Source organism: Lepidochelys kempii, chromosome 17 (assembly GCF_965140285.1).
Source record: "Lepidochelys kempii isolate rLepKem1 chromosome 17, rLepKem1.hap1, whole genome shotgun sequence".
Taxonomy (NCBI): domain Eukaryota; kingdom Metazoa; phylum Chordata; order Testudines; family Cheloniidae; genus Lepidochelys; species Lepidochelys kempii.
The window spans coordinates 20,127,221-20,188,416 of NC_136396.1; the positions used below are offsets into that span (position 1 = coordinate 20,127,221).

A 61,196-nucleotide genomic window follows, 5' to 3' on the forward strand; every position below is an offset into this window, starting at 1 on the left:
TGAAACCAGCGAGAGTGGATTTCAGTGGGAGCAGTAGGCCAAGAATATCTGTCCATCCACTCATGCATACTCCCAGCTCTCTTTGCCCTTGCTGGGGTCTGTTCTACCCCCATAGCTCCCACTGAAGAACCTCTCCTGGATATAATCTCTAACCACACCCTATAGCAGCCTCCTCACCCCTCCTCTGAATCTGTGACCCCCCTTGTAATGTGACCACATCTTTCTTCGGGCTCCAGTCAGGGAAATGTGGTTCGTTTACGGGGAAAGGCCTCATCAGTATATCAGCATCTTCTCCTTGGCTCTTCTCTCTGAACGTTCACTGACCCACGAGCTCCACAGGAGGGTGGGGTAGCGCTGGCCCCACGTGTTTTGTTGCTGCCCAGCAGCCATCCGTGTAAACCTCCAGAGAGGTGCCCGGTTTCATCCAGGCGCTTAGGAGATCATGGGTGCAGGGACCAGGCTGGTGCAGCGAATGACTTGGGCTGCCACGTGTGGAGGCATTAGGTGTGGCAAGACGTGGTGACATGGCCACGCTGACAGCACGGCCTCACTCTGGGCCCAGAGATCGGTTTCTTCATCGGGAGATGCCCCATCAGCTCCGGATGCGCGGAGGCGACCCTGTGGGGCTGTGATGCAGGTGCTGTGCCCACATGGCGTGGCACCGTGGTGTGATTGTTCTGTCCTGGAAAACCGACACCAAAATGTGGTCGCTCTCCTGATCGCGCCCAAGCTCCAGTTGGCGTGTGATACCATCGACTGTTACACAGGCCGGATGAGCCCGGGCCCTGCAGTGCCTGGCTTCAAAAGGGCCAGATCCTCAGCTGGTGTGAATGGACACAGCTCTATTGACTCCAGTGCAGGTGTTTTGAGTTACACCCCAGCTGACGATCTGGCACTCTGGTTTTCAATTGAGGCAGAGGGCCAAATTTTAACCTCAGTTGTGGCTATCCGCTTTGACTAACTTCAGCAGGGCTCCGTGGGTGGAGTGGGATTTGGCCTGGTGTGTTTAGCATTTTGAGCAGGAGACTGGGACTCCTGGGGGGTCTGTCACTGACTCACTGTAGGACCTTGACCAAGCCGCTTCCCCGTCACAGTGCCTCAGTTTGCCAATCTGTAAAATGGGACAGACCTACAGTACTGCACAGAGAGGGCCGTGGGGGAGGAGGAACTGAGGATCAATTCATTAATGGTTGTAAAGTGTTTTGAGATCCTCGGAGGAAACATGCCGTAGAGTCATATGATATTTCTAAACAACCGCCCCCAAACCAATGCTCCAGACCCAAATGCTCCCAAACTTTGGGGGAGTTCAGAGTTGTTTTAAAATCTACTGGTTTGGGATGATTGTTGCTTTAAAAAAAAAAAAAAAAAAGGAGTGAGGCCCATTGGTTGGGAAAGCAGGAGCCTAAGGGGTTAACGGGGAGTGTTTGTAGCAAGCCTGTGTCACCAAGGAGAAGAGAACAGCACTTGGGTAAGGAAACAAAACACTGGGCTGTCCAGGAGGGGTGATTTCCCGTTTAAATCGACTCCAGCTCCAAGCAACTGCTCGGGGGAAGGAGACAGGCTTCTGAGATTCCCAAGGGGGTGAAGGGCAGGCAGCAGGAGCTCTGGGTGAAGGAGAAACGCCCCAGCTCCTTGTCGAAGAAAGAGGGAGAGCCTTCCTGGGGAAAGGTCAGTTCCCAGCCTAGGAAAGTGTGTCCCCTCGCAATGGGGCACGGCTGCAGGCAGGTTCCTCCAGGGGGATGGGGTAGCAAGGGCTCTGGGCCGTGGGCGCAGGAATGAGGCATGAGGACAGCGCCTTCCAGTGGAGGGCTCGGAGGAGCTGAGCAGCTGCGTGTGGGGTGGATGGAGGAACTTGCACTCCCTGCAGGAATGCAATTGTGGTGGCTAGGGGATCTTACCCACGACTAGGGGACCAAGTGAGCTGTGCCACCAGTGAACTTGCCGCTCCTCAGGAGGGGAGAAATTTTGCAACTTTTTCAGCCTAGATCTGCAGTTTGGCAAGTCATGGCGATGGGGGGGTCCAGGGACAGGCCCATGAGAACCCACTCTGGGGGCAGAGAGGTGGAAACTCACCATACCTGGGTAAGTCTGGAACCAAACCAAGGGGTTGATGGTTCAATGTCCCACATGGAAGTCTTTGACGTCCCTTCTCTGTCTCCCTTTAGCCCCGTGTCTCATGGCAAGATGGCTGGGATTCAGGGGGCCACGGTGCAGAGCATCCGGCCCTACAAGTCCAGTGAGCAGTATCTCTACGCCATGAAGGAGGACCTGGCCGAGTGGCTCAAGGAACTCTATGACTTGGACGTCAACGTTGGGTCCCTCCTGGAGGTGCTGGAGACGGGCTCCATGCTGTGCTTCCATGCCAACAACATCACCCATGTGGCCAGAGAGTTCTCCCGCGACTATCCGGGCCTGGCCCACAAGCTCCAGCTGCCCAGATACGGGGTGACCTGTAATGACTCTGCCCAGCCAGGGACCTTCCAGGCCAGGGATAACGTGTCTAACTTCATCCAGTGGTGCAGGAAGGAGATGGATATTAAAGGTAAAGGGGATTCTGATCTTTTCCTCCAGTTTCTTTCCATTATTTTCTTTTCTGTTTATTTCTAACACCTTTTTCTGCCCCCTCACCTCATGGCAATTCTTTTTCTTCTCATTATTTATTAGTCTTGCTTTGGTGCCTAGGACCACAGTCATGCACCAGGACCCCATTGTGCTGGGCGCTGTACATTATTTATTAGGTGTATTATGGTAGCCTGTAGGAGCAACAGTCATGGACCAGACCCTAGATGCTAGATGCTGTACAAACACAGAACAAAAAGATGGCCCCTGCCCCCCAAAAAGCTGACAAACTAATATACTTCGCTCTTTCTTAGCACCTTCTCTCTGAGGATCTCAAAGCACTTTGCAAACATTCAGTTAGCCCCGCCACCTCCATCTTTATCCTCCATTTATAGACAGGAGAAACTGGAGAGAAGCCGCTTGCTCAAGGTCACAAAGTGGCCCAGTTAGGGAGGCCCCAAGTGTCCTGATCCCATCCAGAGTCTTGATCACAAGTGCATTTTCCCTCCCTTCTCATTAAACTTAGCCCAAACTGAGATGCTGTCTGGGGATTGAGCGCCGAGATGAAGCATCTTAAGGAAGGGCATGACATCTAGTATCATGTCCTAAGGCACTGGCCTAGATTCTGTTCCTGACTCTGCCACTGAGTAGCCATGGGAGCTCGGGCCATTCAGTTCATCCCTTTGGGCTTCACTTCCCCATCTGCAAAGGGGGCCAATATCCTTTGTTTCTCCCACCTTCTTGTGTGTCTTGTGTATTTCGCTTGTCAGCTCCTTGGGGCAGGGCTAGTCTCTCACTGTGTGTACAAGCAGCACCCAGCGCAAAGGGGCCCCGCTCTCAGCTGGGGCCTCCAGGTGCTACCACAATACGAATAATGAATAACAATAAGAACAACGCATTGGGAGTCAGAACACTTTCCCCGCCCCCTAAAAAAAGGAATTGCAAATCTGATTTCAAGTTAGCACTGTCAACCCTACAATAACAACAAACTGCAGTAGGGACAGGAGTTGGCAAAGGGACATAAGAGCGCTATGTGTCGGAGGTAGCTAGTAGATTGGATTGATTTGCATTGCCCCTTGAATATCTTCTTTCCAAAAGACACCCGAATCTTTGGCAGCCTGTGCTAAAGCCCCGTGCAACAGCAGCTGCGAATGTCGTTAACGCAGCACTGCCTTAACGCATTTCCGTATTTCCCCTCCGATTGGGGTTCAGTGCCGCGCTGGCAGCTAGGGTCGGGGAGGGGGGTGTGCACTAACAGCGTGTCAATCTCTGCCTCGTTGACTGGCTGAGGTTGTGGCCACGTGGTTGTTTTAGTTCCTTGGTCAAAGCTGGCAGCTGGCCGCGGAAGGGCTAATCCAGGCCTTGGTTCTCTCACACAGAACCCAGCCTCTGCTCCTCAGCTCCTTGAACAGCTGGAGCCAGGGGGGAGCCCAGATTCTGTTTAACCCTTCCCCAGCCAAAGCAATGTCTGTGCTCACGGCCTCACTTTATCAAGACATTAGCATCCACTTCCAGAAAAGCGCTGGGCATGCTCGTGATTCATAGATCCAGAGAGTTTAAGACCAGTAGGGACCATTAGTTCACCTAGTCTGATCTCCTGTATAACCCAGGCCAGAGAGCTTCCCCCAGTTACTCCTGTGTTGAGCCCAGTGATTTGTGTTTGCCTCAAGCATCTCTTCCAGAAAGGCCTTATTTGCAGATGTCAAGAGATTGAGAATCCACCCCTTCCCTTGGGAGCTAGCTCCTACGGTTAATCACCCTCCCTATTAAAAATTGTGCTTTGTTTCTAACTTGAATTTGTCTGACTCTAACTACCAGCCATTGGCTTTTATTCTACTTTTCTCCCTTAGATGTAATTAAAGAGCCAGTATTGTCGCCCCACAAAGGTACCTATACACTGTGATCAAGTCACCTCTAGGTCTTCCTTTTGATACACTAAGCAGAATGAGCCCCTTCACTCTCCCCCTGTAAGGTGGGTCTGAATGCCCACTTGCCTGGCATCTCATGAGCAGGATACCCCATATTTATACCTAAGGAATCCCTGATGTATGTTCATACAAGGATACTGACACCTTGTATGTACCTACACATTTGCTTGGTATATCAAGGATTTTCCATGCAAGTACCCCTTTACTTGGCCTATCAGGGCAGGACATATCCAATATGTGTCCCACCACTTACTGTACCCCCTTAGGCCTGAAGAGGTTAAACACGGAGGGTACATCTTCACCCATGTCTTCACAGTTGGCTCCCTGCAGAATGGTAATAGGTCAGGCTGGCTCTCACTCATATTGTCTCACCACACAAGGCCTTGCTTAGCTCTTCCTACATCAGACAGTCTCTGTTGCAGAGATCTGTGGCCACGCGATTAAATGCCCATCATAGCGTACATGCTGCATCCGTGGGACAATTCACCACCCCAGACACATCAGCGCTGCTGCTCTCACTGGCTCTGCCCTTGTCTCTCATTCCTTCTTTCCATCCTTCCTCTCCTTCTTCCCACGTTTCGCTCATTTGCTGTGCCTCAGAGGTGCTGATGTTTGAGACGGAGGACCTGGTGCTGAGGAAGAATGAGAAAAACTTTGTGCTGTGCCTGCTGGAGGTGTCCCGCCGGGCCTCTCGCTTCGGGATGAGTGCTCCCACCCTGATCCAAATGGAGGAGGAGATTGAGGAGGAGATCCGAGAGGAGATGGACCTCCCCCCTGAGGATACCCCACTTCCCAAGCCCCAGAGGAAGCCTTGTGACTTCAAGAACCTGGACCAGATGGTAAAGGGGTGGGGAACTGTAAGCCACTGGCAGGCACTGGGGGTCTGAGTTCCCTGATACTCATTGTTCTGTCCAGGCGTGAACTTCAGGAGAACCTGACTGGGGGCCTGTCTCAATGTAGAGGGAGGTTCTCTGTTATATGCAATCTACTTTGGGACCTTTCAGGGAGGAAGGTGCTACCTGAATGTGAGAGATTCTTATTCTTGGCTCATGGGTATTTAAAACCCAGTAGAGTTAGCAGGAGTTCTGCGCTTCTGTTTCCAGCAGGCCAGACCCTCCAGTGGTTAGTGGCACTAACTGGGGTTAGAAGATAATAAGAGTCAAATTACTGAACGAAATAGTGCAAAGGGAACCGATTTCTTCAATTGTTAGCTGGCCCCAGTTAGAAATCCGAAGGTCCAAATTAGCGTGGCTTAAACTTCCTGGATCTTCACATCGAGCGCTACGTGATCCTGACCTGGATCTCGTTAGAGGTTCAAGAATGTTCAGCTAATTTCCTCCCCAACCCCTGTTGGGTATTTTTATTTTTGTGATGGCTTCTGTGCTCCCAGTTTCCAAATATAGCCCGAGCCAGAAGCCTGGTTTTCAGGGCCCAAGCACAAGAAGGCAGCCGCAGAAATCTTTTCGTGTGGGATTTCCAGTCTGTTTTTACAGGATCGAGTGGCTTTGATGAGATTTGGATAAGCCCTAGCACCCCGGTCTGTCTGGCAGAGAATGGGCCTAAGGAGCCTGGCACCCCCCTCCCCAAGCTATAATGTTATCCAGGGTGTTCAGGGAGCAGCACTTTCCTCCTATTGACCGTGAATGGACTCCACAGGTCCAACACCTGGTGAGCCGCTGCACGTGCCCAGTCCAGTTCTCCATGATCAAGGTGTCTGAAGGAAAATACCGCGTGGGCGATTCCAACACCCTTATTTTTGTCAGGGTAAGTCCAGGAGGGTGCGCTTTCCAGGTGCTGTTATGTTGGTCTGTGTGTTACCGGGACCGTCTCATCTAGGCTAGGGGTTGGAAGGGCACCTACACTGCTGCTCCCATCTGGGGCTGGGATGCTGTGTCCTGGGGGCGGGATTCACCAAACATGGGCTCTTCACCTCTCGTTGTGCCTGGTCCCACTCCAGAAGACGGCATGTGTCGATATGGCAAGCGAGGCGGCCAGAGTCAGAGTAACCGAGCATCGTGACCATTCGCAAGGCAGAGATTTTCATACTATGCTGCGTTAGCACAGAGCAAAATGCATTCAGGCTGAATGGCAGTGAGGATTAGTGATGGGATCTGCATGTCTTCACCTTAAGTAGGATGGGACAGCTCAGTGGGGACCCAACACAGAAGCCCTCTGATGTCACTTGGTGAAATGAGTCACTCCACTTCCTAGTGGGACAGGGGACCATGTCTCAAAACCCCTCCACCCCAGCCGGCCCATTGGTTGGACTGACTGGGCCATGGAGCGTGCGTTCCCCTTTCTCCCTAGAAGTGCTCTCTCTGGGTGAGAAATGAATGGGGCTGCAGGAGGGAAGCTCCCCTTGGTGCTGCCAGGGCCATACCAGCTGTCCAGTGGATGAGTACGGGGCTCCAGCCTCCAGAGCTGTCAGTCTGGTGCCTTTCACCAGCGGGGCATTCACTGTGGGGGGAAACATGGGTAGGGTCATCCCTCCCTCTCTCCATCCTCCTCTGTATTCTCTCCAGTTGGTTTCTTTCAGGTCTCTAGGCCCCTTCATTAACTTTCCTGGGTGATAGCCTTTTCAGTGATTGCAGTGAAAGCCATGTGCCCTGCAGGTTATGGTTGCCTGGAGAGGACCCTCAGATTTTCTTCTCTTTGTAGGGGTGGCCACCCAGATTAACCCTCAAACCCCTCTCCTGCCGTCAGAGATGCCATCATGGTCTGACCTGCATGTACATCTCTCAATTAACTGAATAATCACTAGGTCCCCGAGGCATCCTGCTGGAGTAAGACATGGTGGTAGCAAGCTCTGTATTGTGTTGTGTGTGAGAACCTGCATATTTTCCATGGCAGGAATCATAGGCAACTGCGCTCCTGGCTGCAGGTCCTCCACCCCTGCCGGTTCATCTGAGTGTATTCAAATTCTCTTTGGACTACATGGTTTTTTTACACATTGTCCACATGTACCTGGGTAAGAGCGGTTATTCATGTGTGCACACACCTATGTAACCATGTGCATGGCTAGGTATGCATGCATAGGCAGGCATGTAAACCAAATGCATGCATGTGTTTGCATGCGTGTATTGTAGTGTACAAGCTAAACGCCTGCTCCTGAGATGGGCTGAGCAATGAAGTCAGTGGAAGACTAGGATATTCTGCACCGATCAGGGTCAGTCCGTAGCGTTGGGATTTCCAGAAGGGCTCAGCACATTGAATACACACTGGCTGTGCTGTATTAACACGGCAGGTGCTGAGCTCTTTGGAAAATCTGGGGCGCCAAGCGTGGCAAAATCTGGCCCTGATCTCTTTGGAAAACCTGGCTGCACATCTGTTTGAGGATGTTATCTAGTAGCTGGCCCACAGAGAGTATGAGGTTCTCCTTTAATTCTAGGGGTAGAGGCTGTTTTGGAAGCCAAAGGTCCTGGGTTCTCTCCCCACGTATGGCCATGAAAACCACAATATGCTATGGCACCTGGAATTATTATTATGCGCATCACATATACGTGTGCATGTAACCCTGTGTGCATCCCCAGTCATGTGCCTGTGAAATACTGTATACACCTCCCTGGAAAAAAACGAACAGGATGGCGATATCCATCTGTTGAGCTTTCACTCATTTCTCAGCTCAGGACGCTGCAGGCCCAGGTGAGCCCCCGTTCATGGGTGCTCTGTTTGTTCCAGATCCTCCGGAATCATGTGATGGTGCGGGTTGGAGGTGGCTGGGACACACTGGAGCATTATCTGGATAAGCATGACCCCTGCCGGTGCACCTCGCTGTGTAAGTCTCCTTGTGCTGCTTCAGTTGGCAGATTCGATGCGTGCAGCCTTGGGGAGGTCTGCATGGGGGGGGTGACTCTTCTCCTTGGATGAGTTTAGAATCTGGTGGGTGTGTCCCCTTCGCTGTCATCAGGTCCTCAGTAGTAGAAGACTGTGTGGGTCACAGCGAAGAACAGCAAAGAAGCATAGACAGACTGGAGAAGCACATCCGATCTGAACAATTCCCTAGGCTCGCCCATGGCTACGGTGCTGGGTGGAAAGCAGCTCAGCCTTTATAAATCTCTGACAGGGTCACAGGAACTTTTTGGTAGGGGTCATTTCTTTCTGGGTTCTTGTAGCAAGAGGCAGGTGCCTCCTTACAGCATGGAGAAGGCTCCAGGGAAGCCGTTTGTCTCCCATAGTGCCACTAGAGGTCAGGTTAGCACTTCAGAAGGGAGAGAGACCTGCAACACCCCAGTCCTGCCTAGGAGTGTGTGTAGGAATTGCCCTTTGGGACTATTGTATTTAGGGTTTTGTTTTTGTTTTTTTTTTGTATATTTCACAAGGTTTAAAATGCCTCAGGGAGCCAATTACGGTGGCAGAATAATGTGAGATCTGCTCACTGCATTTCAGCATCTGGACAATAGAAATGTCGTAAGACAACGAGATCTTGCTTTATTCCAGCTGAGTAAATTATTCCTAGAAGTTAAAGACCCATGTGAAATTCCTAGGTGTGCCACAGGGCCAACTTTCCAATCCATCATGAGTATTCACAAGGGATTTTCACCATGAGGCTTGGAGTGGGCTGGCGTAAATTCTGGTCTACCCCAGGCTCCATGGCGAGTTAGAACGTGCACAGTTGAATTGGAAGTGGTTGGTACTATCCGGCACTGCTTAGGTCTGGCACACCAGTACAGCCACCCCACAAGGTTAATCCACCGGAGCGTGGTGACCAGAGATACTGAGTCTCTGAATCTCTTCACAGCTCACAAGCAGGCTGTCAAGCTGACAAGCCCTCAAAGGCTGCAGGCAATACAGGTGCAGCATGAGATCAAGGTCTGCCCGACACCCAGGACAGACAACCCAAAGAAGCCCCAGCCCACCCTAATCGTGAGCAGGTCCCAAAGCCCCCTGCCCCCAGTGGAGTGGAGGACCTACACCCCCCAGAGCCTCAGCACCAGCCGGAAGCTTCATTCATCTCCATCGCCAGATAGCACCAGTAAGAAGGATTCCAGGCTCAGGCCCCTGCGGGAGCAGTCAGAACCCAGGAGGGTCCCTTCGGCCAGGTAATGAAAAGAAGTTTGCGAAAGGCCTTGGGCTTGGTTTCCCGGATGATTCCCATGGATGCTGTGCTGAGCAGTCGGTATAGTCACTGACACTGAAGACAGGTTTCAGAGTAACAGCCGTGTTAGTCTGTATTCGCAAAAAGAAAAGGAGGACTTGTGGCACCTTAGAGACTAACCAATTTATTAGAGCATAAGCTTTCGTGAGCTACAGCTCACTTCATCAGATGCATATCGTGGAAACTGCAGCAGACTTTATATATACACAGAGAATATGAACCAATACCTCCTCCCACCCCACTGTCCTGCTGGTAATAGCTTATCTAAAGTGATCATCAGGTGGGCCATTTCCAGCACAAATCCAGGTTTTCTCACCCTCCACCCCCACACACAAATTCACTCTCCTGCTGGTGATAGCCCATCCAAAGTGACAACTCTTTACACAATGTGCATGACAATCAAGTTGGGCTATTTCCTGCACAAATGCAGGTTTTCTCACATCCCCCCACCCCCATACACACACAAACTCACTCTCCTGCTGGTAATAGCTCATCCAAACTGACCACTCTTCAAGTTTAAATCCAAGTTAAACCAGAACATCTGGGGGGGGGGGTAGGAAAAAACAAGAGGAAACAGGCTACCTTGCATAATGACTTAGCCACTCCAAGTCTCTATTTAAGCCTAAATTAATAGTATCCAATTTGCAAATGAATTCCAATTCAGCAGTTTCTCGCTGGAGTCTGGATTTGAAGTTTTTTTGTTTTAAGATAGCGACCTTCATGTCTGTGATTGCGTGACCAGAGAGATTGAAGTGTTCTCCGACTGGTTTATGAATGTTATAATTCTTGACATCTGATTTGTGTCCATTTATTCTTTTACGTAGAGACTGTCCAGTTTGACCAATGTACATGGCAGAGGGGCATTGCTGGCACATGATGGCATATATCACATTGGTGGATGTGCAGGTGAACGAGCCTCTGATAGTGTGGCTGATGTTATTAGGCCCTGTGATGGTGTCCCCTGAATAGATATGTGGGCACAATTGGCAACGGGCTTTGTTGCAAGGATAAGTTCCTGGGTTAGTGGTTCTGTTGTGTGGTATGTGGTTGTTGGTGAGTATTTGCTTCAGGTTGCGGGGCTGTCTGTAGGCAAGAACTGGCCTGTCTCCCAAGATTTGTGAGAGTGTTGGGTCATCCTTTAGGATAGGTTGTAGATCCTTAATAATGCGTTGGAGGGGTTTTAGTTGGGGGCTGAAGGTGACGGCTAGTGGCGTTCTGTTATTTTCTTTGTTAGGCCTGTCCTGTAGTAGGTAACTTCTGGGAACTCTTCTGGCTCTATCAATCTGTTTCTTTACTTCTGCAGGTGGGTATTGTAGTTGTAAGAAAGCTTGACAGAGATCTTGTAGGTGTTTGTCTCTGTCTGAGGGGTTGGAGCAAATGCGGTTGTATCGCAGAGCTTGGCTGTAGACGATGGATCGTGTGGTGTGGTCAGGGTGAAAGCTGGAGGCATGCAGGTAGGAATAGCGGTCAGTAGGTTTCCGGTATAGGGTGGTGTTTATGTGACCATTGTTTATTAGCACTGTAGTGTCCAGGAAGTGGATCTCTTGTGTGGACTGGACCAGGCTGAGGTTGGTGGTGGGATGGAAATTGTTGAAATCATGATGGAATTCCTAAAGGGCTTCTTTTCCATGGGTCCAGATGGGTCCTTGAGGAATTCCATCATGATTTCAACAATTTCCATCCCACCACCAACCTCAGCCTGGTCCAGTCCACACAAGAGATCCACTTCCTGGACACTACAGTGCTAATAAACAATGGTCACATAAACACCACCCTATACCGGAAACCTACTGACCGCTATTCCTACCTGCATGCCTCCAGCTTTCACCCTGACCACACCACACGATCCATCGTCTACAGCCAAGCTCTGCGATACAACCGCATTTGCTCCAACCCCTCAGACAGAGACAAACACCTACAAGATCTCTGTCAAGCTTTCTTACAACTACAATACCCACCTGCAGAAGTAAAGAAACAGATTGATAGAGCCAGAAGAGTTCCCAGAAGTTACCTACTACAGGACAGGCCTAACAAAGAAAATAACAGAACGCCACTAGCCGTCACCTTCAGCCCCCAACTAAAACCCCTCCAACGCATTATTAAGGATCTACAACCTATCCTAAAGGATGACCCAACACTCTCACAAATCTTGGGAGACAGGCCAGTTCTTGCCTACAGACAGCCCCGCAACCTGAAGCAAATACTCACCAACAACCACATACCACACAACAGAACCACTAACCCAGGAACTTATCCTTGCAACAAAGCCCGTTGCCAATTGTGCCCACATATCTATTCAGGGGACACCATCACAGGGCCTAATAACATCAGCCACACTATCAGAGGCTCGTTCACCTGCACATCCACCAATGTGATATATGCCATCATGTGCCAGCAATGCCCCTCTGCCATGTACATTGGTCAAACTGGACAGTCTCTACGTAAAAGAATAAATGGACACAAATCAGATGTCAAGAATTATAACATTCATAAACCAGTCGGAGAACACTTCAATCTCTCTGGTCACGCAATCACAGACATGAAGGTCGCTATCTTAAAACAAAAAAACTTCAAATCCAGACTCCAGCGAGAAACTGCTGAATTGGAATTCATTTGCAAATTGGATACTATTAATTTAGGCTTAAATAGAGACTTGGAGTGGCTAAGTCATTATGCAAGGTAGCCTGTTTCCTCTTGTTTTTTCCTACCCCCCCCCCCAGATGTTCTGGTTTAACTTGGATTTAAACTTGAAGAGTGGTCAGTTTGGATGAGCTATTACCAGCAGGAGAGTGAGTTTGTGTGTGTATGGGGGTGGGGGGATGTGAGAAAACCTGCATTTGTGCAGGAAATAGCCCAACTTGATTGTCATGCACATTGTGTAAAGAGTTGTCACTTTGGATGGGCTATCACCAGCAGGAGAGTGAATTTGTGTGTGGGGGTGGAGGGTGAGAAAACCTGGATTTGTGCTGGAAATGGCCCACCTGATGATCACTTTAGATAAGCTATTACCAGCAGGACAGTGGGGTGGGAGGAGGTATTGGTTCATATTCTCTGTGTATATATAAAGTCTGCTGCAGTTTCCACGATATGCATCTGATGAAGTGAGCTGTAGCTCACGAAAGCTTATGCTCTAATAAATTGGTTAGTCTCTAAGGTGCCACAAGTCCTCCTTTTCTTTTGACACTGAAGAGTTTCAGAGTAACATCCGATGAAGTGAGCTGTAGCTCACGAAAGCTTATGCTCAAATAAATTGGTTCGTCTCTAAGGTGCCACAAGTCCTCCTTTTCTTTTTGACACTGAAGAGCGGCTGGCATTGGACAAAGCTGGAGAATTACGCAGTGAACGGTACATTTTACTGCTAGCCAGGCTTCCTTTGTGGTGCCTTCCAGGACTCCCAGTGCCCCCGTTGTTCCTGTTTGGTTCCCACCTCAAAGGACCTGTTTCAAGCTTGAGCATAGTTGGCCATGGTCTTCTTCAGTGCCCATCAGGGTCATCTTGGGATCAGCTGGAGGGAGTCACTTAGCCGCTATAGAGTTTCTGCTCAAGTGAGGCCCCAGGACTGGACTGAGGGTCATTGGCAGTGCTTGTGTGTGTTAGGGTCCAGGACTGGAACAAGGGGGGGGGACTGTAGGTCAGGCTTGAGGGGCACTGGCAGAGCTGTAGGACAAGGCCTGGAACGAGAAGAGGTAGAGCTGTTTCCAGGTGCAGGTAGGTTATTGGCAATCTGTGTGATGTCCCTGCGTTGATTGGGTGGGTGGTATGTCAGGGTAGAGACACGCTGGCAGAGCTGTACTGGGGCGTCTGCCCGTGCTAACTCTGACTTCAGGCAGCGCGCTCAGCCCCTCGCTCTCAGCAGCGCCAAAATGTAACTATTGTAATGTATCACAAAACGTAACCCATGCCTGTGGTTTTTAGTGGAGTTGATGACACTATGGGGCCCTGTCTTGCTGAATTTGAGCTTGTCACCACCTCCCAGAGGTGGTGGCCTGCACTGGACTTTGTGCCAGCTTGTGAGTGCATCACAAGACCAATGATTACAGCCCCTAACGAGGGATGTATACCCCCTCCCACTGCTTGTCAGCACAGAACCAGCTTCATGCCCAGAGCAACGCAGGTACCCGCCTCCCTAGGGCTAGAGGCGACTGACACATCAATCTGATGCTTTGTCTCTGTTATAGGGCAACCGAGCGGTCTGCTACTCCTTCACGGAGGCAGCAGTTTGCTGAAGAAAGATCTGCGACCCAGCAGACCTCCTCCACCCAGAGCCGGAGGGATAAGCTGTGTGTTTCTACGTCCTCCCTGACCTCACAACTGACTGGAAGCGAGGAGGATGGTTCTGGTGCCTCGGAAGCTCTCCTAGAGCCCCAGAGAGGGCGTCAGACTAGTAGAATCCCTGGGAAGAATCAGAAGGACCCAGCTAGGCTTGTGCAAGCCAGGTGTACAGAGTCCAGGCCCCAGATGACAGTGCCAAAAGACAGAACAGCTCAGCCATCAAGGAGCACCCAGCATGGAGTCAAACCCTTTCCACAGGCTCACAAGCCTCAGGAATCAGGGGTCAAGAGCTTTCCTGGGATGGTCCGTTCCTGCAGCCCAATGAAACCTCTTCATCTCTCCTCACAACAGGATTCCAAGGGAGCTGCACAGAGCCTCAACGGTGCACACGGCTGGGGGGATGCTGGGGTTGTGTTGCCATCCTCCCCAGTTAAACACATGGGCCAGACTCCAAAACAGGAAAGTAGCACTAAGATCCCAGTCAAAGCCGGCCCCACATTCAGCAGGCCCCCAACCCCTGTTCAGAGCCACCAGGGGGAGCCCCGCCTCCGAAATGGGTGGAAAGCCCCTGCCAGTGAAATGGCAAAAGCCCCAGCTCTCTCAAAGATCAAAGTCATGTCCAGGACTGAGGAAGGCTCTCAGGGGCACAGACAATGCAGTGGGGCAGTCAAGCCAGAGACATTGTTGACCAACCTTCCCACTAGTCCAGAAGATAGACTCGGCCTGTCAGATCCAGCAGGGAAGGACAAGGATCCAAAGGCCAAACTGGGGCAGGAGGTAGAGCCAGGGAACACCAATAACAGCAGCAGCAGGAGTGGTGGGGATCCAATAGGCTGCTCAGAGGAGAGGGAACGTGTGTATACGCCTTTGCCCATCAACCTGGCCCAGGAGCAGGTGCTGTACAGGAGCCTAGAAGATGAGATCTTATCCAACATAAAGGTTCTAGAGGCTGATTCGGATGAAAGCCACCACCCTGAAGGGAACCAGCTGGGCGACTTCGCCCTGGACTGCAGCCCAGCGAGCGTCACCACAGCCAGTGATGTAAGTGGGCTCAGGTCCTCCACGCCCTCCCTGTCTTCCTTTACAAGCGCCAGGCAGACCTTGCCCTGTGGCAAGGGTGTGCCCCGGAGTGGTGTCTATGTGCCCAGCGGAGAGGCAAAATGGCACCCGGCTGGATTCCGCTATGGTGATGTGATTGACGAACTCTCCCAGTGGCACAAGCCACTCCACCCAGTGAATGTGGAGAACTGGATCGCCAAGATCCCACCCAAGGGGGCTGTGAGGGTTTCCTCTCAGCCAAGTTCGCCTCTGGTGAATGGAAACCAGGTGGAAAAGAAGCTTCTGGAGCCAGAAGGGGCTTTGTTCCAGGAGAACGTGTTCAATGAAACCAAAGGCAAGCGGTCAAGGAGGCAGCCGCCTCACACAAGCCATGCAGGGTCTGCTGCAGTCAGTAGAAATAGCAAAGCTCCTCAGGCAGCCTTTGATGGCCCCAAGGCATCTATCAATTGTCCAGCCTCTGTGGGCGGCCTTGAAAAGTCCAAACTGCCTCAAGGTAAGCCCAAAAGGTCCCTGAAGAAGCCCGAACGGGTGCCATCCATCTACAAGCTAAAGCTACGCCCCAAAATCCGCCCACGCAGGGACAACAGACCTGAGAAACGGCCATCCAAAATCCCCACTCCAGTGACCTACCGACAGGCACAGAAAGTGGCCAGTGCCAAAGCCCAAGAGAAGGCCCATAGCTTAAAGCATCAGATCCGGCCAACTCAGGACAGCCTGGATAGTACAAGGCAGAACAGCACAGGAAATGCTGGGTCCGAGGAAGAGGCTTGGCTTTCAGAACACAGTGGCTCCCCACAATCTGGGAAGAAGACAGTCCTAGCAGATACCAAAGTGTGGCTCACAGAAGAAGATGAGGAATCCTGGGTCTGATGTCTTGCCTGCTGGTGCCAGTTTTGCCTCCCAGTTGTCAGTGTTTATAGCTCTACAGTGAGCCACATTCTCCTCCAGCCGCATTGGAGAAACGGGGTTAGAGAGGAGACTCCGGCCCAACAGATGAGAAGCCAGTGAACTGATGATATTGGGGGTGAAGCTGAAGTTCTCCCAGGTTCTCAGCTGAGTGGCTCAAAAAAATAACCTGTTCATTTGGGCCAAAGAAATGCGACATTTGTTTTGAAGGAAGAGAATCTAAGAGGCAGGTTTTCAAAGAGGCCTCAACATGACCCTCAAAAACTGCAGGTACAATTTTGTGCTCTCTCCTGGTTTTTGGACATGCACTAACCCCTCAAAGTGGCAAACTGAGTCCGCAATTTGGGATGAGGCATCTTTGAAAACTCGGTCCCAAGTCTGGAACTAAGAACAGAATTTAGAACAAAGGGCGAAAACGGATAACTAACAGTGTGGTACAATGGCTGCCACATTTTTTCTTTTCCAGCAGATGGAAATGTAAATATTTTTAGTGCAAAAGTACTATCAGCAGGGGGAGATGCCAGTGATATGTCTGATCGTTTTCTCCTTGCCCCTGAGAGCCACGCCAAATCCATTGTAATATTTTTCTTTGACAGATGTACTTCTAAATTCCCCTCTCAATTAATCTGGTGGATTTCCAGGGATGGTGTACTTGTGGAATTGGGAGGAGAATTTGGCCCATAAATTGCAAATACAGAGGCCAGTTTAGCCCATGCAGAGAGAAGAAAGAGCATGGTCTTGTTTTTAAAGCAGGACAACTGGGTTCAAATAATTAAATCCTTCTGTGCCTCAGTTTCCCCATCTGTAAAATGGGGCTAATAATGCTTACCTCTTAAGGCACCGAGCTTAGTGAATATTTGTAAAGCACTTTGAGATCCTCAGGTGAAAGGCACAAGAGGAAGGCAAAGTATTATTATTATTGTCCTAGATCCATGGATGACTCTTGTATTGATCCCAGTGGGAATCCCAAGTGCACTTGTAAGGCAGTATTGAGCCCTGCTTTTGAAAAGGTTCCCCCAAGATTGCTCTGCCTTTTATATGAAATGGGCAACATGCCAGCCTCATTTTGTTCACAAAATTCTCGTTGCATTCAAAGGGAGTTTTCTAAAACACTGGAAGTGGAATAGCCCATGAATTGTGTCAAAGTCCCTAATCAGACCATTTCCCCCTTTTTCATGAAATTACCGGGGCCAAATACTCAGCTGATGTAAATTTGATTTACTTCAGCTCAGGGTCTGGGCCACAGTTGCCTGCACGTATTTTAAGCTTGTCATTATTATTGTTAAACCAGTAGCCATCCATGCATTTGAAATAGGAAGTTACTTGAAACGACAAGAGCTGAAAGAAATACAATCATAGATTCAGATGGTGGGTTTGTTTTTAACCAACATGCTAGCGCTAGAGATGCTTTGTGATATCAGGAAAGAGCCCTTTAGAGACCACCCACAGTGTCTTGATACCCACGAATGCTCTGTGTAATTTATGTGTGAATTGTCTTTACTGTTATAACTCTTGGAAATAGTATTTGAGGTGACTATTAATAATGCTGCTTGTTCCAGTTATATAGCGTATTCCTAAACCTTTGATCACTATACAATTCTCAGTGTTTGTGCAATAGAGACATTCCAAAAACTCGTCTGATTCAGTAACTCTTCTGTTTCAGTGGGGATATGCAAAGACTGATCCACTGATAGCAACGATGCCTGTAACCCAGGGATGAAATAGCTTACTAGATGAACCCTTTGTTGCACTTTACATGGGAGAAATTGTTTCCAAAACAACCTATTTTTCCTTTGGGTCATTAAAAATCCCTAACTTTGGACCTATGGCTAGGCTTTCCAAGAGAGGATTAAATAGGAAACGTGAGTTCATAAAGACAAGAATGCAAGAGTTTACACGGTCTTTGTTAATTAGAGCTGGTGGGAATTTTCGCATTTTTGGAATGCTGATTTACAAAAATGAGGAATTTTTTTGCAAAAAAATGTTCTGGATTTTTAAATTTCTGTTCATTAAAGGAGGCAGCAGGAAATAGGACAGTCAGGTCCAGGCAGTAGAACAAGTCAGGTCCAGATGTGGCCTGCTCCATATTTAAGATTGTGGACAGGAGGGTGGGGGGATCAGGAATGGCAAATGGGGTCAGGAATGTAAACTGGAGTAGTAGTAGTAGTAGGATGAAATTTAATAGTGAAAAGTCCAAGGTCATACATTTAGGGATTAATAACAAGAATTTTTGTTATAAACTGGGTACGCATCACTTGGAAGTAACAGAGGAGGAGAAGGACCTCGGAGTATTGGTTGATCACAGGATGACTATGAGCCGCCAATGTGATATGGCCGTGAAAAAAGCTAATGTGGTCTTGGGATGCATCAGGCGAGGTATTTCCAGTAGAGATAAGGAGGTGTTAGTACCATTATACAAGGCACCTGTGAGACCTCATCTGGAATATTGTGTGCAGGTCTGGTCTCCCATGTTTAAGAAGGATGAATTCAAACTGGAACAGGTACAGAGAAGGGCTACTAGGATGATCTGAGGAATGGAAAACCTGTCTTATGAAAGGAGACTCACTTTGTTTAGCCTAACCAAAAGATGGCCGAGGGGAGATATGATTGCTCTCTATAAATATATCAGAGGGATAAATACCATGGAGGGAGAAGAATTATTTAAGCTCAGTACCAATGTGGACGCAAGAACAAATGGTTATAAACCGGCCATCAGGAAGTTTAGACTTGAAATTAGATGAAGGTTTCTAACCATCAGACGAGTTAAGTTCTGGAACAGCCTTCCAAGGGAAGCAGTGGAGGCAAAAGACATATCTGTCTTCAAGACTAAGCTTGATAAGTTTATGGAAGGGATGATATGATGGGATAGCCTAATTATAGCAATTACTCGATCTTCAACTATTAGCGGTAGATATGCCCAATGGCCTGTGATGGGATGTTAGATGAGGTGGGATCTGAGTTACTAAAGAGAATTCTTTTCTGGGTGTCTGGCTGGTGAGTCTTGCTCACGTGCTCAGGGTTTAGCTGATCGCAATATTTGGGGTCAGGAAGGAATTTTCCTCCAGGGCAGATTGGCAGAGGCCCTGGGGGTTTTTCGTCTTCCTCTGCAGGTCACTTGCTGGAGGATTCTCTGCACCTCAGTCTTTAAACCACGATTTGAGGATTTCAATAGCTCAGACATAAGTTAGAGGTTTGTAACAGGAGTGGGTGGGTGAGATTCTGTGGCCTGCGTTGTGCAGGAGGTCAGACTAGATGATCATAATGGTCCCTTCTGACCTTAAAGTCTATAATTCTATGAATGCTGTTCAACCATGTGCTGAGTGATTTGATTGGACAGTTCACCCATGTTGTTTTTTCAGGTGGCTTCAGCAAGATCTAGATCTGAACTGTAATCAGTGAGGATGATAGGAATATTAATAACTCTAACTAATACTAGGTGGAGAAGTGCTTCCATCTCAATGGAACAGAGATTCAGTGAGAATTTCAATACACCCTCTACAAGAGTCTTAAAGCTACAGGGTTGAAACTGACTTGAGAGATGTGTAGGGGTCACCGTCTTCCACCCCAATTGCAATGGGTCAGTTTTGGGATATTTTACACTTTCCATTACCCACAAAGTTGCCACATGTTCCATTTTCATTATGTTCTCTTGCTGTCATTAGAAACACATTAACAACCCCATTGTGGGTATGAGACGTGGTTTGGAATCACTGATTCTGAGAATTACAGCCCTGGGTTTTGTTGCTTCAGCTGTTGTTGAGTGCTTGATTGCCCAACTCATTGTTTCCCTGCAAGATGGTCGGTCTAAGAACATGGATTAATTTATCCTTACAATACCCCAGTGAGCTATAGAAATATTATTACCCCCATTTTACCAGTGGGGAAACTGAGGTACAGGAAAATCAAGTGACTTATCTAAGATGACTCAGGGAGTCTATTGCATAGCTGGGAATTCAACTTTGAACCCCAGTACAGTACCATAACCACAAGACCCTCCTTCTTTTCTTGCTGTCTTTCCCTCTGGAGTATGAAAACGTTTAACAGCTTTGTCTTGTGCAGCAGCAAAGGTAATTGTAGTAAGGAAGATCCTTGTTGCTGAATTCCTTTAAAAACTGGGGATGGAAAAAGACACCAATTGAGCCGTTCTCTCAAAGCTCCCTTTAAAATATCTAACCAAAATACAGGGCATACCTTCTTGATGTCGGTGGAGGCAGCCAAAGAATGATACATTGCCCAGATGGAACAGAGGTACAGTATGATATAGACCATAGAAATTAGAAATTGAAAATAGCCATTAATCTTCCCTGCCCCACTAATGAGGGATACATTAATGAATCAAAACAATATGTACACAGAACGTGACTGCCGTGATGCTGCCCTTTGTGTGAGTGTCTTTATCACCCTGAAGCATTCCTAAGAAATGTCTACAATTTCCTACTTCTGACAGTGAGTCTTTATTGACGGCATGCTTTGAATTCTGTTTGCTTCCAATTTTGTCCCAGACTTAGCCATGAATTTTTCAGTGAAACTTACTAAGACAATCAGCACCCTGGAGAGACCTCAGAGCTTTAGCATATTCATGGAATATCCTCTTGGTATTGACACCTTCTCATCAATTATTGGGAGTGGACCACATCCACCCTGATCGAATTGGCCCTGTCGGCACTGGTTCTCCACTTGTAAGGTAACTCCCTTCTCTTCATGTGTCAGTATATTTATGTCTGCATCTGTAACTTTCACTCCATGCATCTGAAGAAGTGGGGGTTTTACCCACGAAAGCTTATGCCCAAATAAATCTGTTAGTCTTTAAGGTGCCACTGGGCTCCTCATTGTTTTCATGGCACAAGTCTATTTGGCAAGAAGGATCTTTTAAGAATGAAATGAAATTATTTAGCTAATCAGCTAAACATTCACTTGGAGTGGTTTCTGTTAGTTTATGATCAGCCTTACGAGATAGATCAATTGAATACCTTGACAAACATAACCATGTTGGATGAGTGTCGTAAATATACAGAACCAACAAAAATGGAGAAGAACCGTCACAGACTTGTGTTTAATTTAAATGCATTGGATACAGATTAATTTCCTTTGTTCAGAACTACAAGCTCCTTGATAACCAGTCTGAAAGTAGAGCTGGTTGGAAAAGTCAGGGTGTTTTTCACAGAAAATGTTGAGGTTTTGGTAAAATATTTCTGTTGAGACCCAAGACATTTTGATTGCGAAATGCATCTCCCATGACACACCACTGTCTCCCTTCTTGGAGAGGGTAGTTAGCACATCCTGGAAGTCACATGTTGGAGATGCATCATGGGAGATGAAGTCTGACTGGGGAGCCTGGCCTCTAGAGCAATGGTTCCCAAACTTGTTCCTCTGCTTGTGCAGGGAAAGCCCCTGCCGGGCGGGCCGGTTTGTTTACCGACCGCGTCCATAGGATTCGGCTGATCGCTGCTCCCAGTGGCCGCGGTTCGCTGCTCCAGGCCAATGGGAGCTGTTGGAAGTGGCGTGGGCCAAGGGACATACTGGCCGCCGCTTCCAGCGGCTCCCATTGGCCTGGCGCAGCAAACCGCGGCCACTGGGAGCCACGATCGGCTGAACCTGCGGACGCGGCAGGTAAACAAACCGGCCCGGCCCGGCAGGGGCTTTCCCTGCACAAGCGGTGGAACAAGTTTGGGAACCACTGCTCTAGAGACTAGGAGTCTGAGACACCTGAATTATATCTCCCACAAGGCACCATGGCATGACAGCATTTCACACTATTTCAGCTTTTAGTTTAAATATTCCAGTTTTGGGGCATTTGGGCAAATCCAAAAAAGCCAATACTCTTTGCAAACAATTTCATTTGGTTGAAAAGCCAATTTTCTGTTGAAAAAACAGTTTATGGAAATTTTTCACCCAGCCCTCGCTGAAAGGGTTTTTTCCAAGTGTTGCTGTAGCTTCTGTAATGTCTGTAGAAACATGGGTTTGAAACTTTTTACAGTAAATTTTCCTCCATGACTCATCACCAAGAACACCCCTCCTCCTCTTTCAGGAAGGGTAAAACAGCTCTCTCTGCAGGGTTCGTTATCAGGAGGCAATTTAGTGAGTGTTTCAAGTGGCATGAGAATTAGGCAGTCGGAGATTAGGAACGGAGTCGGAAACAGATGGCTGGAGAAAGGGTTGGAGATCTGTGTCTTATACCTGTTGGAAACTCATTTTTCTGGATTTAAAGCTTGAAGACAAACTGCCCATAATACAGGGGGGTCCCTCTTCAGGGCTCTGTGTCTGACAGGTTAGCTAGAGGGAGCATGGATCCGGGGAGGTGGGTTAATGTGGCAGTTATCAGGTAATACACAGCAACATTATCAGGTCCCACTTGTTCCCAGGGGAAGAGGGCTTTAAAGGAGGTCAGACCTCCTCTATGTTCATAAGTCTCCATGCATTCAGTGGTGTCTGTGTGCAGCTAAAGAGACCCATATGAACAGAGATAGCCCTCTGTAGAGCAGGAAGGCCAGCTGTGACTAGGGAGGGCAGGGTAAGTGCAAAACCTGAAAGGAGGAATAGACAAACAGGGGCTGACAATTCTTCGGCACGTTCTCTCATCTGCTCAGGTGCTGGATAATTGAGCATGGAGAGTCACTTGTAGAAAGAGATGGTGAGCTGCCTCCGGCAATGTTCTTGCCCTGATGGTGCCATGGCCGTTGAGGGGGAGGAAATTGAGCTATCAGGTGGAAATGATGGGGGGGGGTAGGGGGAAGGTAAGTTGCCAGGTGGAATGTGGGGGCCCTGAAGTTTCCGTGGCAGTTGGTGGTAGTGATGATGGGGGGGTAGGGGGAAGGTAAGTTGCCAGGTGGAACGTGGGGGCCCTGAAGTTTCTGTGACAGTTGGTGGTAGTGATGATGGGCGGGGGTAGGGGGGAAGTAAGTTGCCAGGTGGGATGTGGGGGCCCTGACGTTTCCATGGCAGTTGGTGGTAGTGATGATGGGGGGGTAGGGGGAAGGTAAGTTGCCAGGTGGAACGTGGGGACCCGGAAGTTTCCGTGGCAGTTGGTGGTAGTGATGATGGGGGGGGTTAGGGGGAAGGTAAGTTGCCAGGTGGAACGTGGGGACCCGGAAGTTTCCGTGGCAGTTGGTGGTAGAGATGATGGGGGGGTAGGGGGAAGGTAAGTTGCCAGGTGGAACGTGGGGACCCGGAAGTTTCCGTGGCAGTTGGTGGTAGTGATGATGGGGGGGTAGGGGGAAGGTAAGTTGCCAGGTGGAACGTGGGGACCCAGAAGTTTCCGTGGCAGTTGGTGGTAGTGATGATGGGGAGGGTAGGGGGAAGGTAAGTTGCCAGGTGGAATGTGGGGGCCCTGAAGTTTCCGTGACAGTTGGTGGTAGTGATGATGGGGGGGTAGGGGGAAGGTAAGTTGCCAGGTGGAACATGGGGACCCGGAAGTTTCCGTGGCAGTTGGTGGTAGTGATGATGGGGGGTGTAGGGGGAAGGTAAGTTGCCAGGTGGAACGTGGGGACCCGGAAGTTTCCGTGGCAGTTGGTGGTAGTGATGATGGGGGGTGTAGGGGGAAGGTAAGTTGCCAGGTGGAACGTGGGGACCCGGAAGTTTCTGAGGCAGTTGGTGGTAGTGATGATGGTGGGGGTGGGGGAAGGTAAGTTGCCAGGTGGAACATGGGGACCCGGAAGTTTCCGAGGCAGTTGGTGGTAGTGATGATGGTGGGGGTGGGGGAAGGTAAGTTGCCAGGTGGAACGTGGGGGCCCGGAAGTTTCCGTGGCAGTTGGTGGTAGTGATGATGGGGGGGGTAGGGGGAAGGTAAGTTGCCAGGTGGAACGTGGGGACCCGGAAGTTTCCGTGGCAGTTGGTGGTAGTGATGATGGTGGGGGTGGGGGAAGGTAAGTTGCCAGGTGGAACGTGGGGACCCGGAAGGTTCCGTGGCAGTTGGTGGTAGAGATGATGGGGGGGTAGGGGGAAGGTAAGTTGCCAGGTGGAACGTGGGGACCCGGAAGTTTCCGTGGCAGTTGGTGGTAGTGATGATGGGGGGGGGTAGGGGGAAGGTAAGTTGCCAGGTGGAACGTGGGGACCCGGAAGTTTCCGTGGCAGTTGGTGGTAGAGATGATGGGGGGGTAGGGGGAAGGTAAGTTGCCAGGTGGAACGTGGGGACCCGGAAGTTTCCGTGGCAGTTGGTGGTAGAGATGATGGGGGGGTAGGGGGAAGGTAAGTTGCCAGGTGGAACGTGGGGACCCGGAAGTTTCCGTGGCAGTTGGTGGTAGTGATGATGGTGGGGGTGGGGGAAGGTAAGTTGCCAGGTGGAACGTGGGGACCCGGAAGGTTCCGTGGCAGTTGGTGGTAGAGATGATGGGGAGGGTAGGGGGAAGGTAAGTTGCCAGGTGGAACGTGGGGACCCGGAAGTTTCCGTGGCAGTTGGTGGTAGTGATGATGGTGGGGGTGGGGGAAGGTAAGTTGCCAGGTGGAACGTGGGGACCCGGAAGTTTCCGTGGCAGTTGGTGGTAGAGATGATGGGGGGGTAGGGGGAAGGTAAGTTGCCAGGTGGAACGTGGGGACCCGGAAGTTTCCGTGGCAGTTGGTGGTAGTGATGATGGGGGGGGGTAGGGGGAAGGTAAGTTGCCAGGTGGAACGTGGGGACCCGGAAGTTTCCGTGGCAGTTGGTGGTAGTGATGATGGTGGGGGTGGGGGAAGGTAAGTTGCCAGGTGGAACGTGGGGACCCAGAAGTTTCCGTGGCAGTTGGTGGTAGTGATGATGGGGGGGTAGGGGGAAGGTAAGTTGCCAGGTGGAACGTGGGGACCCGGAAGTTTCCGTGGCAGTTGGTGGTAGTGATGATGGGGGGGGTAGGGGGAAGGTAAGTTGCCAGGTGGAACGTGGGGACCCGGAAGGTTCCGTGGCAGTTGGTGGTAGTGATGATGGGGGGGGTAGGGGGAAGGTAAGTTGCCAGGTGGAACGTGGGGACCCGGAAGGTTCCGTGGCAGTTGGTGGTAGTGATGATGGGGGGGTGGTGGTGGGGGGAATAGGGTTGCCAACTGTCTAATAGCTGAAAACCGTACACCCCTGCCCCGCCCCTTCTCCCAAGGCCCCGCCCCCTGCTCACTCCTCTTCCCCCTCCCTCCATTGCTCGCTCTCCATCCCCCCTCCTCCCCGTCGCTCACTCTCCGGTCTCCCGCGACTCACCTGCTGGAGCTGATGCGGAGCCTGCTGCCTGCCCAATCAGGGCACAGTGGGGGCCAGTCCCCTGAGCAAGGGGCCAGGGCAGGGAGGGATTGTCTCCATAGCGAGGAGCTAGGGCTGGGGTAATCGGGGTACGGTGGGGGTCGGTTTAAGGTTTCGTGGGACCCTGGGCCAGAGCAAGTTTGGGGCCTCCTCCCCACACCTTCCGCCTGCAGCCCTACCCAAGGCCCCGCACTGTTCTGCTCCTTGCCCCCGTGGCCCTGCCCCTGTTCCATTCTGCCCCCCCGCCCCCGCAGCCCAGGACCTCTGTCCCCCCACTCCTGCCAGGGCCCAGGGGATGCCGCAGGGGGTAGAGCTCCCCCAGCCCCAAGGCCATGGCAGGGCACCAGAGCTCCTTCAGTCCTAGGGCCGCAGTGGGGGTCCGGGCACTGTAGCTTCCTCTGCCTGCCCTGTGCTTCTGTGGGGGACCAGGCTCGGGGCGCTGGGGTTTCTCTTGCCCCGCCTGCCTGCCAGGTGCTGTTGCTGGGGAGCGGAGCATGGTCGGGGCGTGGAGGCTTCCCCTTCGCAAGCCGGGAAGGCACAGCTCTGCCCAGTGGAGCTAGGGAAGGTGCCGGCCCTTTTGTTTCCTGGGGACTGGGCGGGAGGGGATTGCCCTGGGTGCCACCGGGGCTCCAGTAGTGGGCACCTTCTGCCTAGGGGGACCCTGCCCTGCAAGGGGTGCTCTCCCCACTACTCATCGCCTGCAGCGCCGTGGGTGAAGACCCATTCTTTGGGGCTGTGTCCTGTGCTCCATGGCGGGCTCCTCTCTCCTCCCCCCACCCCAGGGGCAGCGCCGCCCAAGTTAGCTGGAGCAAGATGCTGGGTGCTTGGCATTGCTCCACGCTCCCCAGCCATCTGTGCATCTCCCACCCCAGGGGAGACACGATTGTTCCTCCTGCCCCCCACCAAGGAAGGGTACTCTGGCCCAGTGCACCCCCCAGCCAAAGGGCAGGCATTGCTGTCTGCTGTGGCCAAGTGGACTTTTCTGACTGGATGCTGCCAGGTTCCCTTTTTGACCAGATGTTCTGGTCGAAAACCAGACACCTGGCAATGGTAGTGGAGGATAAGTTGTCAGGTGGAATGTGGGGGCCCTGCAGGTTTCATGGCAGTTAGGAAAGACAGTTGGGCAGTTCAATTAAGTGAGGTGATTAGAGTGAGTAGGAAAGGGATTGGGCATCACTGTGTTCTGAGCTCCAGCACCTACAGCTTAAGCCAAAACCCAGTAAAGTGGATGGAAGTCTGTCCATTGACTTTGGATCAGAGCCATAGTGGCCTCTCCTAAATTGGCCAACTGGGGCTTACACCACCCAGCAAATTAAGAGGATCCTTCAGAAATTACTCTAAAAAAAATCTAAAATCAAATGACCTCCTTTTTTCCCGAACACTGGAGGATAGAATTCTCTATTAAATTCTATGGGACGGTTCATTAAAAACCTACAGAAAGGTGTCCATTCTCTTTTATATTCTAGAGGACTCGTCCCTAAGTAGCAACACAGGATTATAGAGACATCACTGATGTTCCGTCACCCTTCATCTAGTGTTCCAACCTTGTAAGGGCCTCACAATGGGGTCTTCAATACAACAGGGTCTTCAATCAGCTCAGGTGGTGAGGAAGCGTTTCATGTAGGTGAAGGGCTGTGCTGGCATGGCCCAGGGACCCTCTGCCTCAATTAGTGCCAGTTATACCCAACTTGTAATGCATCTAACAACTGCTACTATTAACCAGGCCATCGTTCACAGGCTCCAGGCCTAGCTATTGGGAGATCTCGCCTGGTTGGGTTAAGGAGATAGGTCCAGGCTGCAGTCTGGCTGGGGGAATTTTGTCCCCCTAGGTTTCCCTATCTTCATTTTAAAATTCTCTTCAGGGACCATCCTCCCTCAGGTTCTCCAGAGCGGAGCTGTGTGCTCACTATTCTGTGCATGTGATCATTGCCTCCAGGCTGGGGGTTGCTAGTGTTTTCAGCTAGTGTTTTCAAATTCTCACAAGGCTATGCTCTGTGGTATGGCGGGGCATCACAGGGCAAACGGCCCTTCACATCCAGCTGGAAATCAGGTCAAGACAAAAACCAGTGGGTCTGATTCCCCAAACCCCCATCTCATCCCATTTGCAGCTGTGCACAGTTGCTGTAAAACACCAGCAACAGCATCCCCTTATCCAGCTGCAAATGACCATCCAAGCTGGCTGTAGCAGTACAGAATCAGGCTCAGACAGTGCTTTTGCCTTTACACACAGTGTGTTTTTTGTGCTGCACGTCTAGTGGGCCAGCATGATCCTCACAGCCTATACTGCCTTCTTACTTGATTGTAGGTTTATGGCTTTTTGGGCAGCTCGTAAAAGTGTTCTTAAATCCCAATTATCATTCAAATTTTTCTGATTGAATTCTTCCTCCCAGCTGATCTGGCTCATAATTGTTTTCAGCTTTGTAAAACTGACCTTTTTGCGAGAGAGAGAGAGAGAAATAAATGTCAAGGTGTCAAGCCAGCTGTGCTTTACCAGGCAAAACACCACTATCCTTCCTCTTGGGTATGATTGAAACCAGACCGAAATAATTTCTGCTGAGTAAATAAGGTACAGTCTTCATTCAGTGTAAAACTATTCTTTTAGCTCAGTTCCTCCACCACACAGGGTATGTCTACACTGCAAGGGGAAAAAAACAAGCAAACCATTCTCAACTTGGGTTAGTTAGTTCAAGTTAAAATAGCAGTGATGATATGCTGTAAATTGCTATGCCTTTTAGTTTGATTTCAAGCCACTGCAGCTTCAATGTAACCAGCTAAAGGATCTGTGCTTTATTTTTAAATCTAACCTGGTGGATTCAACATTAGATTGATTACTGGTCAAAAGGAAAAAACCACCCATATAATTAATTTGACTTAGTCAGGAATTGCTGAGATTGAGGCGCTGGAATGAGATTATTTAAAAGAAAAACAAAGCTGTAGGAAGTTGCTGGGTTTTGGAAAGTTCATGAGAAGTTGATTGGATCTTTATAGGCGTATCAAACTAGCCAGAGTTAACATAATTAATGACACACAAAATGTGGGGAGGGATATTAAACCTCATGTATCAGAACTGAAGCCAACCTCATCTAGTAGAGACCAGGATCAGAGCTAATGGAAAGTGGGTGGAGGGGCAGATTATCCCCCATCTGCTACTGCGGGGCTTTTTGCATCTTCAGAAGCAACTGGTGCTGGCCACTGTCAGAGATAGGATATTAGACTAGCTGGAGTTCGGTTCTGATCCAGTCTGGCAATTCCTACATTTCTAGAAGCAGAGCTGCTCATGCTGGTCACTTGGTGATGGTGAGGAGTGTGGATATAAGAAAGCAATCAGACATCGCAGGAAAATGACAGAGACGTAGGTACAGAAGAAGGGGAAATGCACCCGATTTTAATCTGATTTCAGATAACGGGGTTGTAGTGTGTTACAGGCTTTACAGACACATTGGGAATCTCCAACAAGAAATAGTGGACAACCAAGTCCAAGAAACCCCCAAACTAAACAGATCAGATGAAGAACATCTGGGGCAGGGATGGGAGGGAATAGAGAGAGACTCCTAATCAGAGGCTTTCAAGTCACTGTCTGTATATTTCCTCCAATGTAGAAAAATGAATAACATGTACACAGTGCAGAGAGAAATGTGGCTCTCTTCTGAGCCCTCCCAGGGAAGACGCTCACCAGGAATATTTGGGAACAATTTTCCTGCCAAGGAAGCACAGTTGTGTGTGTAAAAATATATATGGGGAAATGTTCCTTCTTAGAACCTCGTTTAAAGAAAGAGAATGGTAACACTTTGTATTAAGGGTATTTTTAGAAATAGGTTAATGCATAAATAATTATGTGATTAGTTATTACAATATTTATTAAGAGCTTAGTTATAAATGCTATTGTGCTTGTCATCTTCTCCCTCCTGTTTTGTGGCTTCACAGCCCAATGCTGACACCAACCAATATTGCCTGGGGATCTGAGCATGGGCTTGGAAGCCTGGAATTCCTCAATTTAAATTCCAGGTCTGCCACTAGCTCTTTCTGTTGCTTTAGGCAAATCACTTGAGCTTGCTACCTTATTTCCCCACCTGTAAAATAACGACACCCCACCGCACTAGTGCGAGGATTCAGTGTTTGTAGCTGTAGTTCACTCTGAAGCTGAAAATTGCTATATAAATAAGTCGTCTTATTACTAATATAATTTTCTCTGAGTCACTGTAGAATATGATAATTACATTTATAACATTTTTCAAAATACTTAAACAGCGCTAGAAAACCTACAACTAAGTGTGTTAGAAACCGTTTGCAGTGTTGTTGGAGCTGTGTTGGTCCCAGGATATTAGAAAAACAAGGTGGGGGTGAGGTAATATCTTTTGTTAGACCAATTACTGTTATAAACTGCAGGGTACAGGGTTATAGTAATCTATGTATTGGCTTAATACGTGATATTTTTACATTATAGCACATTTATAAACGCTTTATTATTGGCATTTACAAATGAGTTTGCTTATTAAAACTGTTTAAGGGATAAATCTGGCTAGAGAACAAGAATATGGACATAACGTGTTAATACCAAAGAGATGACATTAGAACCCCCTGTAGCAAAGCATGTTATTACATTGTAGTACATGCAGTGTACAGGATGAATAACAAGCCACAGTTAATTCTAGAATTACAATTCCAGCACAAGGTTCTCCTGATGTCACAAACCATGACCAAGTCCTCCAAATGTCTCAGTAGAATCACAAGCCTAGAATTTACAACTGACCATTCATAGAATAATGTATTGATTGCTGGGAATATGTATGATCGCCCTTTACTGGCTGGACTCAGCTGTGTGTCATAGACCCTATATGGATACTAGATTTGCCTTTAGCTCAAGTGATAGAGGCCTGTGTTTTTGAAGCAGGAGGAAAGTTATTGTGAAGTTCCAAGTGGCTATGGTGTAAGTAGCTGGGTAGCCATCGATTTGTTTCAGTTCTCTCTCTAGCATTCCATTTTGCAAACCTAACTGTGCATGGCCCACAATTTCAGCACAGTGGACAATGACTTAGCGATGCTCTTCTCTTTAGTGGTGGTGGTAATTAGACCGCTAAATCACAGCCTCTCACATTGCAAAAGTGCTCTCAATATTGTTTGTATTCCAGCAAGTGACTTTGGTGATCATATAAACCCTGACAGCAAGATTCCAGGGATTTGGTCATAAAAATGAAACTTTAGTTAGAGTTTATTTTTTTTATAAATGTCTTAATAAAAAGTGTCACCAAGATAGTAATAGCATCACTGTGAAATGGGACCTACCAATGGGAAGGTATTGGGCTTTTTGTTTTATTATAGAGAAGGAAGGCTTCAACATTTTTTAACCTTAGAAGCAGCAGGTCTGGTTTTACTGGAGAACTTGTTGGTCTCAGGTATGGATTGGGAGCTTCCTCCTCCCTTAAACTTTAACCAAGAAATCTTTTCTCCCAAGTGTTTCTCATGTGGTTGAGCAAGTTAAAGAGGGGAAAAACAGGGCAGACAAGACCTGTATTTCTAAAGTATAAAACACAAGCAGAAAATAATTTTTTTTAAAAAAATGCAGACCTCTTTTATCAAGCATAAATTAGCCAAAAGAAAAAGGTGTGTGTGAAGGGAGGCACAAACCCAATTTCTCATTTCTTTGCAGATCTTTAAACTTGACTGCCTTGACATAATGTAATTCAAGAGTCTGCCGTTAGATGGCCCCAGGGTTTCTGACATGCATTATGTTTAGGGAAAGGATTGTCTAGGACAAAGTAATAGAAGAACCCAGAAAGTATAACAGTGTATAAAGTATTAGAGCATCTCCTTCTAGTAAAGCCTGAACACACAACTCTCCCTCTCAGGTTTCATTTGTTCTATTACAACAGCCCCTGGCTTTTTTTTTTTTTTTTTTTTTTTTGTGTGTGTGTGTGTGTGTGTGTGTGTGTGTGTGTGTGTGTGTGTGTGTGTGTGTGTGTGTGTGTGTGTGTGTGTGTGTGTGTGTATACACTAAGCTGCTTTCAGTGGGAAGGAATGAAGCTGAGATCCACTGCAGCTACTGATCAGCCCTTTTAAACAGTTTAAGGAGATAGCCTTGCCTATTAGGAAACTGTACATACTTGCATATAAACTGAGACGTTGACATCTGAAATATCAGTCAATCTTTGCAACGTAGCCTTAAGTCAGGGTGAATTTAGCAGGTCAATTATGATAAAACAACTGGAGAAAACAGGCGTTTCTAACTGAAGTTCATTGATCTCTCCCGCCATGACCATAAGATGTAGGTGCGTTTGGGTCAGATCAATTTATAAACGGTCAGTGCTGATACTTATTTATGCTTATGCCCCTTTACACAGAGGAGCATGAAAAGCATCGTGTTTATATTAGCTGTAGGATCTTTCTCAAACACTAGGTACATGGCTATACAGTATTTTTGTTATCCTTCAAGGAGGCCATTGTCTAGTTTTGTTTCATTGATGATAATTTTTAAATCTGTACAGAACTGACAGTGGTCAGCTCCAGCAAAAAGAGGTAGAACTCCAGTACCTGTCCAGCAAATCTGGTACAGTCAGATAGTTCCACTGTCCCTGCCAGACTCCTAACACTAGAATTTCAGGATCATTTTGCTTTAAACCTAGTGCCAAAATGCCAGCTGGGGGAAAAAAATCCATTTAAAAGGAAGAACAAAAATGATACAGCTAACTGCCAAACCTGGGTGTCTTGTCAGCAGAAGGGGGGGGGGGGGCTCTTCGTGCACACATGTGAGAATGAACACACCGACAAGCCCATCCAAGAAAGGCAAGCCTCAGACAGGTGCTCACGCTGTTGAGATATTTAAAAAAGGGTTTGGAGCTTGTAGAAACACAACACAGGAAGGAAACGGGGGAGGAACGGCCAGTTTTTGGGGTGGGGGAGTGATTTTTTTTTTTTTTTTGGAACCACCTGAAAATTCTGTCCCGAAATAAAAAAATAAAAAATTCCATTTCAGCCATGCCTCTTGCTATCAGGCTGCTCTGTCCCTGGAGGGAAGAAGCTCCAGATCCAATGGGCAAAACAAGGGAGGATTCAGCTTCCCTGATGCCATGTTACTCTCCTGGCACAAGGGCAAAGGACCTGTTGATTTAAGGCTGATTGGGTCTTTGTATCCCTGTTTGCAGTGAAGACATCTCTGGTTACCAAGGCAGCAGGGGATGCCACGCCATGCCTCGTGGTAGGCAGTTGGCATTACAGATGGCTACCCATACAAATCTGTCACTTGTCAAGACTAGGTCATCATCAGGTAATAACCAAGTGGCAGCTTGATAGCAGTCTTGCCTTGCTCTGGGATGGCAGGAGACTCACCCCCCCCAACTGCATGGTAACCAGTGATACTTCACCCATCCCTGCTCTCTCTAAGGTGCCCCTCTCCCTTCTTTGCTGGACACTGCATCATCCAGTCCATGATCCAGTGCAGAGGCGGGAGGAAAGGAAGGTGCCTAGAAGCCTTTTGCACTTTGGAGCAAGACCCTGCCTCCTTGAATCTACAGACCATGCCGTCTCTGCGCTGGGGACAGGCAGGGATGAAGGAGGCTCACTCCGAGGCTTCATCCAGGAGAGCTGGGCACCCTCCCTGACACTGCTTCCTTTGTCAAGAGAGTTGCTCGCGTCCTCCTGCGCCCACCCCTCGGCTTTACAAAAGGGTCTCTGGGGGCAGTTGTGGGAGCAGGGGGTGGAGAGCAGGGCCTCACATAATGGTGCATCGATTCCTGCGCAGTGCCCCCTGGAAGCGGATGGTGGTGTGGACGTGCTTGCAGCGGGCACAGCCCACACTCTTGAGCAGCTCGCTGAAGAGCAGTAGGATGTGCCAGTTGTACTTGGCAGAGCACTCGATGTAGCCGCACTTCCAGGTCTTCTTCACCAGGTTGGAGACGTTCCAGCGGGGAATCACCCGGCCCCTCTGCAGATCCCGCTTGTTGCCCACAATGATAATGGGGGTCTCTGTGGTGCCGATGACCCTGCAGGGAAGAAGGGCAGAGACAGAAACACGTCAGTTTCTTTCATTGGCATGAAGGCCACAGTCCCTTAACCTCCAACCCATTACCCCCTTCCAATTTCCTACGACAGCTCTTCTGCTTCCCACTAGCACAATATTTTATCTTCCTACTAACATTTCTGTCTCCTGGGGATCCCTCCCCATCCTCAGGCCCTGGCTGGGCCTGTCCTAGTGGCAGAGGATGGCAATCCAAAGCCTCCCTTGTGTAACGTGGGGGGCACAGACTGGCGGCTCCTGTTGGGCTGTCAGCAGGGAACCTTGTTCTGCATGGAGGGGTACGATTTGTCAAAGTCATGCAGCTGGATGCAAGTCAGACCTGCTGTAGCAAACTGCCCTTTCACTCACCTATCTTGTCACAGCAAGCACAGCTTACAAATACTGGTAAGAAACCCAACGCTGCTTTGCCAATGACTAGACTTGGCCCCACCGTGGCTCTTAATATCTCATGGGCAGCTTGCAGAGCTCCCTTCTGAGCTGTTTGTTGCCCTTTGCTTTTCTAGGATGCTTGAGTGAATTTAGTGCAGATGGAAGGTGCCTAATTCTAGCCTGCACCTGTTGGAAGATTTCAGTCCCTAGGACTATCAGCACTGAAGGGAACCAGGAGACTGCTGGAGAGTGTTGAGCTCAGCCAGGGAGCTCCAGCTTACCCTCCATCTTCCTCTCTGCCCCCAGTATATTCCCAGAGAGGATGCACAATGGAGAGGTGACTTTAGCTTTGTGAGTGGGGCCTTTCCCCAGCTCAGCTGGGCCCAGGCCAGGGGTAAGGCAAGCAGGCACTTACCTTGTTTCTAGGATCTGTTGGCGAATAGTTTTGATGTACTCAAAGCTGTCAAAGCAACAGATGTCATAGACTAGGATGTAGGCGTGGACACTCCGGAGCCCCCTGCAGCACGCATCCGCCCACTCCTGCAACAGGCACACAGGAATTGGTCAAAGCTCAGGCGCAGAAGGCCCCATTGGCACAGCCCTAGGGGTGTCTCTCCAGCTTTTCTGCCATCTCATAGGCAAGGGCACTACTGTGACCAGGCCAGGCCTTCTGCTACTGGGGTCTTTGCCCAGGCTTTGCTGGACTTGGGCACTGCTCCTAATGCCATATCCCACCTGCTTCTGCAAACATGGCTGGTGGCCCAAAACCCTAGCACCATTGTACTCTTCTATTTCGAGCATCCCTGGGACCTGCTGTACAAGTTAATGTGAGTCCAAATCTACAGTTACTGTTGCTTTGGGATGGGTGATATTACAGGCATAACGGGTTTTCCCAGCAGCAGCCTCACTGCACCCTGGTGGAATAAGCAGCAGATAATTATAGCAGGCACATGCTTTAGTGTTAATGCCCAGGCCTGGGACTCAAGGGATCTGGGATTTATTCCTGGTTCTGCTGCTGACTCACTGTGACAAGCGGGAGTCACCTAACTGCTCTGTGACTGTATTTCTCCTCCATCTGCCCCCTCAAGCTCATCTCATCCCAGTTCCTAACCTTCCCCAGCCCCCACCACCTCCTTCTTTAACCTCTCAGTCTTCTCTGGCTTGCTCCCTTACAAATAAAACATGCTCTAGTCTAGGGGTTCTCAAACTGGGGGTCGGGACCCCCTCAGGGGGTTGCAAGGTTATTACATGGGGGGTCGTGAGCTGTCAACCTCCACCCCAAACCCTGCTTTGCCTCCAGCATTTATAATAATGTTAAATATATTTAAAAGTATTTTTAATTTATAAGGGGGGGGTTCGCACTCAGAGGGTCTCTCTGTGAAAGGGGTCACCAGTAAAAAAAAGTCTGAGAGCCACTACTTTAGTCCAAACAGGAATTAATTCCGGGAGGTCCTATGGCCTGTTGTTCTACAGGTGGTCAGACTAAACGACATCAACACAACTCCTTTCACCAGCATCTCCAGCTACCTCACCCTGGGTAAGCCTCAGGATCAGGGACTATCGCAGGGTTAAGTCCTCTTTCACCTCTAGAGGATGGGTTCAAATCTGACTTAGGGGGAAGCGATCAAAGTTACTTATGTTCTTAGGCTGTTTGATGGGCTATATGATTTGCGATTGACGTTGGAGGGCAAGGGGAGAAGCCTAGTTCCTAAAAGTTTGTTCCCCTTTATATCCACGTTGGCAGGGCACTGTGGGGAAATCCTGCACGTGAAGGACCCCAGTCTCCAGGTCTGTTAATTAGGTACTTTCTAACAGCACTAAATTCACCTTGATTGCTAGATTCTTGATGGATCTGTCCATGGTACTGAATGAGCTTGTTTGCTAGATTTATAGTGCTTGCCGCTGCCTAATGAACTCACTGAACGTTTTTGTCAGTGAACATATTAAGCTTTCACCTCCTGGCAATCTAGACTATACACATTTTATTTGAACTAGAGTGAGATCAAATCCATTTCATTTCCTTTTCTGGTCTAGAGTGGCCATTCATCCACATCACAGAATGACTGGGCCAGGACAGCTCTTTGCCCAGGAAAGGCAAAGACTAGGATACTAGGTTTTGCTAACCAGAAGGCCTGAGGCATGTTGGCAGACCTGAGTGGCAGCCCAGAACTGGAATAGCTAGTGGTATTTCACATTAGCATAGAGAGTCATTGGCTGGGCTGAGCTGAGTTTGGGTAGGGTTGGGAGGTCAGGATGGAACAGCTGAAGGAGCTATAGATCGAGACTGGTGGAGCTTGTCATGGGGTGGTCCTAAGACTGGAGTATCAGGGCATGCCATAGATCAGCATTGGATGTATTGGCAGAGCTGGGGGTGGTCCAGGCTGATAATAGAAGGGGATACTGCAAGTTAGGATGGAGATGCCCTGGCACAACCCCCAGCCCACACAATGTCAGACCCTCATTCCATGGCTATGCGTTCCTCCCTGCATCGTCTCGGTCGGTAGGGAACCAGTTCAGTGTGGGTGAGACATGCTACATATACAGTTTAGGGTCATAAAAAGACATTTGTGGAACAGCTGGGGCTTTTCAGGAGCTTCCCCTACAGAACAGTTAGTGTTTTGTGCACGATGCATGGGTGAAAATATGCCCTGCTTTTAAATGCCACCATTCAGCGGCCGCTAACGCTGCATTTGTTCAAGAAAAAAAACAGAGAAATACTAATTACCAGTGCCCAGTCCAACCCCTTGTAAAGGTTGTATCAGGGCATCCAGAATGCTGTTGCCCTGTACACAAGCGCAGCTCAAAGGTGACGCTAGAAATACGAGTTGCTGTCAAAGGATCGGAGAGGAGCAAGTCCCAGGAAACAAACATAGGAGACATTCCATCTTTGCCTGCTGACACAAGAATCCAATCCACGGCAGAACCACAAAGCTGTACAGACCTGATTGCTTGCAGCCTGGGCTCCTCTTGTGAGCCATACAAACTGGCACCATTGGGCACCTCTCTCACTGCACAGGGATGCAATCCACAATTCCTAACAAAAGAGGAATCACCCATGTTTACATGGCAGCTGCTCTAATGGACTGAGGAAGCAGGAGGTGTCCCTGACTCTATGGAAATGGGTAGAGATTTAGGATTCCATACAATATGAACTATGTTTTGATAGATAGATTGGGACAGCACTCTATACAGGAGAAATTGCAAAATCTTGACTATAGAGTATAAAAATACAGTTAGAAGAAACTATAGTAATTCTTCCTGTAGTGAGACATTTTCATACAATGAATCATCCCCTTTCATGGTTATGATATTTGGGAATAAAGCAAAAGGAGCTAGGAATGGAGGAAATGGCAAAGGACACTCTTTTGGATCACCGCTTTGCAGACCACAAAGGTTTGAATGAATCACTGAAACTAGCGATGAAAGAAACCTATTTATTCATGGTGCCACCCCCACGGCCCTGGTCAGTGCATGAAAATGACAGGGTGACTCTTCAGTGATTGTTACCAAAGAGATAAAGACAATTATAGTGGCAGCTTCTTAGCTGTGGGTTAATATCTTTATGGAAGAGTTCCAGTACGTCTGGGAGATCAGTATATTACAGCTTATTACATTGAGGCTGGGATGCAATTTGCTTGAATGCCATCATTTGAGGCTTTTTCAGCATTGTCCATCACGATTTCACTAGGCTGTTATTATCTTATCTAGATTTCGCTTAAAGTCGCTTCGCCTAATGACACCTGCAGTTAAGTGGTGTAATGAAATTATTGGCAATACAAGAAAACAAACAAACCAAGGAGGGCTGATTAGTTCATTAATGATCAGTTGCTGTTTGCAGTAGCTTATTGATTAGGCACTTGGATTAAGGGCTGATTTCTAATAGATAAATGAGCAACGGTAAATTGTACAGCAAATACTACAGTGATGCAGAGAGAGAGAGGCGTTACAGTATAGGCTAGTGGTTGGAGCAGAGATTCTAGCAGGCCCTGAATTCTACCTTTACCAGTGGCAGTGCATCCTTGAGTGACTATTCGGGCAAGTCACAATGTGCCTCAGTTTCCCTGTCTATAAAATGCATTTGACAATATTTTGCTGCTTCAAAGAGGAGTTGTGAAGCTTTATTCATGAAGGTTGGAGGTGAAAGGCACCAGAGAATTATAAGAATTCCAAATAATCCTACGTCACTGGGGAGGAGGAAGATGCAGCAATGCTGATGGAAGGAAAGTGAACATGTTTGATTGCCTTACACCTGAGGCAAGTAGATATTGCTGGCAGGAAGGCTAAAAGCCCCAACCACCAGAGACAAAGAACTTGAGAAAACACGCAGGACACAGGAGCAGTTGGGCTGATGTGGATGATGCAAAGTTGATGCCGGTTTATAAAGGTTAAACTGGTTTCTCTGAGAGGGAGTCAAATGTATAAATGGTGTAACTTCACTCCTCTCAGTTGGGTCCTACTAAGGATAAACTTGAATCTTTGAGCTTGATTCTCCACTACCATAGAGTAAACATCTGAAGCATCTGATACTGGCCATTCTTGGAGATAGGACACTAGGGTGGATGGACTTGGACCTGAGCCAGTAGGACAATTTCTACGAATAACTCCACTGAAGACAATGGATTTACTCTGGCGTTAAGTGACAGGAGCACTAGGCTGTTACAAGTCTTGGTATCTTGACCGTTGAAAGGGTCCCTGTATCTGAAAGGGAGCTGAGTGAACTTGGAGCAAGGGTCTGTCAGTGCAGGTTCCAGGCTGGCCAGTTCTTCCTCCCCAAGACAATATTCCAGAATGTAGGTTCCCACCAATTGTCAGAGCATTAGCATCCAGATTGCACTTCCCCTTGTGATGCATGTGTGAAACTGAGCCTGGATGTCCCGGTGGATCAAGCTGCTTTCCAGTTGTTTTCCCTTGTGGAATGAGTGTGAGAAAGTTTGCTGTGAATTAGCTCCACGTTGCTCTTTCTGTTCGAAAGCTGTGCGACTGTCAGGACTGGCTGCCTGTCGGTCCCTTCACAAAACGCCTGTGAAAGAGAAGCATGCAGGCCCTCCCTTCCTTGCTACCCCCGAATGGAATGTCACCCATGGCTATAAAGCCTAGTGGATGGATGGACCATCCTCATTGGCTGCTGGGCATTCCAAAGGGGCGGGGATCAATCAACGAGCATTCCAAAGGGGTGGGGATCGATCGGCCAGAAGGCAGCACAAAGCTGCGTGCTCTCGGCTGCCAAATCCATGTTCCTCCAGCACAGAGAGAGAGACGTAAATTTCTCTCACAATAGTGCCTTGTTCATGCAACAATAAGGCTGTTCTGGCAGAAGCTGTTGCCATCCCCTGCCTGAGGCATTAATGGATAAGGGACCGTGCTTTCTGTCGGAGGATGTCCAGGGAGAGGTGCTTATCTCCTGCTATCTTGCTCCCCACGCAGCGTCAGCCCTGCTGAATTATGCATTGCCAGAAGCCCTATATTTTGTGTGATTATAAACACTGCATATTTACAGATTGCTGAGCATCGCTTTCCGCTTGGTGATGTAGCAGCCTTGGCCCTGGTGCTCCCGAGTTCTGCTTCAGAGATGCAAGTGAAGCTATTTAAAGCAACTAGGGCAGGGTGACAGGATCCATGCCTGGTGTACATGGGCTCGGAGCTAATTCTATTTGCAGTGCATGTGAGGTACTGTGTGTGGGGCCCATCTACCGTCCTCCTTTCTTGGGAATGAGCTTTGCCCCCTTTATGCCCCAAATGACTCCTGCCTGTGTCCCTCCTACAGCGGGGGTGACCCCCTCCTTCACCTGTATATGAAGCTCTGCGATGTCTAGCTAACCGCTAGCACAGACTGGGAAGCTAGGAGGTGAAGCTGAAGTGCAACGTTCCAAGCAAGGAGCCAGGAAGGCCACATAGGACCATAGGCAGGAAATAGGGGTTGCTGGTCTGACCAGCAGATAGGAGAGCATGACATGGGACTCATGGAAAAGCAGGCCCTTATGTGGCTTCTTATGATGCTGTTATCTAAGGGCACCTCTCTTAGAAAGGCCTGGCCTCCACATAAGGTTCAGATTCACTTGCCAATCCATTGGCATCACACTACACAAATAACCTTTTGCACTGGTGGCAACCACACAGGCCTTAGTGGCACGATGGGAATGTGGTGGTGGGTTGTGATATGAACAAGCAGACACCATGGGAGACAAAGAGTCTGCCTATCTGGGCTAGGAACCCCTTAAGGACAGCCTCTCTCATGGCCTCTCCAGGACTTGGTCCTTTCAGTCAACCCCAGAGGAATACAAGGCAGAGCCCCTTGCTCCACGTTTTGGCAATTCAGCTTCTGCCTTTGACCAGAGATGAGCCCAAGCCGTGAAGTTTGGCTCCAGGTCTAAACTATCCCACAGTTCCAGGAGGGCTGGATCAACTCATTTCAGAAGCACATTGCAGCGCTCCCACAGAATCAGAGCTCGTTGGGGCGATGGACGTGGCCTGCTGAAACGCATGTATTCTTTATCCCCAGAACCTATGCCAAGCTATTCATGCCCCTCAATCCTGCCCTGCAGGGACCCCACCTCACTTAGAAGGAAGGCAGAGGACTGAGACTACCAGGAAAGGTGCCAGTTCTGATGGATGCATCGGTTCCTCTGGAAGCGTTCTTACCCACATCATGTTCTACTGATAGTCCCCAAGCAATGACTTCTGGTCAGTACTGAACTGGATCAATAGGGTGATCTAGAAGGAAAAGCCTTTGTAACCCATGACCAATCTCCTGAGCCATCCATTCTCCCTTCAACAGCCAGGCCTCCTCTTTCCCATTCAGGTGATTCAGTCCTACCCCTCTCTACATTTATTCCTCCTTAGTGCAGCTAGGGTGAGCCAAGCCCCTGTGTGTCCCGCCTCCCTTCACTCCTTTGAGATCGCTCCAGGGACCATTCTTCCTTCCCTGGAAATCTCCATCTGTTTGCACCGTTCGCCCTCTGTGGTGCATGCCGAGACGTGGAGATAATTGAATACGTTAGACTTCGTCTGCCATGTCAATAAATTACCCTTTGCTTTTTCTCTCTGGCTCTCGCGCTGACCTTTTGTTCCCTTGTGCACAGTGTTTAATGCTTCTCCTCCTGCTTTCTTGTGCAGCCTCCCCTCCCGCTGCTCTGGGGGAATCCTTCCATTTTTATCCCTTTATTCTACTGACCTCCTGGCATCACAGCAATGCTCTCCCAGCTAAAGGGGGGAGGCTAGTTGCAGCACCCCCTGACCCCCACCCAGCTGAGGGGGGATGAATGCAACTCCCCCAGAACCCCTCAGCTGAACCCCATTTATATCTGTCTGGGTGCAGGGCACAGAGGGTTGATTTAGGGCTCAAAGGGGATTTAACTGGGGCACTGGCATTGTGCTTGGCCCTTGGCACACGCTTGAAGTTCAGCGTCTAAGGCCAGCAGGGACCACTGTAATCATCTACTCTGACCTCCAGTATAACACAGGCCAGAGAACTGCCTGGAATTAATTCCTGCTTGAACTAGAGCGCCTCTTTAAAACATCCACTCTTGATTTCTCCTCCAAGCTGCTCCAAGTTTTTCATCAAAACGCTTTTACAACCAAATTAGAGCAGTTTTCCATTTTGGTCAACGTTTTCCAGGTTTTTTTCCAACCCTCCCCCACACGCCCCAGAAACTAAAAACCAAACAAATTTTTGCTTAACATTTTTGTTTAACTCTACAAAATTGGGGGGCGTGGCCATTTGATCTTTGACCTTTCGCTGAGAACTGAGTTTGTTTTTTTTTAAAACCGAAACCAGCTTTTGAAAACCAAACCTGTTTTGTGGGAAATTTGGGGAGAAACAAAAAACAACACAACCAGTTTTTTCCTACCTGCCCCTTAAAAAATAACTGGCATTTTTTCAACCAGCTGTCTCACTCGCAGTGCGGTGACAGGCACCTTTTAGGACCGCTTCCCTCTTCTATCAGTTAGGCCAATGTTTCTCAACCCTTTTGGATACCGGGGACTGGCTTGCTAACTGTGCCAGGGAGATCTCAGGGCCTGGCATCGGCCCATGGCCCAATCACTGAGAAACACCGAGTTAGACCGCTCTACAATTTCTTCTCCCCCTGGTTAGGGGTAGGGCTGTTCATGGTCTGTTAGCTCCTTAAGCCTCATCTACACATACATTTATACCTTTTGAGATATGCTGATAGAGTCAAAGTGGTACAACTCCCTAGTGTGAGCATAATAACATCGGTATAATGGTGTTCATGCAGACACAGCTTATCCCCATGTAGGAAGGGGTATAAGCTATACTGGTATAAAGCAAGTTTATACCCGCATACCTGCCTCCGCTCTAGGGAGGGTACCAACATCACCACAGGCAGACATACCAGCCCAGATTTTTAAAGCTATTTAGGAGCTGCAGCGCTCAGCATTGCAACACCTAACTGATTTAGGAGCTTCAGTCTAATTTTCAAAAGGAATTAGGCACTTGGGTGGAAATGAGACAGGCTCCTGAATCAGTGAGGCATTGCACGAGTGAGCACAGCAACATCTAAATGCCTTTAAAAAGCTGGGCCACTGTCCACACTGAACTCAGAGGTGTGGCTGCAGCATGGGTAGACATACTTGAGTTAGCTCAAATAGCCATGGACTGTAAAAGCCCTCGCCGGGACCCTGGGTACTTCCTCAGGTGACTAGCCTGTGCTGAAGTCCATGCCATTGTGTCTTTCTGGTGCCCAAGCCGCCTAGACTAAAGCTAACTCAGCTACATCTGCATGACTTGGAATCACGCCCTGTGATTGCAATGTAGACATGATGTATACACCTCTGCTTGAAACAATTATTCTGGTCCAAAACGATCAGGCCTTGAGTTTGGAAATTGCTTTTGCTCTAATCGAGGTCATGTGCAGATATTATGGGGATGGGCTCTAGATAAATGCTTGCAATAAATAAAGAGCCAGCACTTCCCATCCTGGGACTAACTGGAGCTGGAGCCAATGGGAAATGAAGAAAAAGGTCACATGATGATTTTTCACAACTCAGAACAGATTCAGTTCAAGTTTGAGGAGGGAACTGTGTGGATTTTACCCAGGCTGTTTCTCCATGAAAAGTTACGATCTTGCATCTTAATAGCAGAGAGCCTCATGTGTAATCCTTAGGCATATGTGCCTTTCAACCTACCCCTCCATTAGATTCTGCACAGCATGGCCCACGGCACTCCAAAAGCAGCTCATCTGAAATTCAGCAGCCTTTAATTATCTCTATTTTGGTCCCATTTTGTGGCTTTCACAATCTGAATGAGATTCTGGTCACTCATACTGAGATGCTTCCCCCCCAGCCAGACATCTCCATCAACTCTGTGGTGTTACTCAAAAGTAAGTCAGGAACGGCTCCTCCTCCTACACAGGACCTTTGCTATCCACTTCCTTGGGCAAGTATCCCTCAAGATGGGATGCAGAGATAAAATTTCTAGACACCATAAATGGATGCTTCTTGGAGAAGTCTGTCCTGTAACCTAGAAGGAGTGAGGCAATTCTTGATTTAGTCCTAAGTGGAGCATAGGATCTGGCCCTAGAGGTGAATATCGCTGTACCGCTCGGTAATAGTGACCATAATGTAATTTAATTACAACATCCTTGTAGGGGGTGAAATGCCAAAAAACCCACCACAGTAGCATTTAACTTCAAGAAGGGGAACTACACTAAAATGAGGAAGCGAGTTCAACAGAAAACAACAAAGGAACAGTCATAAGGGTGAAATGCCTGCAAACTGCATGGGAACTATTTAAAAACACCATAATAGAGGCTCAAACTAAATGTATACCCCAAATAAAAAACAAGAAGAGGACAAAAAAATGCCACCATGGCTAAACAACAGACTAAGAGAGGTAGTTAAGGCAAAAAGGCATCCTTTAAAAACTGGAAGTCAAATGCTACTGAAGAAAATAGAAAGACACACAAACTCTGGCAGGTCAAAGTATGATAAGGGAGGCCAAGAAAGAATTTGAAGAGCAACTAGCTAAGATCACAAAAACTAACAGCAAAACTTTTTAAATACATCAGAAATAGGAAGCCTGCCAAACAGTCAGCAGGGCCACTGGATGATCGGGGTGTTAAAGGAGCACTCAAGAAAGACAAGGCCATTGTGGAGAGGCTAAATGAATTATTTGCATCGGTCTTCACTGCATAGGATGTGGGGGAGATCCTCAGATTTGTCACCTAAAAAGAATGGCTCAGGTGTGGGGAACTGTCTCACACTGAGGTGTCATTAGAGGAGGTTTTGAAACAAACTGATAAATTAAACAGTAATAAGTCACCAGGACCAGATGGGATTCGCCCAAGAGTTGTGAGGGAACTCAGAGATGAAATTGCATAACTGCTAACTGGTATGTAATCTATTGCATAAATCAGCCTTTGTACCAGATGACTGGAGGGTAGCTAATGTAATACGGACTTTTTTAAAAAGCTCCAGAAGCGATCCTGGCAATTAGAGGCCAGGAAACCTAACTTCAGTAGGACCAGGCAAATTGCTGGAAACAAGTCAGACATTAGTGGCGACTTTACATTCTGCATCTGCTGGGAGATCAATGAAATTGTACTGCACAGTTTCAGCAGGACACCCTGGTATGCTACGAATTCTATCGCTCCCTCAGACTGGCGGTGGGGATGCCATCCGTTACAGCCTTTGATTTCGCCAGCTGATGTTGGAGGGCAGAATATCCCACTTAGGATGAATTTTCAACAGAACTGCCTGTTTCTGTTACAGCAGCCAAACATCCCCAGAAGACGCCAGGTTTGTTTTACGTGAAGAGCGGCGAAAGAAACGCACCATACCTGGCAGATCAAATACATAACGACACATTGGGGAAGGTAGGAAGGGAAAGCAAGGGACTCAGGTCTAGATTCACACAGGGAGTTAGGTGCCCGGGAAAATCAAACCTACTTGTTCCGGAGCCAGACTTCAGAGATCCAAGTCTGGCCAAACGTCACGTTACTGGGCTGTTTTTATCCCACCCCAGGAGGGGTCTGAACTAGGGCAGGAGTTTCACTCTCCGAGGTCCCATGTCAGCAAAGCATTTCTGCTTGTGCTTAACTCCCATTTAAGTCAGTGGCTTCATGTACACTGAAGCTGGAGGTGGAATTTCCAGATCTAGTAGATGTAGACGACCTTTGATCGAGCTAGCACGCGAAAACCAACAGCACAGCCCCAGGGGTGGCAGGAGGAGCTAGCCATGTGAGTATGTACCTAGGTTCGTAGGCAGGATTGTACTGGCTCATGCTGCCATGGTTACACTGCTATTTTTAGCATGCTAGCTCAATCCAAGCCAGCGTGTGTTCCTCTGCCCATGATGGAAATTACACCTCCAAGCTACAGTGTAGACATATCCAGTGAGATTTAAGCAGGTGTCTAAAGGAAAGCACATGCTTTCGCTGAACAGGGATGGACCACTGAACGTAGGCCACAATTCCTACGGTCACTCAAATGCCTAGGCGGAGTTAAGAAGACACAATCCTTTAAATAATAATAAAATAAATAATAATAATAATAATACCACCTAGCTCTTGTGTAGATCTCAAAGTGCTTTACAAAAGGAGGTCAGGATCATTATCTCAATTTACAAAGGGGGAAACTGAGGCATAGAGGGGGAAGTGACTTGCCCAAGGTCACCCAGTAGGCCAGTGGCGAAACCAGGAATAGAAGCCAGGTCTCTTGAATGCCAGTCCAGTGCTCTATCTTCCTACTTTCTCTTCTGGAACTATGTACAGTACCCAAATTATCCAAAATGTTCTGGGGGCATCACAAAAATGTTCAGCTCTAAATGGGGGTTCAGGCCTGTGGGAGAGGGGCACATGCTCTGACAGGAGATGGTTTAGTTGGGGATCGGTCCTGCTTTGAGCAGGGGGTTGGACTAGATGACCTCCTGAGGTCCCTTCCAATCCTGATATTCTATGGGGCTCAGCCTGGAGCCGCAGGTGGGCAGGTTGGTTATTTGGGGTTTGGCTAATCCGGTCACCATGCATGTTCTGCATGTTTATAGGATTCCTAAAGTTCATTGCAATTCTCACGGAGACATAATCCCTCCAGCACTGAAAGGCGTCAGTTCCCGTGACACCGCCGACTGTGCCCTGTCGTATATTCTAACTATCATGAAAATTAGCCAAATTGCAATACATTAGCATTCTAAGTGGCGACACCTTCCTGGTTTACCGCCTTCCAGTCAAGGGTCTCAAAGCCATTCATGAAATGGGGGCACCAAGAGTTGAGAAGACTCACCGAGGAAATGATGCGATTCAGGGATTAGAACCCAGGTGTCCTGATTCCCACTCCTAGGCTCAGAACACTAGAACAAACCTTTCCCGAGCAGCCCCCTTCTTACACATTTGTTTACCAGGCAAATCTTGCCCCAGACACATAAGACACAACCTGATCCTATGAGGAAAACTACTGCAAAAAATATCTCTGGGCTGCATCTTTGCAGGGCTGTGGATTAGTGTCCTTAACAGACACCCTATGCCGAGTCAAAGGGCAGGAGACTCATGGCAGTGGGTCTCTTCTGTTGATGAGTCAGAGCACATGACCTCAGACTCAGAACCGACTCCCATTGTTACGAACAGGCCCATCTGCCTTTGGCTGGCGTTACCGGGTCAGCGCCTGGCACACGTACCTGCAGCGTGTTAACTGGGAAAGACGTGATGGGTGGGAAGTCCATGATCTGTAGGTCGTGCACGTGGCCGTTCATGACCACGGCCGGCAGGTAGACACGCCGTGTCTTGGTGGGCGCGCACGCCTCGCTGAACTCGTTGTAGAGGAACTGGCGGACGATGGCGCTCTTCCCGACCCCTTGAGCCCCAAGCACAGCGACCTTGAAAGTTGTCACCATGCCTCCCGGCCGTGGCCCCCCCACGCGACGTGGCGATCGGCTCCTTGGTGCAGCCCACTGCGTTTGCACTGCCAGGAAGGCCCCCGGGCTGCATATTCCAGCGGCTGCGGTTTCAGCCCCATTCAGGAAGCATTTCCTCCTCCGCCCAGCCTGTCACTGCAAGACCAAGAGCGACCCAGTCAAACAAGGCACCTCCAAGTATCCCAGGCAGCCTCACGCCAAACAAACAACACAGCCCTGCCTAGCTAGCTACGACTCTTATCTGGCCCCACCGTATCTGAGCACCTCATGGTCTTTTAATGTAGTCATCATCCCAGCCCAGCTGTTATGCCCATTTTACAGGTGGGGAACTGAGCCACAGAGAGACTCAATGACTTGTCCAGAACAGGGAATTGAACCCAGGTCACCCAAATGCAAGATGAGTGCTCCAACCACTGGATCATCCTTCCTCTTACCTCTGCCCCTTTCCTTCACCTGTGCTGACAAAGCCCTGGCTCTCTCCAACCTCCCCCCTCGCTACCACCTTGGTAGCAGATTCTTAACAGTCCCATTAGGGGATGTTTTAAATGACACCAGTTAGCACCAGTCCCCTAGGGATCACACTTCCATCACTCCCCTTGCCTACCTCTCCTTGCCCCGGTGCAGGGGACTACAGGGAGGGAGATTTAGGAGAGGGCTCCAGTCTTGGTGGGGCTGTGCCCCCAGGAGAGGACTTAGAGATGTTTCTGCAGCCCTAGTGGCTCAAAGGGAGCAGAATGAGCCAGAGAGTCTGGTAACCAGCTACACTGAAGGGAAATGAGGCAGGATATTAAGTCACAACCCCCCTTTTTTCAACAATTAAAAGGGGGGCAGTAATGACCAGTTAAAGCACCTTGCAACGCACCCAACTGGACAAACTCACTACATTCAGCATCATGGAAATGCAGCCACCTCTGGGGTGGAGGAAGCAGCCAGGCATGTAATGCATTGCACAACAGGCTCTGAGAATGGAACACTTTTGTCAAAGTGCAACAGTGCAACTCTTGTGCCAGGGTGCAACTCCTCAGCAGAGAGCTGACATGTAACAACCACCCTAGTACTGCACATAGAAGACACGCTGATTGTAACAGACCCAAACAATACGGGACTGATCCAGAGACCAGTATCCTAACTTCTCTCCCATACCAGATCACTCCGTAGATCCATGTAGCCTGCCATCCTGCCCCCTCCTCTGCTGGACCAGTCCAGAGGCCCATCTAATCCAGACTCTTGCCCCCCTGGTTCCCATATTGGAGGATATCATACGTCTACCCAGTCCAATATTCAGCTTCTGGCTGCAGACACATTATCCCAATAGGTCCTCCACTATTCCCATGGCCAATTGCGCAGTGCTACACGTGGTGGGGGCCCTGTTCCTTCCTGACCCCTGCAGGCAACCAGCTTCTGCCATGAAGCATGAGACTCAATTAGCCTTACTTCATAAAGGCAGCACTGGAAGGCATGGCCAGGGCGGGCAAGGCAGCGCTAAGCACACATGCCCTGACAGCGCCTTCCCAATGCTAAGGCCGACAGCACAGCTCCTGATAAAGGAAGGGAGGCAAATGACCCCCAAAAAACCCTTTGATTTTTCCACCCGAAGTGTAGTATTTTGCAGTTCTCTTTAGTGCAACCCCACCCAGGCTGGTGCCAGACACAAATTCGATAAGCATACTCCTAACTCCATTATCCACGTCATTAACAAAGATATTGAGTGATGCTAGATCCAAGACTGACCCCTGTGGGACTCCACTAGACAGTTTGACAGAGACCCATTGATGAGGACTCTTTGAGTGCAGTCTTTCAACCAGTCTTGCACCCACTTTAGTAAGTTCAGCTAGACCACATGGCCCTAGTTTGCTTACGAGAATATCGTGTCGGACTGCGTCAAAAGCCTGACTAAAATCGAAACGGACGAATCTACTGCTTACACCCACCTGCTAAGCCAGTAACCCTGTCCACGAAGTGAGAGATGGTCGCTGCCCCAAATAGCTTACAATCTAAACAGTCAAAATAAAGGAAAGAGAGAGGGGACATGATTAGCCCAATGCTACCCACCAGCAGAGCTAGGAATAGAACCCAGGTGTCCTGAGCCTCGAACCAATGTCCGAGTCATTGGATCAATTTCTTGCAAGTAAATTCAAGGCCTTCCTTCTAAACTGCGTAAGGGCACGTCCACACGAGGCTACTTATTACTCCGCAATATTAATCTGAATTAACTAATGGCATGAAGTTAAAGTAGACTAGTTAAACCACATTAAACCCCTGTTTGCATGCTCTTATTCAGAATTCAAGTGGCACAAATTCAGTTTAGCTTAATTTACATGAATTAAACTAAATGGGATTCAGGCCACTTGAATTCTGAATAAAAGTGGCCACACAGGGACTTACTGCAATTTTTAACTAATCCACTTTAAACATTCATTCTGATTCACTTTCCTGAGTGTTCCCATGTAGACAAATGCTGAACTTGGGCCCTGTTCTGGAGGCAAGCAGACCAAAATGGGGCAGCCCAAACGTGAAAGTGTTTGTTAGCTGCATATCCCAAGGGATTTGGCCCTGATGGAGAAACAGATACAAAGTGACCTGGTAGCAGCCCCCCCACCCCCGAGAATCAAGTGAAGGCCCAGAATGAAAGAATTTTAGAGCATTTTGACATTTCATCTGGAAATTTAGCAAGCTAAATAAAGGTGAAAAACACCTGACAACAACCCCAAAGGAAATTAAAAACAAAACACACAAAAAATTGGTTTGTGTCCCACAAAGTATTTTGTTCGACCTGAAATTATTTTTTTTGGTTTGTTTCAGCAAGAAAAAACAAAACAAAACAAAAACCACCAAAATTTTTTATTTTGGTTTGAACTGAAATGATTCTCTTTCCACTCCGATTTTCCAGTTTGGCACCCAAACCAAACAAAATCAGCTATTATCTCAGCTCCAGATGAGTGGCCAGCGTAAACTAGTACAGGCTGCTGGGCATGATGAAGAGGTGGGATTCACCAGCCACAGCTTAGGGCATTCCTAAACTGACCCCTCCCAGAGCTGGAAAATCCATCTCGAGTTCACCTCGAGTGGAACCGCGTTTTAGCTGGGGCCATCACTCTGCTGCGTGAACAGCTTAATGTTTAATTTCAGGGTTTGATCAGTTATGTGAGTCACGTGATGGAAGCTAGTTTCTGAGCAGGCAGATCTGCCGAGTACTAGAGACGTGGACACAAGCCGAGAGACGCACACTCGTGTCTGGAGACAAACGTGGATACGCTCTCAGGGACGCATACACGCTCTGCGACTCACGGAGCCGTGGCTACACATTCACAACCCAGAACATGGCACGTACAGACGTTCATCCACACACCACAGCCCAAACACACACATCAGCACTGCCCACAGACAAACGCACCTTGCCACGTTCACACAGACAGGCAACCAACAACGCACACACAGCCGGACAGATGCATATGGAGACATGTTCATATGGCCGCACGCTGACTGAAATCAGCGTGCGGCCGCACGCTGACTGGGATTGTTTAGCCTGCAGAAGAGAAGAATGAGGGGGGATTTGATAGCTGCTTTCAACTACCTGAGAGGTGGTTCCAGTGAGGATGGTTCTAGACTATTCTCAGTGGTAGCAGATGACAGAACGAGGAGTAATGGTCTCAAGTTGCAGTGGGGGAGGTTTAGATTGGATATTAGGAAAAACTTTTTCACTAAGAGGGTGGTGAAACACTGGAATGCGTTACCTAGGGAGGTGGTAGAATCTCCTTCCTTAGAGGTTTTTAAGGTCAGGCTTGACAAAGCCCTGGCTGGGATGATTTAACTGGGAATTGGTCCTGCTTCGAGCAGGGGGTTGGACTAGATGACCTTCAGGGGTCCCTTCCAACCCTGATATTCTATGATTCTATGAAATCCTGGCTGCTCTGAAGTCAATGATCAAACTTCCATTGACTTCTATGGGGCCACTGTCTGAAGAAGTCTGGTTGTATCCAAGGTTTTCCATCAGGCACGTGCAGCTAAGAAAGAAAAGGGGTTTCTTTATGTCCAGGAGAAGCAGAGGATTCAGAAAAGAAATAAACAGGGACCTCAGGGTGAGCTCAGTTCTGCTTGCTGGCCAGCCCTGACCCAGTCCCCATGACAGTGCAGTGTTGACCCGCTGTGGCTAACATTTAACTGTGTCATGAGTATAGGGTAAGGCTAGCAACCTTTATGTCTGCAGTAGCATAAAATCCCACCACTGACACTATGTCAGGGTTCCCCCCTGTGAACTGTGGGGTACAGATGTGGGAAACCACATGGGTCTACGACTTTGCTCTGATTGTGAGCTCCACTGTGAAAAATGGAGTAAAGTTGATCAAGTGCCACAATAGCCTACAACAATAGATGTTGATGGAAAAAAGTGCAAAAAGGAGACAGATTGAATTAGTCCAAACCCAAAGGCCTCCTGCTACAACTCAAAGAGTGTTAAAATCACACCTGGTAAGCAAGAAAAGTGGGGGACTGGAAATCAATGAACCAAAATCAATGCATCTGAAATACAGTCTAACTGGTGAACAAAGCAATGAGGGGACGGGCTGTTCTGTCCAGCTCATAAAAAATCCTTAGAAGAGAAAATAAACAGATGGACAGACGTGAATGCTGGCTGACGGAAAGACAAGAAAGGGGGAAGGAGTGAACTTCACCAATGTCACGGCTGCCACCCACACCGTCCCCTTGCATCCCAAGATACACTATGATACCGCTGTGCCTTCGTTGCCCTGATCCTGAGAGATGTCCTGACCAAACCGGACCAGACACAGGGACCCCAATGACAATGTCACCTACAGTGGCTCCGGCTAAATCCCTACCACTGCTTGGGATTGTGAAACTGTCACACCACCTTTCCATGTGTGTCCCCTCTTCCTTCCCCACCTTACGTCTTCTCTTTCCTCTCTCCTTTTTACCCACTGTCTAAGCCGAGACTGTATATTTTACAACACTGCTATAAGCCTGTGACCAGGGAGGCAGCTAAATCCAATGCCTGAAACACTCCGATGCCAGTACAAGTTTGCCAGGTCTCAGAGTAGCTGTGCGATGCCTGTGGTTTTCCAGCAGCGAGGTTGCAAATGAAAATCAACGCCAGACACAGAAGCTGCATTTTCAATCTTGACTGCTCTTTTCTCTCCCCTCTTGGGTGTGTTTGTCTTGTCTTAAAGGAAGTAGGATCAGACTTTAATAGCAGCAGGATTTCCAGCTCATCTCAGCTAACGTCTTCTCTTTTTCCCCAAAACAACTAAGGCAGAGGATTGGGAGTCAGGACTCCTGGGTTCTATTCCTGGCTCAGCCACTGACTTGATCTTGGACTAGCCCCTTCCCTTTTCTGTGCCTCAGTTTCCCCCACCTGTGAGATGAGAAGAGAATAATACCGACCAACCTCACAGGGGGCTGGGAGCCTTAATTAATGTTTGTAAAGCACTTGGTAATGCTCAAATGGAACGCACTATAGAGGGTCAGAATATTTCTCCTGCTTCTGCATTTTCTTCCACCCACCCGGCTCACACGTTCCTCCCAGCATCGCTTGTGGCAGGTGCTGTTCCCCAAGTCATGCCTGGTTCGTATTCCTGGGGTCCCAGGTTGGAATTCAGCCACGAGAATCAGGGTGCTGGTCACTACCTGGAGAAAATATTGTCTCCTGGAACTAAGTCCTTGGCCAGGCAGCTTCACACCATCATAGGCTGCCATGTTTCCATGCACGTCACACTGCCGGGTCTCAACAAGTCATCCCCGCATCAGCAGCATCACACGCACCCCACCCATCACATCACCACCCTGTCACATGCAACATGAATGGAGCTGGGCCAGCCCAGGGCTGTGGGGTGGAGGATTCTAATGCGTTTTAGGAAGATTTCAACCTTATGAAAATCAAGATGGGCCCCTGATAACCCAGAAGGGCGGCATGTGCAGGACCAAAGGCCCTACCTCTCTTTAGGCTACTGCTCTGCAAGGATTACGGTAAACGCAGGAGTGTCCTTAACCAGGTACGATGCTTTCATCAAAGCTCGGATGATTAACCCTCGCCTTCCTTGTGTCGTCCAGGCAACAGCCGTGCTCTTTTTACAGTTTGGTGAGCCAAACTACTGCAGCCAGGGCGCTGCCGAGTCAAACAGATGACCCAGCGGCTTAGCAATAGCCAGAACAACAGAGGCGAGCCCAGACTTGGGCTGGATGGAAGGCAGGGCGCTGAACCCTTGGGAAGGTTGAATCTCACTTGGCCCAACAGCAACTCCTGTCAACAGGGAACAGCAGGCTCACTCTCTTCCTTCGCTGGAAAGGTGTGGTTGAGATGCAGGACTAATGGAGAGGAAGCAGAGAAAATAGGGAGCTTTATGTTAACAGGACAATCAGGGGGGCTTGGCATGGGGGGCTGGTTGGGGCTCCAGAGTCCGAGCAACTGGTACAAGGAGTGTAGACGCAGCCTATGGCGAGAGCAGGGTTTTTTCCGTCACTGTAGGAACACCACTTCCCTTGGTCAATGGAAAGGTTCTTCTGCTGCCCTGGTTGTGTCTACACTAGGTCAGGTTTCCACACCCCTTAGCGACGAAGGTACGTCAGCCCCAGTTTTAAGCGTAGACCAGGCCTCAGCGTTGATAACACAGCTGCTCTGCTAGATCTCTCCCGCGCTCAGAGCCACAGGCCTGTGGCTGTGAACGATGCAGGAGAATCGCCCTTAGCTTGCAGCAGTATTAAAGTTTTTATCTTCTTTGCGGGTCTCCCCCACAAGAGGGCAACATAATCACCAGCTCACGAGCCACCAAGCCAATTCCATACGAGAGGCAGGGAGATCCTTGTCGAGGGAGCTGGGGGATGCAGCTGGAGGGCCGTGGTTTTGGCCAGCATTGGTAACCGCGTTCCATTGTGTGGTTTCTCCCACTCGCTTCTGAGGGGCCTTTGATGTGTTTGGGGGTGGGGGGAGTGGCAGAGGATGTGTGGCAATGCCAGGCCCAGCCTCCTTTGCCCTTCCTTCCCAGATATGTAGCCCCCTGGCCAGAGTTTGGGATGGGTACCTGGGCTGTAGGAAGGAGTGGGGAGGTGGAGGACCAAGCCAGGAGTTGCCTTCCCACAAGGTCCTGCTTTCAGAGACAGTGAGGGAGCTTGGCAGCGTGTTGATTCCTTCCCCAGTTGGTCCCTGTTTCCAGAGGGAGACTGGGCCCTGAGTTGCAGATGCTGAGTCCAAAGCAGCCGCTTGTTTTGCTTGAGGACAAGGCGAGCGGTTCCTGGGCTCAGGGAATCTGAAAGGCCCAAAACATGCCTCTCCTCCTCCCTTCACAGCGGCCACAAGGAGCTATCTACACAGCTCTCACTCTCAGTACTAGGCCAATCTTCTGCCCTCCCAGCAAAGGAAACAGCCAGGTTATTGTTGCGAAACAAGAGGATTTCTAAAGGCAGAGCGAAACTGGAATTGTAATGAGATAATCTGAACTCTCCTAGCCCTCTACATTTCCACAGTACCTTCCATTCCTCCGGGGCTTCATAACCCATCGAGGCTCACCAGCTTCCTTTGGCTGCTAGCCCTGCCCAACAGAGGAGGAAACTGAGGCATGGACGGGCAAGTGGCTTGTCCAAGGTCACCCAGCAGGCCAATGGCAGAGCTGAGAATAGAATGTAGGTCTCCTGACTGCCCTGTGCTTTAACCACTAGGCAAAGCTCCCTCCTCTTCACAGGACTGGTGCCCCTAACAGTGCACGCTAAGGTGGGACCACATCTGCAGTCCTCAACGACTGCTGTGCCCTGAGCTAAAGGAGTGACTAGCTCAGTCCAGCTGAGACTTTTATATCGGCCAAATTCCCACCGTGGTTAGACACCCTCTTACGGCCCCTTGCAGCCAAAGGTTTTGTCTACAGGTTCACAGCCCGAGCGAGGGTTCCACATGCAGGGGGGAGTCTGGCAGCTGAAGGGTGCACGTATGCAGTGAACGTGTGCACAGCGGCCCACGGGCGCACCTGCAGAGGGATGCGCCGGGTGACAGCCGCCTGTCAGCCTTTGCAGCCAGCCCTTGCACATCAGGCGCACGCAAGCGAGCGCCCAGGCCGGTGCAGAAAGCGCGGGCACTCAAGCGTGTCCCCAGGGCCCCCGTAGCGCGCGCAGGTCAGCCCGCGTGTGCCGGGATGTCGGCGAGCGGATGTGCCTGCGAGTTTGTGTGGCCGTGTCGGAAGGAAAATAAGTTGCTGACCCCCCTCGTCCCCCTGCACACCTCAATGTGCTGTAGGGAAAGTAGGCGACCTCCCTCCTGCTGAGCCCCCCTGCCCCCCTAGCAACTAGCTCAGTGTAAGGGGGAGCCCAGGGAGAGCTTGGGCGGGGTTATCCCTGGGCCTGGGGGAGGGAGTGGGTCTCCGGTGAAACTGACCAGCCCCAAATCCTGGAGGGAGGACTCCCCTGTGTGTCAGGGACAGACGGTCTGGGAGAAGCTCAGGGTTCAGATTTCAGCATCTCCTCAGCCCCAGGCTGACAAGCTCTCCCTTGAATTACAGGCCAAACAGCAGCAGGAGGGAGAGGGGGCAGGGGGCTCAGCAGGAGGGAGGGGGGGCACTGGTGGGGGCGGGGGGGCTCAGCAGGAGGGAGGGGCTCAGCAGGGGGGAGAGGGGGCACTGGTGGGGGGGGCTCAGCAGGAGGTGGGGCTCAGCAGGAGGGAGAGGGGGCACTGGTGGGGGCAGGGGGGAGCTCAGCAGGAGGGAGAGGGGGCTCAGCAAGAGGGAGGGGGCACTGGTGGGGGCAGAGGGGCTCAGCAGGAGGGAGGGGGGGCACTGGTGGTGGGGGGGCTCAGCAGGAGGGGGGGCGGGGCACTGGTGGGGGCAGGAGGGGGGCTCAGCAGGAGGGAGAGGGGGCACTGGTGGGGGCAGGAGGGGGGGCTCAGCAGGAGGGAGAGGGGACTCAGCAAGAGGGAGGGGGGCACTGGTGGGGGCAGGGGGGCTCAGCAGGAGGGAGGGGGGGCGGGGGGGCTCAGCTGTCCAGTATCTGGGGAGCCGGAAGGGGCCCGGGGAGTCAGACTGAGGTTAAACTTCTTCCTCCGCACGGAGGCAGCATCCCGGCCATTCCCCCCGTGCGGGAATCTCACCAGGGACCCGCGCTGCTATTCCCAGGACCTGCCCAAACCACCCTGTCTCCCCCCTTCCTGCCGGCGACCCTGGGACCCCCGAAACGGTTCGAAAGGCTCCAGCCACCAGCCCTTTGCTGCCAGGCCGGCCCCCCCCCCCCAGCTGTCTGCCCCGCTTCTGTCCTCAGCACCGGGGGGCCCGTCACCCGCCCAACATCAGACTGTGCCGGGGGGGGGGCTATTGAATTCTTCCCCTGCCCCCGCCCTGGGGGGGGATCCTGGACTGTGGCTGCTCCCCCCACTCCCAGGTCCCTTCAACTCTGATTCCGGATTTGTTCCTTGCCTGGAAAAACGCCCCCCCCGCCCGCCCGCAGCCGGGTTGATGCCGGGCCCCCCCCCCCGGGTCCTTACCTCGCCGCGGCGCGAATCCCAAGGGCGCGCTGCCCCCCAGCCCAGGCACCGGCTGCCTGCCCGGACCCCCTGGAAGCGGGGCTGCGAGGGGGGCGGGGGGGGTCGCTTTTCCATCCAGCCGCCCCAGCTCCCGGGGACTCCGCTCCGGCCAGGCAGCTGGGGCTGCCGCGCTCGCCCTGCGCCGGGGCGGGGGGCTCGGCTCGGCTCGGCTCTTTGGGCAGCTCGCTCGCTCGCTCCCTCCTCCGGGCCGCCTGCCCCTTCCTCCGGCTCCCTGCGGGCAGGGCGCCCGCCTCGCCTTGCAGCTGCTCCGCTGGGTCACAGCGCCTGCCACGTTCCCGCAGTTGGGGGGCGGCGGATATTTTTAGCTGCTCCAGGCCGGGGAAGGGCGTCAGCGGCGCTGGGGGGCTGCAGCCGGGGCGGGGAGCCCGCGAGGCTCTGGGGACAGAAGGCCACGAGGAGCCCCCCCCCCCAAGCAGCCCCTTCCCCCGAGCAAGGGGGGATGCGCCGGGCCCAGCGGCATGGCCCACCCTGCCTTTGGCTCCCTGAGCACTGGCAACAGCCTCCGAGGGGTGGAGCTGCCGGAGCCCGGCCCCTCTTGGGCCTGGGGGTCAGGCTAGCCCTGGAGAGCGCTGAGTGCCATTCCTAGCCTCCGCCGCTGCCCCCCGTGTGTCCTCGGGCAAATCACTTAACCTCCCAGGCCCAGATCCTCCAAGGGATTTAGCGTCCTCCCACCCATTGATTCCAATACCTCCGGAGGAGCTGTACCTCGGTTCTCCACCCGTACAATGGGTCATGGTTTCTCCCTGGCGTCCTGATGCTGAATTGGGCATGGTTCTGGGGGAAGATTGCGTCGGGGATCGGTCCTGCTTTGAGCAGGGGGTAGGACTAGATGACCTCCTGAGGTCTCTTCCCACCCTGATCTTCTACGATTCTATTTCTTAATGGCATGAGATGGTTTGGGCCGGATTTTCGGGGAGGGACTCACGCCGGGCTCTGCCGGCGCGTACTGTGCAGTGCATGCCCTTTGGCGCATGCCGTGCTGCAGGAGTTTGCATCTGTGCTCAAATGCATTTGGCACTGACCAGCGGTAGGCAAGGGGGTTAGTGCCCCAAAGGCGTGTCCGCTGACGGGCGCGGGGGCAAAGTTGGGAGTGCACATATGGGGTTGGGGGGGACTTGAAATCAGGCCCTTAAAGCCACATTATCAGAGGACAGAGCCAATGCACCAGGTGAAATACACACAGCCTTGTTGTTTTCACAACCCCCCACATTTGTACATACAAACCTCTGGTAACTGCTAGCCCAGCCTGTCTTCTGCATAGGGGTGTAGCCAGGGAAACGGGGTGCAGGGTTGGGACCTTCCTGCGCCCAGCTACCCCACAGCCCTGGTGGAACATAGAGCAGATGCATGTTGCTTTATGTCACGGCTGGGACCAGGCCGCAGTGGTCCTGGGATTGGGGCCGTGAACGGTGCTATAAAGGCACCTTTGTCCCACATCCCATTTAGACTGTCAGAGAAGCCGAGCTAACACTTGGCTAATTCCCAAAGCTGTTGTGAAACTTAACTGATCAGGGCGAGCTCCACAGATGACAGCTCTGTAGAGGTCTGAGCCGATGCCTGCCGACATCTGTAGGGGCTGGACTGGCCCCAGCAGCGTACTATAGTTGTTCTCCTGTATCTTGTATATTCTGTTATTCTTGTATATTACCCAAGCACGGCGCCCACAGCTTTTCCACGTATCAAACTCCGTCCCCCATGTCAGGACCCTGCAGTATGAGCGGGTCGGGGCCGGTCAGTGGTCATCTTTGCATGCAAGCTCGTATAAACCTTTCTGATGCTTTCCAGGAAAATTCAGACTCCATTCCTGTCTGCACTGGAGATCCAAGTCTGTTTTTGGAGGCTTTAAAAATACGCACAGAGAGGTTGTCCACTTGCAGCATTTTTCTTTATAAAAGAAATTTTAACACGGGGGGGGGGGGGAAAGGAGACGTGGATTCCCCTTATTTCCAGTTGTCTGGGAATTCTCTTTCTAACCCCACTGAAACAAGATACTGACAAACATAAAGCCAGCTGCAAGGATCTCAGGAACTCCTGGCACCAGCTCTTCTCCAGAAAGAAAAGGGACGGTCCTGGCCTTGGACTCAGCTTTTGGCTTTGCCCCAGACTCCTTGAGCAAGTCCTTTAATCTCTCTCTGCATCAGACCTGCACATTTCAGCAAGGGGCTGGCACTCTGTACAGATTCCTGTGTGCATCATGGCACAGGGCAAAATTTCCAGGGAGGTTTTCCACCTTCTCTTCCAAGAGAAGGAGGGAGCAAGAGGGAGAGATGGGGCAAGAGCTAGAAGTTGTTGCCTGAGCTCAAGGAATTGAAAGGCAGGGAGAGTGCTGACTTTAACAGCTGCCAGGGTGCCCACCACCAGGTGCCAGACAGACTCCTCTAAGCTCATTTCGTGCCTACGAGAAATAGCTCCGCGGAAGCGCAGCAGGAAGGCAGTTGCATTAAGGGCCCTATCATGGGCCTTGTGCTTTCATTTCAGTGTGTTGCTGTAGCTCCTAGAGGCTCCGAAGTAGATCGGGGGCTCACTGTGCTAGGTGCTGTACACACACCTAGTAACAGACAGGCCTGCTCTGAAGAACTCACCCTCCTAACAAAGGGTGGGAGGGGGAACAGAGGTATAGGGAAGGGATGTGTCTTGTCCCAGGTCATCAGCAGAGCTGCTTAGACCCCCAGGTCTCCTGACCCCCAGCCCCATGCCCCACGCTGCCTGCACCTGCCATGAGTGTGTCAACCCTCCCCCGCCATGGCCAGCAGAGCCCTTCACCAGCTGTGTCCCGCTTGCCATGTGGGTGACCGCTCTTCATGGCCCCCTCAGGACTGAGGCACTGGGCCTTAGTATTGTCACGGCACCTCAGAGCCCCAGGGGTGCACCAGGGCCCTCGAGCCCCAGGGGTGCTCCGCAGCCAGCACGTGGTAGGAAGGCAGAGGCTGAGTACACAGGAGGGTCACGGGAGAAAGACAGACTGGTTCCTTGTGCAGAAGCCCTCGGGGAAGCATGATGGAAAATCAGAAGCCTGGAGCTTGCGTCCCCCCTTTCGCTCACACGCCACAACAAAGAGAACGCGGCTGTGGGTGCCGGGACCCGCTGTGGTGAAGCCCTGCGGGGAGGGGGGTCAGGGCAACGGATGCTGATGAGTCAAAGCTCCAGGTGCTGATCAAAGCACTCTCAGGGGGAGAGGCTGAGCCATAAGGCAAGTGTGATGTGCCACCCCTCGCTCTGGGTGAGGCCTGGAGCATGCTTTTCTATCACGGCTAGCTGGGCCGCTCTGACTTGCTTTGCAGAGGGTGGAACCAAAGGCCGCTCCAACTCTCCGGTCTATCACAAGCTTGCCCCTCGGGGGAGGAAGAGACTTTCTGCATGGAACCGGCAGCTTCACAGTAATTCCCACCTAGCTGCTGCTTCCCTCACGGACCTGTTCCCGTTTGACTAACACGCTGGCTCACCCACCCAGGAGGCCGGTTCTTCCTGCCTCCGTCTTCCTCGGCCCCAAAGTTACGTGGCTCGGGGCAGGGACAGCACGATGACTGGCTAGCAAGTTCAGAGGTAAACCGACCCCATGCTGGGCAAGACAAGGGTCGCCTTGCCATGGGGCTGGGGCAGATCGCCCCATTGCTGAGGAAACAGGGCCTGGTTTCCAGAGGTGCTGAGCACCCACACTCCTCTCTGTGTCTGGAAGGAGGAGGACCCTTGGGGAGAGGAATGGGGGCAAGGTGAGGCCGTGCAAGTCCATTGCAGCTGGGTGGCCTATCACCAGCATCCCCCTTTCCAGCTGGCAGCCCTGACAGACCGTGCTCCAAAAGGTGGGCACGTGCCAGCTCTTTGGAGCAAGGCCCAGCTGTTAGTTGTGTTTGTACAGTGCCTAGCGCAGCAGGAGAAAGACTGACTGGGTCCTTGTGCAGAAGCCCTCGGGGAAGCATGATGGAAATTCAGAACCTTCTCAGCCTCTGCCCTCCTACCACGCGCTGGCTGCGGCCACCAGAATGCTAAACAGCAGGGGACTGCCCGGGTGCTGCCATCCCATTGCCAGCTCCCTTCCCCGAGCCGGTCTGGAAACCCAGCTGGTGAGAAGGAAGCAGAGAGGTTTGCAACAATCAGTGCTACACCTATACTGGGGGCTGCTCTAAATTCTCTTCTAAGGGCGGTTCAGTCCCAGTGGCGTCTGAAAACTCAGCCCCCAGAATCCTGAGCGTCCTCTAGGCCTGCCAGTGTCTTTTCTCAAGTGCGCTGTGTAGTTTCCATCATTTAAGAGGACCCCAAAAACCATTAGCCTTTGTACAGAGCGCGAGTGGCCCTTGGCGCCGCAAGTAAAGATACAATCCCTGCCCCCAGGAGCTTACAATCTGCTCTGGCACACTGGGGAGGTCAGGCCAGGCAGCCAGAGGAAGGAAGTTGGAGAATCAAGTCACAAGGCTGCTTGCATGGGACAGCAGAGAGCCGGCTAACTCCCTGTTTGGATCAAGCTGGGGTCTGAGGCATCGGAGAGGGAATGACACACAGGCACTACGAGGCCGGCTCAGAGGCCCATCTAGTCCACCATCCCCTCTCAGACGCTAGCCAGTGCCAGTAGCTCCAGGGAACCTTTTGGACAGTTATGGGATCATCTGACCAGTCTCTCCCTAACCCCAGGCAGTTAGAGGTTGAAGTGTGACATCTCCAGGACATCTTTTCGTTTGTCTCACGTCACTGGGGGCCTTCGTGTCCTCCACAGAAAGGTCCAATACGCTCTTTGCTTCCAGGACATCTTGGAGCAGTGAGTTCCACCAGTTACACATGGGCTGTGCATAAAAGCGTTTCCTTTTATCCATGTAGGTATGTATGCATCACTCACCCAGCATCCCTGTGAGGAAGGGTATAGATAAGGAGCTGAGGCATAGAGATTAAGTGACTTGCCCACCTGCTAAAACTCGATGGAGCTTCATCTCCATCAGTGTCTAGCAGCCGCAGCCCCCATTGACCTCAATAGGAATGACCACCGCTCGGCCCCTCGAAGAACCGGGCTGTTTGGTTTTGTTCAGATGCACCCTTTGCTTAGGAATCAGCCTCGCTGGCCCCTCCCACTTCCTGCGTCTGTGTCTGAAAAACCCAGAGGCACCAGCTTACAGCAGAGCTAAACATAGAAACGCTGTCCCTCAGCTCCCAGCTGTGCGGGGCAACAACACACACCTGCTCCTCCCCACCCCCGCCAGCCCACCCTCTGCTCGCAGCAAAAGCCAGCCTTCGGTGCCAGGCCGTGGGGAAGGATCCAGCGGAAGGGCTGGCTTGGATTTCTGCTTCTCCTTCGTTTTGCCTTCAGCCTGTACATCTGGGTGCAGCTGGCAGCCAGCGCATACGGGTGGAATCATAGGACTGGAGGGGAACTTGAGAGGTCATCTCGGCCAGCCCCCTGCACTGAGTCAGGACAAAGCATTAT

The 61,196-nt window shown here is 50.3% G+C and overlaps 2 protein-coding genes across 6 annotated transcripts; one reads left to right on the forward strand and one right to left on the reverse strand.

The window, feature by feature from the left end:
- The first annotated feature begins 1,478 nt into the window (after positions 1-1,478).
- Positions 1,479-17,623, forward strand: GAS2L2 (growth arrest specific 2 like 2). 2 transcript variants are annotated; one of them, XM_073315638.2, is made up of 7 exons: positions 1,479-1,668; positions 2,166-2,542; positions 5,088-5,326; positions 6,144-6,251; positions 8,166-8,262; positions 9,226-9,526; positions 13,761-17,623. In XM_073315638.2, exons 2-7 carry the CDS (start codon positions 2,185-2,187, stop codon positions 15,781-15,783), a joined length of 3,126 nt encoding a protein of 1,041 aa, XP_073171739.2. In that variant the 5' UTR covers positions 1,479-1,668; positions 2,166-2,184; the 3' UTR covers positions 15,784-17,623. The 2 variants fall into 2 exon arrangements, with proteins under 2 accessions (XP_073171739.2, XP_073171738.2); XM_073315637.2 differs by lacking the exon at positions 1,479-1,668 and having other exon boundaries at positions 2,128-2,542.
- An 8,819-nt stretch (positions 17,624-26,442) lies between these two features.
- RASL10B (RAS like family 10 member B) lies at positions 26,443-56,257 on the reverse strand. 4 transcript variants are annotated; one of them, XM_073315524.2, is made up of 5 exons: positions 55,727-55,806; positions 52,204-52,575; positions 46,021-46,392; positions 33,808-33,932; positions 26,443-32,988 (listed from the first exon to the last, which is right to left on the reverse strand). In XM_073315524.2, the coding sequence occupies exons 3-5, from the start codon at positions 46,234-46,236 to the stop codon at positions 32,718-32,720; spliced, it is 612 nt and encodes a 203-aa protein (XP_073171625.1). In that variant the 5' UTR covers positions 46,237-46,392; positions 52,204-52,575; positions 55,727-55,806; the 3' UTR covers positions 26,443-32,717. The 4 variants fall into 4 exon arrangements, with proteins under 4 accessions (XP_073171625.1, XP_073171623.1, XP_078705386.1 ...); XM_073315522.2 differs by lacking the exon at positions 52,204-52,575 and having other exon boundaries at positions 55,727-55,816; XM_078849260.1 differs by lacking the exons at positions 52,204-52,575; positions 55,727-55,806 and adding an exon at positions 48,189-48,251.
- Between the last annotated feature and the right edge of the window lie 4,939 nt (positions 56,258-61,196).

Excerpts from the sequence above, each read along its gene's own strand:
- RASL10B (XM_073315522.2), bottom strand. The coding sequence starts at position 46,236 with ATGGTGACAACTTTCAAGGTCGCTGTGCTTGGGGCTCAAGGGGTCGGG. Across the intron at positions 33,933-46,020 it reads TCCCAGTTAACACGCTGCAG|GAGTGGGCGGATGCGTGCTG; the intron begins GTACGTGTGCCA and ends TGCCTGTTGCAG. Across the intron at positions 32,989-33,807 it reads CAACAGATCCTAGAAACAAG|GGTCATCGGCACCACAGAGA; the intron begins GTAAGTGCCTGC and ends TCTTCCCTGCAG.
- GAS2L2 (XM_073315637.2), top strand. The coding sequence starts at position 2,128 with ATGGAAGTCTTTGACGTCCCTTCTCTGTCTCCCTTTAGCCCCGTGTCT. Across the intron at positions 5,327-6,143 it reads TCAAGAACCTGGACCAGATG|GTCCAACACCTGGTGAGCCG; the intron begins GTAAAGGGGTGG and ends TGGACTCCACAG. Across the intron at positions 6,252-8,165 it reads ACACCCTTATTTTTGTCAGG|ATCCTCCGGAATCATGTGAT; the intron begins GTAAGTCCAGGA and ends TGTTTGTTCCAG.